This window comes from Populus alba, chromosome 10 (assembly GCF_005239225.2).
Source record: "Populus alba chromosome 10, ASM523922v2, whole genome shotgun sequence".
In the NCBI taxonomy this organism is placed as follows: Eukaryota; Viridiplantae; Streptophyta; class Magnoliopsida; order Malpighiales; family Salicaceae; genus Populus; species Populus alba.
Window position 1 is genome coordinate 18,292,807 of NC_133293.1, and position 56,641 is coordinate 18,349,447.

At 33.8% G+C, this 56,641-nt stretch overlaps 7 protein-coding genes and 1 pseudogene across 12 annotated transcripts; 4 read left to right on the forward strand and 4 right to left on the reverse strand.

Moving 5' to 3' along the window:
• The first annotated feature begins 796 nt into the window (after positions 1 to 796).
• Positions 797 to 5,280, forward strand: LOC118059645 (transcription factor MYB1). The gene is made up of 2 exons (XM_035072554.2): positions 797 to 1,222; positions 4,092 to 5,280. Exons 1-2 carry the CDS (start codon positions 895 to 897, stop codon positions 5,000 to 5,002), a joined length of 1,239 nt encoding a protein of 412 aa, XP_034928445.1. The 5' UTR covers positions 797 to 894; the 3' UTR covers positions 5,003 to 5,280.
• Positions 5,281 to 8,023: 2,743 nt separating this feature from the next.
• LOC118059646 (uncharacterized) lies at positions 8,024 to 10,774 on the forward strand. The gene is made up of 2 exons (XM_035072556.2): positions 8,024 to 8,979; positions 10,142 to 10,774. The coding sequence occupies exons 1-2, from the start codon at positions 8,615 to 8,617 to the stop codon at positions 10,371 to 10,373; spliced, it is 597 nt and encodes a 198-aa protein (XP_034928447.1). The 5' UTR covers positions 8,024 to 8,614; the 3' UTR covers positions 10,374 to 10,774.
• Positions 10,775 to 15,681: 4,907 nt separating this feature from the next.
• Positions 15,682 to 18,402, forward strand: LOC118059649 (uncharacterized; annotated as a pseudogene).
• Positions 18,403 to 18,929: 527 nt separating this feature from the next.
• LOC118059647 (UDP-glycosyltransferase 76B1) lies at positions 18,930 to 21,958 on the reverse strand. 5 transcript variants are annotated; one of them, XM_073411636.1, is made up of 3 exons: positions 21,350 to 21,958; positions 20,446 to 21,245; positions 18,930 to 19,417 (listed from the first exon to the last, which is right to left on the reverse strand). In XM_073411636.1, exons 1-3 carry the CDS (start codon positions 21,954 to 21,956, stop codon positions 19,376 to 19,378), a joined length of 1,449 nt encoding a protein of 482 aa, XP_073267737.1. In that variant the 5' UTR covers positions 21,957 to 21,958; the 3' UTR covers positions 18,930 to 19,375. The 5 variants fall into 5 exon arrangements, with proteins under 5 accessions (XP_073267737.1, XP_073267738.1, XP_034928449.2 ...); XM_073411637.1 differs by having other exon boundaries at positions 18,930 to 19,462; XM_035072558.2 differs by having other exon boundaries at positions 18,930 to 19,462; positions 20,351 to 21,245.
• Positions 21,959 to 26,483: 4,525 nt separating this feature from the next.
• Positions 26,484 to 28,641, reverse strand: LOC118059648 (UDP-glycosyltransferase 76B1-like). Its single transcript, XM_035072560.2, has 2 exons — positions 27,641 to 28,641; positions 26,484 to 27,535 (listed from the first exon to the last, which is right to left on the reverse strand). The coding sequence occupies exons 1-2, from the start codon at positions 28,137 to 28,139 to the stop codon at positions 26,658 to 26,660; spliced, it is 1,377 nt and encodes a 458-aa protein (XP_034928451.1). The 5' UTR covers positions 28,140 to 28,641; the 3' UTR covers positions 26,484 to 26,657.
• Positions 28,642 to 29,710: 1,069 nt separating this feature from the next.
• LOC118059650 (UDP-glycosyltransferase 76F1-like) lies at positions 29,711 to 31,757 on the reverse strand. The gene is made up of 2 exons (XM_035072561.2): positions 31,185 to 31,757; positions 29,711 to 30,754 (listed from the first exon to the last, which is right to left on the reverse strand). The coding sequence occupies exons 1-2, from the start codon at positions 31,681 to 31,683 to the stop codon at positions 29,853 to 29,855; spliced, it is 1,401 nt and encodes a 466-aa protein (XP_034928452.1). The 5' UTR covers positions 31,684 to 31,757; the 3' UTR covers positions 29,711 to 29,852.
• Positions 31,758 to 34,336: 2,579 nt separating this feature from the next.
• On the forward strand, positions 34,337 to 35,140 carry LOC118059651 (17.8 kDa class I heat shock protein). Its single transcript, XM_035072562.2, has one exon. It carries the CDS (start codon positions 34,452 to 34,454, stop codon positions 34,938 to 34,940), a length of 489 nt encoding a protein of 162 aa, XP_034928453.1. The 5' UTR covers positions 34,337 to 34,451; the 3' UTR covers positions 34,941 to 35,140.
• Positions 35,141 to 39,599: 4,459 nt separating this feature from the next.
• LOC118059653 (uncharacterized) lies at positions 39,600 to 42,022 on the reverse strand. Of its 2 annotated transcripts, none has more exons than XM_035072564.2 (5): positions 41,515 to 42,022; positions 41,042 to 41,392; positions 40,552 to 40,906; positions 40,321 to 40,446; positions 39,600 to 40,199 (listed from the first exon to the last, which is right to left on the reverse strand). In XM_035072564.2, the coding sequence occupies exons 1-5, from the start codon at positions 41,812 to 41,814 to the stop codon at positions 40,090 to 40,092; spliced, it is 1,242 nt and encodes a 413-aa protein (XP_034928455.1). In that variant the 5' UTR covers positions 41,815 to 42,022; the 3' UTR covers positions 39,600 to 40,089. The 2 variants fall into 2 exon arrangements, with proteins under 2 accessions (XP_034928455.1, XP_034928454.1); XM_035072563.2 differs by having other exon boundaries at positions 41,042 to 41,395; positions 41,515 to 42,021.
• Between the last annotated feature and the right edge of the window lie 14,619 nt (positions 42,023 to 56,641).

The window sequence follows — 56,641 nt, forward strand, 5'->3', positions numbered from 1 at the left end:
ATGATTTATATAATTTTTTAATATATATGATTTATATATATATATATATATATATATATATATATATATATATATATATATATATATATAAAATAATATAAACTAAACTAAACTTCGGTCAAAGCTCTAACCCACGAAAAGACTAGACCAAAGACTGGTTACTGCCACAAGAAGCCAGGAATGGGTTTGCTAATATTCAGTATCATACACAAGCCTTCCATTTTCCTTGTCAACCAGAAAAAGAGGGAGAAAGAAGAATGTTATGGGCTCAAACTTTATAGCTCTAACTCCAAAGCCCAATATAAACAATACAATACGTGGAAACCCTGGGCCATTCCAAAGTCCATTTGAGCACCTACCTTATCAAGCGGAAGATAAGGGCAAAGTCGTCACAGACCTTCTGCTTTCTAATTTTTCAAAAACTCTCCAAATTGTCAAGGCGGTTCCTTTGGCCTACCATATAACAGAATCTGGTCTCACCAAAATCACCATTACCACTCACTTTTTTACACATAAAACCTGGCTAATACTCCAGCAAGTCCACCAAAAGTAAAAGGGTAGACACGTAACTAGACTGATCACTCCCGGGTCCACTTCCATCCCATTACTCCACCCAACTGCTACAAGTCAACGAAAGTCAAAACACTACCGAACAGAAAATTCCAAACGGCGCCACTTTATCTGCTCTAAAAGGTAGACACGTCGACGTTTTAGTGGGACATATCAGTAATTCGAAGGAAACCCTTGTCCATAACCGGAAAAAAGGAATCCGAAACATCAGCCCCAATGTTTACTGTTCACGTTTTGCAGTTAGGCAGGTCGGTATTTCACAACAAAAAAAAGAAACCTTGTTTTTTCTAGAGAGAGAAACGCAGGAAAACAGAAACCGCAAAAATGCAAAATCAAACTGAAAACAACAATGATGCAATGAGACTAACAGAAGGGGAGAGAGAGAATCAGATGGATTCGCCGACAGGTGGAGATGGTGGAGCTGAGTCAGGTGAGCTCGGTGGCGGAAGTGGTGGAAGCGGAGGGACAAATGGTAAAGTGAAAGGACCGTGGTCACCAGAGGAAGATGCGGTACTGAGTCAACTAGTGAGTAAGTTTGGAGCGAGGAATTGGAGTTTGATAGCACGGGGAATACCAGGGAGGTCTGGGAAATCTTGTAGGCTTAGATGGTGTAATCAGCTTGATCCTTGCCTCAAGCGCAAACCTTTCACTGGTATAATTCCAAAATCTAGCAACTCCATTTACTGCTTCCTTTATCTCCTTTTCTTTTTTCATGGGTTTCGGGGATTTTTTTTCTTCTTGTTGATTTTTCTGTTTTTTTCTTTTAATGTTGATTGTAGATTTTTTTTTTTTTGGTCTTTTGTTAAATGTTGGGAATTTGGACCGTACTCGAACATGTCAGTTGTTTCGATTGTTTATTTAATTTTTTTCCATTTAATTTTTTTTTTCTCGTGGATTGATAAATTCTTTATAGGAGTTTTGACATTATGATTGATTTGTGTAAATTTTAAGCTTGTTTCAATAGCAGTTGTTGTGTGAAAGAGTGGATTTGAGAATTCCTGATGCCGAGCATGGATATTTTGTTTATTGTTGGGTTGTTAGATTGAGTTTCTAATATCTTTGAACATTGAGATAGGGATGTATGCATTCAAGTTTAATGTTTGATTTCAAAGGTGGTGGTCTTGGAGGGTAAAGTTTGGTTTGGGGGGGGGGGGGGGGGTTATCATAGGTTAAATGGTTGTCGACTTGGCAATCAAGTTGAGGACATGTAGGTTGATGCAATGGCGGGTGCAATTGGGTGTCAGAACACTCAAAATCTGTCGTAAACTCTGCTAAGCACGCTTTACATAGGTAGTTGAGTATGCCCATCTGTTCTATCTACCATTTTATTTGTCAATACGTCGTCCAAATAGATAAACTAGAAAAGTGTAGTCGTGTACAAGGGAAGTATGAATTTGTCATGGATCGCTAGTTGTGATGGCATGGTTATGGTCTTGCTCTCCTAATCATTATAAAGATGGTCTGTTTTCTTTTTTATTAAAATTGTTTTGCTTTCCTCCTATCCTCCTAGTTGTGATGTTTTGTTTTCTGTGGCTTCTTCTCAGCTGTTGTTATTCATGGCCTGAAAAAGATGCCTGATTTCAGTGCGTAAATTATTTGAACGCAATGGTCCAGTCATTTAAAGGCTCAATGGTAAAAGCAAAGGGATACTTTTAAGTCGATCAAGGTGTCTGAGATTACATAACATTTTAAATAATCATGTTCAAGTAAGCTCCAGTTTTGGTATTCCCATTTCTAGGAGATGCCAATTTCTTGATGATGTTGTTTTACACAACTTGCATTTGTTAAGTTTACAGATGAATAACGTAACATAATGTGACAGGATATACAATTGAATTTCTCTTATACTTTATTTTGTCATTCCAAAGTCTTGCTGCATGTTGACATGGCGCTTAAGTTTTTCCTTATTAAGGATGTTAGGAGATAAACAATTTATGGCTAGGTAATGTCTGGTCTCAGAAGTGAGTTATCAGCTTAGGGCCTTAAACTGTAAGATGACCTAGTTCGGTTTTGATGGGATTACCATTTTGGTATTAAATCGGGAATTTAGCTGGAGTAGGATAAGATAGCACCAAACAGGATATAGCCTGGAATTTGTATCTTGGGGAAACTGTTCATAATCCTGGTAATCAATTGTAGTCTTCTGGAGGAGTTCAGGATTATTCTGAAGAAGAATTTTACCTAAGCACGTTTCTTATTAGTATTTGCTGTTTAGCCACGTTAGATACAAATTGACGCCACAGGACACTTCTATGCACAGGCACGTTCACATGCTTCTGGTGGGCAATAGTTGATCCCCAGGTGATGTGTCTATATGATGATGTCACAGGTTCACAACATGTGTGAGACACTTGAACTTCAAAGGATAGAATGAATATACTAATCTATGGTAACATAACACAAATAACATTCAGCTAACCTTTAGGATAGAAGAAAGATTTCTTTAGCTAATCTATTCTTGAATTTGTATCTGGGGGAAACTGTTCATAATCCTGGTAATCAATTGTAGTCTTCTGGAGGAGTTCAGGATTATTTTGAAGAAGAATTTTACCTAAGCACATTTATTATTAGTATTCACTGTTTAGCCATGTTAGATCTGAATTGACGCCACAGGACACTTCTATGCACAAGCATGTTCACACGCTTCTGGTGGGCAATAGTTGATCCCCAGGTGACGTGTCTATATGATGATGTCACAGGTTCACAACATGTGTGAGGCACTTGAACTTCAAAGGATAGAATGAATATACTAATCTATGGCAGCACAAATAACATTCAGCTAACCTTTAGGTAGAAGAAAGATTTCTTTACCTAATCTGTTCTTGCATTGTGCTTCTTTATTCATGCATGCAAGGATAGTTATGCAAATTCCCAGCTCTCATTTGCAATTAAACTCTTTCCAAACTGGAAGTGATTTGTTTTTTATTAGTTTTTTAAAATGATGGTAAGTTATTCATTCCCCTAAAATTTTGTGTTGGTTGCACACTAATCGTTGTGTTCCTAATCAGTACAGTTGTACCTAAGATTTTCCATACAATGAAACTTTAGTCCCTCTGTACATCATTATTCCCCGCTAAAGTATGCTTCACGAGAACACTATTGTGTAGGTTGTAGAAACAAGACTTGAGTTTAACCGTATTAAAACCTCAGAGACTTGAAAGAGCACCTTAAAATTGTTGAATTTCTAACATTTAGGTCTGTCCAACTTGTCCTTCTTTCAAAACTCGTTGCAAGGGTGAAAGCTTACAGGCTTGCTCAATCAGAAAGGTGCAGGTGTGTGTTTGGTAGGAATCTCTGAATGCTCTCCCAAGGAACTTTGTCAGTGGGATGATAACTGCGTGATGACATTTTGGGCACTCTTGATGTTCTTTGTTCATGTTTTTATAATCAAGCTCAATAATAACTCACTACGGAGCTCCATGTTGCGAAGTAACTTATTCATGTGAAGTTTGGATTTCCTTTTTTTCTTTTGTGTGTGTAATTTGCAAATTTTAACCTTCATATGCTGGCTACTGGTACAGATGAAGAAGATCGCATTATAATTGCAGCTCACACAAAGCATGGAAACAAATGGGCAGCGATTGCGAGGCTCTTGCCAGGTAGAACTGATAATTCGATCAAGAATCATTGGAACTCTACTCTAAGGCGCCGATGGGCAGATCTGGTAAGGTTGAAACCAGGAGCCAGTGATGTGATGGAAGATGGCAGCAATGAAAGAACAAGGGCATCGTCAGAAGAAACTCTTTCAGTTTGTGATGTCAATTCATCCTTGCCCGTGGAAGTAAGAGATGTCACAATGGACGATCAACCCAGCCAGCATGAAGACAAAGCTCAAACAGACAACATTCCTCAAACAAATGAGGTCAATTTCGCATCGGAACCAAATGGAAATCCCACCCTTCCTCGTCCTGTGGCACGTGTTAGTGCATTTAAAGTTTATAATCCCCTCAATGATCCAAAATTGGGTTCTGGGCTTTCAAGAACAATTCCAACTCGTGGCTGTATGGTTCAAACACCCAAACCAGACTCGGGATCTTGCAAAATCCTTGAAGATGTTCATTGTGAGCCCCTAGTTCCTTCACGATGTGGGTATGGTTGCTGTGCAACACCAAGTGGGGGTCATCCTCCAAGCTCCTTGTTGGGTCCTGAGTTTGTTGAATATGAGGAGCCTCCTCCTTTCTCAAGTCAAGAATTAATCTCAATTGCTACAGATTTGAACAATATTGCATGGATCAAGAGTGGTCTTGAGAATAGCAGCACTGGGATACCTAGCAATGCTGCAAGCTACAGAATGTCTCAAGGGACTTCTGTTGGCTCACAAATGGGAGTGTCTGAGCAGAATTTAAGAAATGGTCATATGCATTTTGAGGAGGGAAGAAACAAATTGATGGGCACAATAGCAGGTACAATATCAACCCAGATGCCTGCTTGACCTTTGGCAATGCATGCCGAAGTGGAGACCAAACCTGTTACTGATTTCCTCTTGCAACACTGCTTTATTATAGGATGCTATAGGTCAAATTAATTCAGTTGTCATCAATTATTGCTTTTTATAGAAGTTAAGAAATGATTTCACGTGGAGGTTCTTCATTCCTGGCGAAGAGATGATGTCATTTTTTATACAGCCACAAAAATGTTTCTGAAAAATGTATGCAAGACTTGACGCAGTAGAAGAATGAAACTGGATTATATCCGCCATTAGGTGCTTAAGCTTTCTCAGTCATGATGCTTTCTTGTGCGTGATCTTTAGGTCCATGGCCATTATAGTAACAGGCCATAAAGCTTTGCTCTTGTGCAAGCGAGACTTTGTTTTTTAGGCAAGGTCGATGGATAACTCCTCTTTAGCTGCGTAACTCGTCACAGGAATGAAAAATCCACGTGCTTCTTTTCAATAAGCTGCGGTGTATGGGTCCTAATTTAGCAATAGATTTCGCCTGCGTTTTGATAATACAATGCAAGTGTTTTTCTTTGGTTAACGCAGTTGTTATTATTTTTTAAAATATTTTTTATTTAAAAATATATTAAAATAATTTTTTTTATATATTTTAAAAATTATTTTTGATATTAGTACATTTTGATCTGAGAACATAAAAAAAAATATTAATTTCAAGTAAAGAAAAAATTAAATAAAATTTAATTTTTTTCAAAAGCGTTTTTAAAACGCAAAAACAAACAGTATCGGATCAAGACTTATTATCAACAAAAGTGTGACAATAAACTGACGACTTCCTGCATTTGTGTCTTTGATTCTACAGGGTCTTTGGAAATGTGATATAGGTTACAATTCAAAGTGTTTTTTTGCTAAAAAATACATTAAAATAATTTTTTTATTTTAAAAAATTATTTTTAACATTAACACATTAAAACGATTTGAAAAAAAAAAAATATATATATATATAATTTTAAACAAAAAATTTTTTAAAATTTTTAAGAAATATGGTTTTAACCATGTTCCCAGAACACTAATAAATTACACGAATACAAAAAATACAAGAATAATAAATAAACTGAAAAAAAAACGACACTTGAAAAAGAAACTATACAGTTCATTGAAAGTTAACTGAATATTAACATGAAACTCAATTCTTAAACAACTTAACATTAAATGATGAACTATAAAAAAAATAAAAAAAAAAAACCCTAAGTCAACCTGTTAACTTTATGACTGGACACAAAATTGGATAACCCCATGGAAAGAAAAGTGAAAGAAAAAAATAGAAAGACCAATTCCCATTGAAACAAATATCAAGGAATAAATTGAAAAGAAAATCAATTTTAAATATGACCTAAAAAATATAAAGTTAACTCATGTTAACTTTTAAAACTCCTAATCCTAATCATGAGTCTCAGACGACTATGGAAAGGAAAACTCTAAAAATAAATAGCTAGAATTTTAAGTTAATAAAATGCTAAGAGATGAAATAAAAAAAATAAGACAAAAGAAATGGTGATAAAAGGAATTAGGCTAAATTTGATATAAAAATAATTTAAAATAAAATGTTGAGGGAATGAAATTGAAAAAAAAAATTAATCAGAAAAACAAAAATAAAAAACAATTAAAAAACAAGAATCAAATTTGATATTAAAATCAAATAAAACACGTGATTAAGTGATTAAGAGTAAGATTAAAAATAAAAATCAATAAATAATAATTAAATTAAATACAAAAAACAATAAAAAAACACCTTTATATGCTGTTATAGAGAAAGGAGAAAAATGATAAAGATAAAAAAGTCCACACGAGCCCTGCCAGTCTACCACCACCCAGATGAACATATCAACCATTAAAAAACACATGTGAGAAATTATAATTAAACCCTTAGAGGTAAGCTTCATAAAAAGTTCTTTCAGGAATAATTTACTATTTACACCGTGCTTCAAAATGTAAAAATAAATAAATAGCTTTTTATAAACCTTTTAACAAATTCGCTTGTAAAGATAGTAAAGTCTCTATAATATACATAATAGACTTGTTCGTGCTAGGTTAATATTATTTTTTCAATAAAATATTTATGCGACACTTGCATGTTTATAAAAAAAAAAAAATTCAATAATTTGTGTTATAGCCCGGACCTGCTAAATAAGTTAGTTTTATTTAAAATTACATGAAAAAAAAAAAAAGACAAAATAATTATGATAACATGAGAAAAAACCCTTTATCCAATAAAAAAACAACAAATTATTTACTTGATTGTATTTAATGAGTTTGTTTATTAAAATCAATTTATAATAGAAATTGATACATAAATAAAATTTATTAAATGAAATAAAATACTATGTGAGGATTCATATATTATAAATATCATAAAAAATAAATATTTAATTTATATAAAATATATAAAAAATTACAAATAAATCATGTTAATTTTTTAAAAATTAAACATACCTATATAATAAAAAAATAATTACTATTTTAAAAAAAGACTAAAAAGATGTATTAATGGGATAGGTGGGAATGTAATAGTAGTTGTGACTTTAAAGTATTTGTTTTTTTAGAAAAATAATAAAATAATATTTTTATTTTTTTAAAATAATTTGTTTCCATCATCTTATCAAAACAATAAAAATATAAAAAAATAATTTTAAATAATAATTTATAAAAATATAATTTTGTCCGCATTACTCTGCACTGTCTTAATCTAATCCTCAACAGCTCCACCGGCAGCCTCCTACACTTTACCACATTTGACCAAATAGTAAACTTAAGACAGTGGATAATTACGTCAGGTATCTAAAATGGCGAAAACATCATTTACAATCATGGAACAGCAGCTGATCTGCAGAACTCTCCTTTTCATAAAAGACAAGACACTCATATAAGAGCACATGATACCTGGAAAGTCCGCACTACCCCCATCGCATCATAACTTGTATAGAAAAGCATGGGCAATATTGACATCTTGAGAGCTTAAAGCAGACACAACTCATCAAAATCAGAGTGTGTACAGGTTCACGAGGCATATTTCAACGCCAATCAGATAAAAGCACTAAAGAGGACAATAGAAATCTTCTTTCGACACCTACATTAGCCCATGCTGCCTTAGGAAAAACTTACAGTTTTTGATGGGTCACTTCAACATCAAATCATCTTCTAAATCCCTTCTTGCCTTTGTAATTTATATACTCTCAGCCATTTTAGCTCCCCATGTTGTTCTCTGCCAGTCATGCAAATAAACAATGAAAGCACACAACCACAAGATCACAATATTAAAAAAGAGAAGCTAGCAAAAACCTTCCAATAGCATTCCCTGTACTCGCTGATTGACACTGCATTCTGTCCGTAATACCTTTCACTCTCTTTCTCTTTACAACAGGTTCTGTTCAAATCTGACTGACACGCACGAGAGGGGGGGAGACAGATAGATAGCACCTAACACTGTCCAGTGCCAAGTTGTTGAAAAAGTCTTGGGAATTATTCACACTTTTGTCTTTGCGTACCAAAGGTTAAGGAGCTTAAATAGAGAGCTACTTTACCTTTGGCAGGCATTGATGATCTCTGCCTCACGAAGCCATTACATGAAGATTGGCCAACTTGGTTTTAAAAATGGAAACTTTACAAAAACCCCATGTTGTTGTTGTTGATGATGATGTTGATGTTAATGAAAGTAGTCACCACCAGCAGCAGCAGTCAGACGGGCAAAGAAGGTCTTCAAGCCAGTCTGGTTCTTGCAGTGAGATTGTGAAGGAGAGGGGATCTTCTGTGTCAGAGGTGGATCTGGAGCATGGGACACCAGAGATAAAGTTACATTTGGCTAAAGTTGAGAGGGACTGCAGGATTTGTCATTTGAGCTTGGATGCAGGGAGTCTGGAGGGTGGATTGCCTATTGAATTGGGTTGTTCTTGTAAGAATGATTTGGCTGCTGCTCATAAGCAATGTGCAGAGGCATGGTTCAAAATTAAGGGAAACAAGTAAGTAGATAAAGAAAGTACAAAACTGATCTTTTTGATGTGGGACTCCATATCTTCTGGTTCTTAGCATTTATCAGTTTAGATGTTGTGCTCTTAATGCCACACTACAAAAAATATAGTAAAATGTAGTCCTGCAAATGATTTTTGACATGTGTAGGGAGATGCCTATTTGTTGATTCTTGGGATTTTTTAGTTTTTTTTTTTTTCAGGTAAATAATTATGATGAAATGTTAAGGTCTTGACTTGGCATTACTAGTTTGTCAGGGGTTTCTACAACTTGTGAGTCAACTAAGCCAACGATGGGATTACTAAATGGGTGTCATATATGGGTTCAAATCTTGTTTCAGATGGTCATTTGCCTAAAGTTGGTGCTTTTGGAATCTATAGGTGGAGATACATGCTTATTGTTTTTGTGAATACACAAGCTGTGAGGGAATATTTGGTGAAAACACCAGCGAGAATAGCCGAGCTTGATGCTAGGAACATGTTAATGGGGACGTAATTTAGAATAAACATTATATAGGTTTGTGGAGAAATTATAAGAGATTATATTTAATGGATTGAGAACTTATATGATTGATTTTTTTTATTTTTTCATTTGAAGATAAAAAACTCTTAGAATGGCTTTAGAATTTCTAAAAGACCTACAATTTAAATATTATATAGATCGATCTCTACTTTGCTGGAATGGTCTTAGTATTTGTCTTGGTTTGGCCATGGATTGGATGAGAGTCTGTAGTTTCTATGTCAATAAATTCAGAACGACAACTGACACGGGCTTATTTTGATTGGTATTTCATCTTCTCGTTCTTTAATTTCCTAAACAAAATGGAAATTATTCTCCATGAACTCATGCCTTCGTATGAGTAATCATGTGTTCTATCGAGTGCACAGCATGTTCAACATGAGAGATCATCTATATCATGCTTCTGTATTTTCTTTGAGAATGACAGGTTAGAAGTATTAATGGACGATAACATTGCCAATAGCTATTTCCTGTCCTTATCTTGTGTTTACCATATGGAATGTATTCCTTCCTAAAATTGTATTGATTTGAGTTTAGATAGACTGTCACAGTATTCACATAAACCATGTGAACTGTGTTGGTTACAATTTAAACTCAATTGTTTTGGTGATATTTCTTTAAAAAATCTGATTGCAGAACCTGTGAGATTTGTGGATCAATTGCACGAAATGTTGCTGGTGCAAATGAAAATGGGTCGGCAGAGCAGTGGAACCAGGCCAGTGATGTTGCCGTGACAGCAGCACCGCCCGTGCAACCCGCAGATACACGAAACTTCTGGCAGGGCCACCGGTTCTTGAATTTCCTCCTAGCATGTATGGTCTTTGCCTTTGTTATCTCCTGGCTGTTTCACTTCAATGTACCCTCTTAATCATGTAAGGGGTATTTCTTGTCTCCTGGATTTGACGATGGAAGAGAAGGAGACGAGCATCATGGCAGGTACCATCGTGTACCAATTGTACGATCTGTTTTCCCATAAAGTTAGCGATTCCCATGTCTGCTTGCTGTCGATAGTAGTATTAGAGCTTGAACACTGTGATATGTGTTGTATTGTTGTTGATTTTCTTCACAGAATCAAGTAGAGCACCATCCAGTGTTGTGAGTTTGATTTTTCTTTCAGCATTTATGTTACGATGCTAGTGTTCTCAGCAATCCTCTCAACTTTCTTTGCTTTCTGTCTGTCAATCCATCTTGGACTGAAGAACTTGATAGCCGCACCATTCAAGTTATGTCAGCTGTAAACAACACATCAATATCTGCTTTTTAGCATCATTTGGAGGTTTCTTGTGCCATCTCGATTTCTTGTATCTATTTATAATTAAGGGGGCGGATGATGTTAGGGCCATGGCGAGGGGGGCCCCATGGAATTACTCCATTCTTGAAAGAATTGGAAGGGTCCAATGAGGCCAATACATTTTTCATGTGGTGACTTAGTTAGATAAATTAATTGTGCGTGACAGCCTTTTTTCTACTCGATCCATCGACATATATCACCAGTCAGGGCCCCTTGGTCGGGCGTCACTCTTACTAAAAAAAGCGAGAGAAATTCGCCAAAAAAGAAGGGATTGCTGTGCTGTGTGTGTAAAAAGAAGGGTATAAAAAACATAAAATTAAGGGATGTATCTACCAATAGGTGTGCCAAGAGGGCTGGCAATTAGCCAAGAAGCCATGTTTGAGATGATCTCCGCATCCTGGAATGATTAAAGTAGTTATTTTGTTTATTTTATAGTTTTTTAAAATATTTTGTGTTTTGTATTATTGTAGTAGTTATTTTTTAAAGTGTTTTATGGTTGAAAATACATCAAAATAATTTATTTATTTTAAAAAAAAGTGCACTGTAATTGCATAAATAAATGTATTTTGAATTGATATTTTTTAAAGTATTTTTAAATGATTTTTAATATATTTTTAATTAAAAATATATTTTACAAAAACATTCTTCATCACATTAATAATTGTACACTAATAGTTTGGGCCGGGTGTGTAACGCTTAATGTTGGGCCTGGATAGATTGGCCTGACGTGTTCCATTTCCGTAGCATAGGTATATGCCGTGCACGCACACACCTACTGACCTGCTTTCCGTTCTATCTCTTTCGGCTTCATGCAAGTAAACATAGGTGATAGGGCTACTCTTTTTCTTTTTCTTTTTTTGAAAATAACAATATTGTTAAAAAAAAAAAAAAAACTGTGAATACATAGGTTTATTTTTATATTTTAATTTTTTTTTTTAATTTATTTTTTTTTTAAAATTAAGATTTTTCGATATTTTCATATCATTTTAACGTTTTAATATTAAAAATAAATTTTAAAAAATAAAAAAAATATTTTAAATAAAAAATACTTTAAAAAATATTTTTTTTATTCATAAGTTTTGGGCAAGCTGAGCACAGAGGTTGCTCCTTTCTTTGTCCTTATTAATACATGTAGTTCTGAGTTTTTCCCTTCAAAGAAAAACGTTATCGCTTTTGCTACTTGATGATATGATATGACAAACGAGACGGTTAGGAACTTAGGATTAAATGTGTATTAGGTTTGGAAATGTACTGATTTTTTTAAAAAATTATAATTAATTTAAAATATAACTAAATCTTTCAAAAACTAATAATACATGATTTTTACATGAACCCGTCAAAAAAACTAAAGCCATCTCCAAATCTTTTCAAGTTACAAGTCAAGTGTATTTTTGGATCAAAACTCATTATATGACAATTTGTTCAAATACACTACAATATTTCTAAAAGGCCAATCCCTCGATCAAGAGACAATACTGATAGCCTGGAGTCGAGAGTTGAACTCTATAAATTTCATATCTCATCCTCCTTTTTCTTTTGTTTTTCAAAAAAATCTTTTCAAATCAAAACACACGACAATATACACCTATTTGATGAATGTGTTATAATATCGCCGTTATTAACGCTATATAGATCATGAGAAAAAAAATACGCAAACTAAATTTAGCCATTTTGTTTCCATGATCCAATCTAACCTTGTCATCTAACGGAAGAGGGGACGATGAGGCTTGCAAGTCTAAGCAGCGATCAATGGATGCGGTGGTCAGATAAGGTCAACGTATCAGCCTCTACTAAATAAAGTATGTTATTTTTTAAAATATTTTTTATTTAAAAATATATAAAAATATTTTTATTTTATTTTTAAAAAATTATTTTTGATATAAACGTATTAAAATAATCTAAAAAATATAAAAAAAATATTAATTTTAAAAAAATAATTTTTTTAAAAAACACTTTTAAAACTTAAAAATAAACCGGGCTTGCCATGCACACAGCTAGCTCGCCATGGGGAACTGATTGCTTCTTTTATTTATTTATTTCTGTTGTTTTAATCTGTGCAATATTTAATTAATTACAGTTATATTGTCATAATTTAAACTTGCTCTCGCTAGTAAAAGGCAGTAATGGATATTTTCGGTTGAGTTAGGTTTTTTATTTTTAAAAATAACTAAAATAATATTTTATTAAATTGATTCAAAATCCATCATAATCTCACAGCAAAATATATAAATCAGAGCACCAAAGGCCTTGGCTTGGTGTGGGAGGATGCTCCTCCTTCCACTGCTCCTGAGTTCGAGTCCTTATATACACGCCTTGTCATCCGTTGGTGTCTTACATGTCTACATGTGGATTTGCAAGGGTGTTCAGTGGCAGTGGGATTAGTTCGTGGTGCGCGCAAGTTGGCCCGGACATCCACGTAAATAAAAATAAATAAATATATATATATATATATATATATATATATATATATATATATTATATATATATATATATATCTCAGAAGGTGAAACGAAGGATAAAATCTCGGAAACTAGGGAAAGGGATTTTCTTCTGTTATAGCTTCTGCGCAAATAGCGAGTTTATAGACCCCTTTACTTTTAACTGGAACGAAGTCGCTATCTTGATTCATGAGTAGAAAAGCACAATGACTTGCAAGAAAGAAGGAGAGACAGAGTGGGGGTGTCGTTGAATGGAACTAGTGGTTCTGGTCTGATTCAATTAATTTTAACCTATTAAAATCAAAACCAAACCGTTTTTTTTCTTTTGTAATTGGTTTATTCCATTTATTTTTTACAGTTTGTTTTTTTTTTAATTAATTTTTTTTGTTTACTTTATTTAATCTGTTTTTTGAATTTTTTTTTTTATCACCCTGGGTGATCACTCGCAATTTCTTCATAGGATGCCTCACTAGCTTTTATTGCACTTTTGGTAATTTTTAAATAATAGCCTATGCCAATGGAGGCGCGTGCTATGCTCGTGAACGCCGTTCCTTTCTTTGGCAGAGGAAATTATGAATTTCTTTTTTTATCAAAGAAATATGAATGGCATTTGAATTGATTATCGCATCCCTTATCCTGTTGTTATTTTAAAGAGAGAACTGTGATGCTATTTCTATACCATACAAAATGTATTTTTTTTATTTTTTTAAAATTGTTTTTTTAATATTAATATATTAAATCGTCTAAAATTATTAAAAACAAACTGAAAAGAATAACTGGGCTGCACAAAGAAATGTTACCGTACATGATTGCTTACCGCATCAAAACGTAGGGCCCAAAAGAATATTATTACCTGCAAATAAAAAATAAAATAAAATATTTTAGAGAAGTTTTTAGGTATAATTGAAAGTCATGCAATTAAGGATTTTGTTCATTAAACTGTGTGATGGATAGAATGTTTGGTAACTTTGTTACCTGGTTGCCACCTTTGCGGATCAAAGGTAATGAATCATCCAAAAATGAAGTAGCATATTAAATTTAACAGCAACGTGCACAACATAATTGCAGACATTTTTTAAGCTCTCAATCCTTGGATCCTCCAATGAAAATCTAAATATATTCCTACTGTCTTGGTCCAGTTAGATAAAATATCACGCCATTTATTGCAATTCAGTTCATCCACAACAAAATCCAGAAACCAGCTAAGACGGCATGGCTAACGCGACACAGTTTAAGATTGATTTGTCTGTGCTCCGAACAAACATGTCTTTCGATTTGAATTAAAATGTCGGTCGCATGCTCCGGCACTGGGCATGACATTTTACTTTTAATTAATCAACTTCTTCGGATCAATTCTTATCTTGCAAATAGATTATTTAGAAACATGATTGTATTTTATATTTTTAAAAAAATTTAATTTTTTTGTTAAAATATATATATATTAGATTTTTTTGATGTAATTGATCTTAAAAATAATTTTTTTAAAAAAAAAAAAAATTATTTTAATATATTTCCACACAGAAAAATACTTTGAAAAATAATAATTTAAAAAAAAACCATAACTGCTTACCAAGGCAGCAAGGTATTCATAATCTCGAGATGGAGCCATTAATTTGCTCTCTACTTTTATAATTAAAGTGCCTTTTATGAATTACTAGATGCTGATCAAGAGTTCTATATACAGTACCTCTCTTTTCCTTTCTATTTAATTAAAAGCCAGACATGGAAGATAAGTAGAGGGTGTTTGGAGTGTGTTAGTGGTTGATTTTTTAAATAGTTTTTCGTGCTGAAAAGCATGTCAATAATATTTTTTTATTTTTTAAAAATTATTTTTGATATCAGCACATCAAAACGATCTAAAAAGTACAAACCGCACTCAATTTTAGCAAAAACAAAAAAAAATTGAATTTTTGAATCTGTTAGTCTACGTGCACTTTAATCTCTTTCTCTCTCTCTTTTTTATTTTTTTAAAAAAGAAATTTGTAAGTCGTTAATTAGCCGCTAAATTAGAATAATCAAACAGAACCTCCTTAATTTGGTACCTGTCTAAATCAAAGAGTTGTAAAGATTCTAAATAATATATAAAAATAAGTATATATTGCTGTATGTATGTATATTCTATCCATTTTCTTAATATTTGAATTCCATTAATTAATGATACAGTCAGATTGGTCCAAATATCAAAATCCAACCCTTCATAAAATCGTTATAGTAGTTTTGAAAAAATAAAGCTGACCTTTCAATCCTAATAAACAGAATATATATCACTTACGCAATGAGAATTTAGACGGCGATAATATTAATGAGCTTGAGGAAAAATGCAGAGCTCCTTGACGACTTTCTATCGTGCAGAAACTGTAATGTGTAGAGACAGTCCATAATTCAATTAAAGCGACAATTACGCAACATCAACACCATGTATCTTTTAGAAATTTCAAACTAGAATGCTAAAAATCAAAACAGAAGTCGTTGGGAAGAAATAGCTAGCAAAAAGAAACAAGTGATATCCAATCCACCAAACCCTTGAATTTTTCACATATATATCCGCCCCGAGGCCTTACGCCTTGGGCAAATTTGATCTCCATTAATATAATATAATCACTCCATAGAATACACCGGTAAACAAAGTCTATAAAGAAAGAGAGGGAGAGCGTGCAACCACGACGGAGACAAAGAGCACCACGTTTGTAGCGGCCAATGGTCGGTTGGTAATGTTCACTAGCTGCACATACAGTACTCTCTTGAACACAGAACACCCTCCCTTTCAATCCAAGTCTCTCTTTCTTTAGCACTCAAAAAACTCTAAAGCTCCCGTAACCCTCTCATCAATATTTTTGTGCCAAAACCAATCAAAGGCTACGAATTACTATCTCCTTTTCTCTAATATGAGGAAGCTTTGTCCAAATTTTGATCGTGAAGATGGGCTCGATACTGTTCTCGAGGTTCCAATCCCTGAAGAAATGTTTGCTTCTAACAAGCATGGTAATAGGTCATGGCAAAACATGAAAGCCTGGATGAGACCACACAACGAAAGGTCCGTGACAACTCTTTTTGGAGGCAAAAACGCTGAGATTCAACTCTTGCTTGGTGTTGTTGGTGCTCCATTGATCCCACTTCCCATCCTTTGTGATCACCAGTTCATCAACCGTAACATCAAAGACCACCCTATTGTAAGTCCGGTTAATCATTTCTAATGATTATTTCTCAGAATCAAACGTCTGGTCTTGTCGAGGAGTTTTTTTTTTTTTTTTTTGTGGTTGATTAGTTTATTGAGTTTTTTTTTTTTAATCTCTACATATATTTGTTGTACAGGAGTCATCAATGGCAAAATACATAGTGCAACAATACATAGCAGCAGTGGGAGGAGAGAGAGCTCTGAATTCAGTGGACAGTATGTATGCAATGGGGAAAGTGAAAATGGTAGCATCAGAATTTTGTGCAGGCGAAGGGAGTTTGAAACAACAACAGACGCTGAATAGTGAAGAATCAGAAACATGGAGGTGGAGAAATGGGAGGGTTTGTTCTATGGAAAAAAAGACCTGATTTATGGTGCTTGGAATTAGTAGTTTCTGGGTGCAAAATTAGTGCTGGCAGCGACGGTAAGGTGGCTTGGAGACAAACCCCATGGCACCACTCTCATGCATCTAGAGGCCCACCTAGGCCTCTTAGACGTTTTCTCCAGGTAAAAAAACCCACGAATCTAATGGTTAATATCTGACATTCTTATGAGTACTTAGGATTTCGTTTACTGATTTTCATGGCTCTGTACTTTTTAATTGGCTTTTCCTCACTGTTAGTACTGCTGGATGCTACGGTTACAGCTATCCAGCTTCTAATCTTTGAGGTTTCCTTAGATTTTTTAGAAGAAAAAAGGGCCAGCGCATGAATTTTATGTTCACCTCAATTCATCAATTTTCCACTTGAGTTCCATTTCATTTGGTTTTTCTAAAAGAAGAGAAAGGGCCATGGCATGAATTTTTATTTTTGACTTACTGTGGGACCAGTAGCCTACCAAATTTCTCCAATTATCAGGGGCTGCTGTTTTCTGCTTTGGCACTAAATTTTGAGGGGGCAAAAAAAAGTTCAAGTAAAATAGTTCTTAATAATCAAAGAAAAATCATTGAAGTTTTCAGCCAAAACTTTTAGGTAATCGAGGCCCAAATTCCTAGAAGGGTAAAAACAAACTGTTGTTTTTCAACGGAGCCAGTAAGAAACATACAGGCCGTAAGCCCATTATGTAACTCAATCTTTTTTAAACAGTCATCTTCATTTTTTTCCCCCATTGGAATCTCGCAATTTTTATACTCAGAACAATCTTCTTTCTTTTTTTCCTTTTTATTAATGATGAAATGAACATGGTTTTTGCCCATTTGTTCCTTCAGTTCTATGAGCATGACCTTCCACAATACATTTTCATCCTGCTTTCACAGATTCTCATATTTTAAATGATAATAAACAGGGTCTTGATCCAAAGTCTACGGCCAACTTATTCTCCAATTCTGTTTGCACTGGCGAGAAAACAATCAACAATGAGGATTGTTTCGTGCTAAAACTTGAAGCTGAGCCCCCGTCGCTAAGAGCGAGGAGCACTAGCAATGTAGAAATAATTAGGCACACAGTATGGGGCTATTTCAGCCAAAGAACAGGTTTGTTGGTTCAATTAGAAGACTCTCACCTTCTAAGAATTAAAGCCTCAGGCAATGACGGCATTTTGTGGGAGACCACATGGAGTCATCAAAATTCAAGACTACCGAACCATAGATGGGGAATTAACATAGCATACAGGGTAGAACTTCGGTCTCGTTGTTCAGTGTTCGGTGAGGAACCCTCAGAAAGCCATTCAAGGACAAGAATGGAGGAGATTTGGGCTATTGAAGAGGTTGATTTTAACATAAAAGGACTGTCCATGGATTGCTTTTTGCCACCTAGTGATTTGAAGAAGGAGGAAGAAGGGTGTGATCATGTTGCGATTAGCAACAGTGCAAGATTACCTTTCAAGATTCGATCAGCTTCTTCTAGGTTTAGTGTATCTAAGGTTGTTGCTATCGATGATGTTGATGACTCCGATGAAATTTACGATGAAGATGATGATCGCGAATAGTTGTAGATTTTTGTTCTTTCCGTGTAAATATATCAATCAATCCAGCTATATGCACTTTAATTTTGTATTTTTTCTTCTTCTCTTTGCTTGATCAACTGGCTACATAGGAACGGGTAACGGTAGAGCTTAGCATTTTTCCATTCTCTATTAATTGTATATTGTTTGACTTTTTAGGGGCTTTCGCCAACTGCTAATTTTATAATCAAAACTTTTGTTTTTTAAATTATGATTCAACTTATAAAATCTCATCTCAGGAGAAAATCCAACAATCTTCAACGTTATACCCTGAAAATTTACCTTTACATTGACTTGATCAAACAAAACCCTCTGGAATTTTTTTTGATGGTTTTATGTCATTTTATTAGACCCATTTTACCGTGATGAAAAATAAAAACACTCTCATTTGATCAAAACAAAATAAAATTGAAGAATGTGTTATGTAATTATTTTTTTAAAGTGTTTTTCATGTTGAAATACATTAAAATAAATATATTTTTAATTTTTAAAAATATTATTTTTAAAATTAATACATCAAAATAATTCAAAACATATAAAAAAAATTAAAATTTTAAAAAAATACAACTTCCACGCGTTTTCAAAAGTGTGGGCTAAGAAAGAGAACAGTGGGTGCAAATTACAGAACTTCATCGTACAACTATCCACATCATCGAGTATGATGTTGACTTTTTCTGCTTTTGAAGGAAAAATAAAATCTCAAATATCCATTTGATTATACAAACTGCAGGACCTATCTGGTATCCATGCCAAGAAACTCCTAAACTAGTTTTCTAGGAGATGCTTTATATTACCAAGTTTTTAAAGTTGTTGTCACATTTTTCAGTCTATACCCCCAAATAATCCTTCAAGAGGTTAAATTATTGATTTAATTTTTGGAGGCTGGCAAGTACTTGTGAAATGGACCTTTGTGTAAATGGGGATAGGAAAGTCCTGGCATGTTATGGCAAGAGCATCCTGCTCGAGCTCCTCGAAAGAGTTCCCGATGAGTCCTGGTGAAGCCTTGCTTTCGTTTACCAATCCGGCTACCAGACAGTGAAATTCTTCTGGGTCCTGTGTTTCAATTCCTGGAAGATCTAGCTTTTAGCGGGGAATCTCTGTAATTGGTTCTTCTAGTTGAAGAATCCAAGGTCAAAAAATAAAATAAAATAAAATCATTTGGCTTCAAATGAGGACAATCATATCATGAGATTTCCTTCGAATAAATAATCATATAATTCAAGAAAACCTGCATGATGCTGTCAAGAAATGGGATGGAATGAAAAACGTAATGATAGAATAAGAAAGGGATAATTTAAGACGCAAAGATTCATCACTTGAGAAGGAATCACTCACTTCTTTAGTGGTTGTTTAGGGAATCGCTCACCTAAAGATTGCTATTAGCGTTCTACCACAATTCCTCAAATAACATGATTTTATAGTAAACAAGCATACATAGCTAATCTAGAGACTCAAATAAATATTCAGCAAGCTTTTCATTCTTCAAGATTGACCATCTTGGAAACAACTATGTTGGACTAGTAATTATTATTGTTTGGCTAGGCTGTATCACTGCAAAAATCCTTGACGCTCTTCAATGGAAAATTTGCAACATCTCGGTACATAAATGGAAGGAATAAAAATTCATGCATACACAGCTCATCAGTTCACTTTCAGCTTTATCTTGATTGTTCCAAAAACTATGCAAGAATCGTAGGAAATATGTTTTGGTGATTGTTTCTGCTCTGAAATTTGAAATGCAAATCTTCCGCATGATACTGTTAGTGGAAGTATATTTAATAACACGCATACCAAGACATTGAACAAAATCCTCCAGCTAAAGTCAGGTCTTGCAGAATGAGTTATGAGATAGCAATCAAATTCCATTTTACATCAAACGAACAGAAATAACAGGATAAATTTGAAAACTTCAAGTACCATGAATGCAATAAACATAGACTCAAGGCTTTGATTGTGATATGCAACCTCATTGCAAAATTAAACATGAATTAAGAAGTTACCGAACACAGACAGAAGCCTAGAATGACATGATGTAATTAGTCAAGCTCTCAAGTGAATGGTAAGAAGAGCCTCCATGGCTTAGACAAAGGTTCACCTTCTCTTTCAAAGACACACTTCTCTGTCTCATTCCCTGCCCTTTTGTCTCTACCATTAGTCCTTTAACTGCCCTCTCTATATCCCTTCTCTCGAGTTTATTATACTCCAAGTGTATCCCAATTTTCCAAACATCACTGACATACCTAGCATTTACTCTTTGATCACCAGAAAAAGGCTGACAAATCATGGGAACCCCTTCACATATACTTTCCAATGTGGAATTCCAACCATTGTGTGTCCAAAACCCTCCAGTGGCAGGGTGTGCTAGCACCTGTTGTTGAGGAGCCCATTTCACGATATAGCCCCTTTTACCCACCATCTCGAGGAATCCATCCGGCAATGATTCGGACCATTCCGAGTCCCGAACTGATCCAGGTCGAACCACCCACAAGAAGGGTTGATTGCTATGGAGTAGCCCCCAGGCCATCTCCAGAAACTCGGTCTCATTTACCGCAGCGAGGCTCCCAAAGCTGACATAGAGTACAGAATTAGGAGTCTGGGTATCAAGCCAGGAAATGCAGCTTTGGTCTGGTGTTATCAAGCTGCTTGAAGCTGGAAAGTACTTGTAAAATGGACCTATGTGAAATATTGGCACATTAAAGACCTGGCTTAATTTGCTCAGAGCATCACGCTCAATTTCTTCAAACGAGTTCCAAATTAGGCCTGAACAGGCCTTTGCTTGATTACTTATATTTTCACACAGTTGATGAAGAGTCGCTGGACATCGTGTTTTGATCACAGGAAGATCTTTGACTTTCAACGGTGGAAGCTCTTGCACTGATTCTTCTAATCGGGAATCTGAAGAGAGAGAAAGATGGAGGAAATGAGAAGTGCTTAGCTAATGTTTTTTAAGTAATATATTAAAAAATTGCATACACGGAGACATAAAGAAGATAAAGCACCTTGAATTGGGAAGTAACCCCTTTCTCGCAGAAGGGGGAAGGAGGCAAAAGCAAGAAAAGAACAGATACTAGTTGTCCTCATGGCAATAGTTGGAATCTTAAAGCCCTCGGCTACAGCGTGAGTGAAGTGCCAAGCAGCATCTGTGATCAAGCAAGCAACGGGCTCTTGATCCATGGCATCCAATAACAGCTTAGCCAGGCAATCTCGAAAGGGCTCAACACGCTTTGAAATGAGGTTTGAGAAACGGATTACACCATCTGCAGTTGAAGCATCATCTTCCAACAAGCCATCAGGAATTGCATGGAAAGTGAAGTGAGGACACTTCGAAGGATTGGGAGCATTGAATTGAGTGTGGATGATTGTTATGGAAAATCCTTTAGAATAAAGGATGTTAGCAAGCTGAATCATAGGATTGATATGCCCTTCCAAAGGCATTGGGAAGAGTATAATTCGCCGACACTTCCTCTGCTGCACATGGGACTCTCTTATATCCTCCATGGAGTTGATTTGTTTCCCCTGGTTCCTTCTTGGCTTCTCGATTGTGATATTGGATGCGTAGACGAAAAACGTAGGTTTAAAGCGCGTTTCGAAATAATGACAAATCATAGGATTGATCATGAACGATAATGACAATAAAGCCTCCCTGGAAAGCATACCCATCTAGCTAATAAGAGTAACAATGGCATGTTCATGCTTCGTATGGCTTGTGGGCTTTTTCCTAAACAGGGAAAAAAACTGTTTGTTCTAACTAAACGGGCCGGGCTCTCAGGTTCGAGGCAAGCCCCTCAAAGGCTTGACTTGGAGAGATATCCAGCTAGTTTTGGGCCTTGTGATTGATCCTGGTTTTAAGCAGCTTCGAAACTGCGAGGAGTTCACCTGAAGAGATGACCTTAAACAGGTATTTGTAGGGTTTGTTGTTTTGCCCGTGTACTCTTTTATTTAAAACAAAAAAGTTTTTCCCTTCTAAAATATTCGAAATGTATATAAAATTTACTTGCTAAAAAAAAAAACGAAATTTCATGTCAACTATAAATAAAAATTTAAAGGTGAAATTATTATTTTTTTCATTAAAAAATATAAATCATTATAATGCAATAATTGTATTTATATAATTCTCGGGGGGGGGGGGACCAAGTAGTATTTATGTAAATCCTACATAACCTTCCAAGAGTTTTGTATGGGTAATGGACACCAAGTTTATATAATTTCATTTACTTGAGTGGTGCTTTGACTACTTAGTTATTTCAAAATTATATTTGGGGTATGGCAACTTATAATTAATCAATGCATTGATCACTTTTTTAATTTTATAAATACAGTTAGTTAGTTTGATTTTTATTTAGTATAATTTAACATGTAGAGAAGTTTTAACAAAATAGATATATGATGGCTAAGCTAACTATATATGGAGACTGGCAGGGAAATAACCGTAAATTTTTAAAATTAATTGATAATTAGTGGAGATATATAAAATAACAAGTATAATTAATCATAGAAAAACACATATGTAACTTACTCACGTAGTTCAACAATTTAAATATATTTTACGGACTAGACAAGTAGTGAAAGAATTATTAGGTGTCACATTAAGTAATCAAAAACTTATTTCTTTCCTTTTTTTTTCCTAACCGTCCAAGTATAGAGATTGTAAACCCGGTGAATATTTCTTTCAACCTTTTAGATGTTTATATATTTGGATAAGTGTTTTATTTTAATATTTTTTACTTTAAAATATATTAAAATAATTTTTTATTTTTAATAACAATATATTAAATTTATAAAAATATTAAAAAGTACTAATTTAATACCGTCAATGTATAGAGAAATATCCACTTTATCTTTCCAATTTAAAATCCTCTCTCAATTCTTGCCCCTTTGCTTCCACCATTAGTCTTCTAATTGCTTTTATTATTATTATTATTATTATTATCTCTCAACTCTCAACTCTTCTCTCTAAGTGCAATCCAACTCTCCAAATATCAGATATCGGTCATATACCTTACATTTAACATTTGGTCTCCAAAATTAGGCTGACAAAGCATAGAGACTCCCTCACATATATTCTCCAACATGGAATTCCAACCATTGTTCGTCCAAAAACCTTCGGTGGTAGGGTGTGCTAGCACCTCTTGTTGGGTAGCGCATTTCACAATATGCCTCCTTCCACCTACCATCTCCAAGAAACCATTTGGCAATGTTGCAAGCCAGTTCAAGGCTTGGACAAATCCAGGTCGGACCACCCATAAGAAAGGTTGATAGCTACTGGCTAGCCCCCAAACCATCTCCAGAAATTTAGCCTCATTTACAGTTGCAATGCTTCCAAAGACATAGAGAACAAAATTAGAGGCTTGGGTATCTAGCCAAGAAATGCATCTCTTATCCTGTGTGAGTAAGCTACTTGACGAGGCTGGGAAGTACTTATGAAATGGAAATGTATATCGCGGAGATGGGGAAATCTCTGCGTAATATTGTTAATACAGCTTGCTCAAGCTCTTCAAACGAATTCTATATTAGTCTCAAAGAGGCCTTTGTTTGATATACCATCCTGTTCATTAATTGATGAAGAAGTCCCAGATCATGCATTTTAATTATAGGAAGATGTTTGAATTTCAACTGTGAAATTAAGCTCTTGGACTGGTGCTTCTAGCTGAGAATCTGAAAGAGAGACAAATGGAGAAGATACCATTCTCGCATTAGGTTTTCCAAAACCTCATTGAAGCAAACCATCAAACATGCTACAAGCACGCGTACACAAGCCACACACAAAGAGAAAAGGCACCTTGAACCGGGAAGTAGCCCTTTTCAAGCAAATGCGAGAAGAAAGCAAATACAAGGAAAGAGCTGGTACTGGTAGACTGTATATCAATTATTGAAAGTTTAAAGCCTTCAGCTACAGTTTTAAGGGAAAGCCAAGAGACATATGTGATTAAAAAAGCAATAGGCTCCTCCACGACATTAATATTAACAACAACTTCGATAAGCAATCTCGAAAGGGATCAACACATTACACAGTTGATATTCTTGTCACCGATAAATTAATATTAACCCAACCTTTGTTCGGTGTTCCGCCTATGTGATCACTTTCTATCGAGTCCTCAGACAATATGCTTTATCAATTAGGTCTCAAATATTTTAAATGATTCTCAATTCTATCCTTTTTTCAAAGTTTGTTAATATTTTTCATCTAAAATGCTTATTTTATGCAATATAAAAAGGGGGGATTATCTTTAACTTATCATTTTTATTTTATCTCTTCTTGATCAATTGTCTCTAGAAGTCTAATTACTCCAGATTTATCTTTATATTCTATATTATTCTCTTATATGAACTTATGAGAGTGCTCTCACTTAGAGAACTCAAACCCCGTTGAATTTATTAAAAGAATAATTTCAAAAAATGAATTTTCCTAGCGTGTTAAGAAATTCATCATTATTTTATTAATAAATTAAAATTAGGTTTCAATTTTTCATGTGAAGATGTTTGCATCAATTTAGATAAAAATATCTTATATAAAAAAAGATTGAAGAATGAATTGATATTTAGGGACAAATTGAAAAATATACGAAACATTTAGAATCTAACTGGTAAAATTATTTGTTTAGGGATTCAATTGATAATTACTTGTGATCTTAGAGGCTAGTTTGAGGATGCTAAAATAATAGGCTCTGATGATAAAATATGACTACCTGAGCTATCCAGTAATTGGCATGAAGAGCCAACCTGGCTTTGGATAAAGATTTGCCTTCTCCTTTCAAACTCCATTCGTTTCTTTTTTTTTTTTTAAATAATAATTTTAAACGAGCCCAAACAACAACTATTAGTTACTTGTTACTGTTTGGGCCATGAAGCCCAGAAAACAACAACAATTTGTCATTATGCTAGATCGAGCTCAAACAGCAATACCAACACCACTTGGGCCCTAATCTAGCCAGCCACATCAGTACACAGAAACTTCCAGTCAAGCCCAAGTGCACTTTATGCTTTTTTCTTCTTCTTTTTTTTTTTTTACTAAAACACGATTTGAAAAAAAAAATCTGTACGATTCGGTGACCTGATCAAAACTTATAATCTGAGCTTTAGAAAGGACGGGTTTAAAAATTATGTGTTAGACACCACAATAAATGAACACTAGCATTTTCACCAGTCAAACATAATATTTCTCTTCATGTTTGAGATGAGCTGACATAACAGGATCTATAAATATCTTGAGTCATGGAGACGGAGAAATGGGAGGGTTTGTTCTATGGAAAAAAGACCTGATTTATGGTGCTTGGAATTAGTGGTTTCTGGGTGCAAAATTAGTGCTGGCAGCGACGGTAAGGTGGCTTGGAGACACCCCATGGCACCACTCTCATGCATCTAGAGGCCCACCTAGGCCTCTTAGATGTTTTCTCCAGCTAAAAACCCACGAATCTAATAGTTAATATCTGACATTCTTACGAGTACTTAGAATTTTATTTACTGATTTTCATGGCTCTGTACTTCTTAATTGGCTTTTCTGACTGTTAGTACTGCTCGCTGCTACAGTTACAGCTATCCAGTTTCTAATTTTTTGGGGTTTCCTTAGACTTTTCAGAAGAAGAAAAGGGCCTGCATATGAAAAATGTAATGATAGAATAAGAAAGGGATAATTTAAGACTCAAAGAATCACTCACTTCTTTAATGGTTGTTTAGGGAATCGCTCCACCATAATTCCTCAAATTACATGTTTTTATAGTAAACAAGCACACATTGCTAATCTAGACTCAAATAAATATTCAGCAAGCTTTTCATTCTTCAAGATTGACCATCTTGGAACAAACTATGCTGGACCAGTAATTATTATTGTTTGGCTAGGCTGTATCACTGCAAAAATCCTTGACACTCTCCATGGAAAATTTGCAACATCTCGGCAGATAAATGGAAAGAATAAAAATTCATGCATACACAGCTCATCAGTTCACTTTCAGATTTGTCTTGATTGTTCCAAAAACTATGCAAGAATCGTAGGAATATGTTTTGGTGATTGTTTCTGCTCTGAAATTTGAAATGCAAATCTTCCACATGATAGTGTTAGTGGAATTATATTTAATAACACGCATACCAAGACATTGAACAAAATCGTCCAGCTAAAGTCAGGTCTTGCAGAATGAGTTATGAGACAGCAATCAAATTCCATTTTACATCAAACGAAGAGCAATAACAGGATAAATTTGAAAACTTCAAGTACCATGAATGTAATAAACATAGACTCAAGGCTTTGATTGTTATGCAACCTCATTGCAAAATTAAACATGAATTAAGAAGTTACCGAACACAGACAGAAGCCTAGAATGACATGATGTAGTTAGTCAAGCTCTCAAGTGAATGGTACGAAGAGCCTCCATGGCCTATACAAAGGTTCACCTTCTCTTTCAAAGACACCATTCTCTGTCTCATCCCCTGCCCTTTTGTCTCTACCATTAGTCCTTTAATTGCCCTCTCTATATCCCTTCTCTCGAGTTTATTATACTCCAAGTGTATCCCAATTTTCCAAACATCACTGACATACCTAGCATTTACTCTTTGATCACCAGAAAAAGGCTGACAAATCATGGGAACCCCTTCACATATACTTTCCAAAGTGGAATTCCAACCACTGTGTGTCCAAAACCCTCCAGTGGCAGGATGTGCTAGCACCTGTTGTTGAGGAGCCCATTTCACGATATAGCCCCTTTTACCCACCATCTCGAGGAATCCATCCGGCAATGATTCGGACCATTCCGAGCCCCGAACTGATCCAGGTCGAACCACCCACAAGAAGGGTTGATTGCTATGGAGTAGCCCCCAGGCCATCTCCGGAAACTCGGTCTCATTTACCGCAGCGAGGCTCCCAAAGCTGACATAGAGTACAGAATTAGGAGTCTGGGTATCAAGCCAGGAAATGCAGCTTTGGTCTGGTGTTATCAAGCTGCTTGAAGCTGGAAAGTACTTGTGAAATGGACCTATGTGAAATATTGGGACAGTAAAGACCTGGCTTAATTTGCTCAGAGCATCACGCTCAATTTCTTCAAACGAGTTCCAAATTAGGCCTGAACAGGCTTTTGCTTGATTACTTATCTTTTCAAACAGTTGATGAAGAGTCGCTGGAAATCGTGTTATGATCACAGGAAGATCTTTGACTTTCAACGGTGGAAGCTCTTGCACTGATTCTTCTAATCGAGAATCTGAAGAGAGACAGAAGGATGGAGGAAATGAGAAGTGCTTAGTTAATGTTTTTAAGTAATATATTAAAAAATTGCATACACGGAGACATAAAGAAGATAAAGCACCTTGAATTGGGAAGTAACCCTTTTCTCGCAGAAGGGGGAAGGAGGCAAAAGCAAGAAAAGAGCAGATACTAGTTGTCCTCATGGCAATAGTTGGAATCTTAAAGCCCTCGGCTACAGCGTGAGTGAAGTGCCAAGCAGCATCTGTGATCAAGCAAGCAACGGGCTCTTGATCCATGGCATCCAATAACAGATTAGCCAGGGAATCTCGAAAGGGCTCCACACACTTTGAATTGAGGACTGAGAAAAGGATTACACCATCTGCAGTTGAAGCCTCATCTTCCAACAATCCGTCAGGAATTTCATGGAAAGTGAAGTGAGGACACTTCGAAGGATTGGGAGCATTGAATTGAGTGTGGATGATTGTTATGGAAAATCCTTTAGAATAAAGGATGTTAGCAAGCTGAATCATAGGATTGATATGCCCTTGTAAAGGCAGTGGAAAGAGTAAAATTCGCCGACACTTCCTGTGCTGCACACGGGACTCTCTTATATTCTCCATGGAATTGATTTGTTTCCCCTGGTTTCTTCTTGGCTTCTCGATTCTGATATTGGATGCGTAGATGAAAGATGTAGGTTTAAAGTTTCAGGGCAATCTGAGGATGAACCTCACGTTTCGAAACCAGGACAAGTTATCCTTACCCACAGGCATAGAGGCATCGCTTTCTTGCCCAACCCCCCAACCGTGATGCCATTTGTTATTTTATTTCTATTTCTGTTTTTTAAAAAAAGTTAAAAATTGTGATATTGAGTGTCTCCTTTTCCATATTGAGAGCAAAATTAAGGGCTCGGGTACCTAGCCATTCCTGTATGAGGAAGCTACTTGACGAGGTTGGGAAGTACTTATGAAATGGACATATATATCGCGGAGATGGGTATTGAGAAATGTATGCATAATATTGTTAATACAGCTTGCTCAAGCTCTTCAAACGAATTCCATATTAGTCTCAAAGAGGCCTTTGCTTGATATACCATCCCGTTTATTAATTGATGAAGAAGTCCTAGATCATGCATTTTAATTATAGAAAGATCTTTGAATTTCAACGGTGAAAGCTCTTGGACTGGTGCTTCTAGCTGAGAATCTGAGAGAGAGAGAGATGAAGAATATAACATTCTCGTTTTAGGTTTTCCAAAACCTCATTCAAGCAAACCATCAAACATGCTACAAGCACGCGTACACGAGCCACACAGAAAAAGAAAGGCACCTTGAACTGGGAAGTAACCCTTTTCAAGCAAATGCGAGAAGAAAGCAAATATAAGAAAAGAACAGATGATGTTAGACTGTATATCAATTATGGGGAGTTTAAAGCCTTTAGCTACAGCTTTAGGAAAATAGCCCATTCCAATCTTTGGAGACGAAGATCATCTCTCTTTTTCTTTTTGCCATTTTAATTAATTTGTCTTCTTTCCAATATAGCCAGTCCGGATAAAAAGAAATGCAGTTAAGCGTGTGCATGTTTGCGAGGGAGTTTAAAGTATTTTTTATTTTAAATAATAGTTTTTTAATTCTTTAAAATTCCTTTTTAATATATAATGAAAAAATAATTTAAATTTTTTAAAAAATAAAACTTCTTAAAAATAGTAGGACCACATTTCCGGACGGTTGCCTATATTAATGAAGGAGCACGTGCTGTGGGCTACTGTCGCAAACCACCATCACCGATAAAAATCTATCTTGCCAGAGGCCCAGAGCTGACATTAAACGACAACAAAGGTTCTGTCTAGAATAATAATTTATTAATCTCCACACATTTCGATATTTTATTCCTATGAGATTTAATAAGCTCCACACATTAAACGACAACAAAGGAGAAAGCAATTATTTGAACTGACTTAATTATAGAGTATTTAATATTGTGGACAAGATTTTAAAATCATTTTATGGGTGTCATGTTTCACTAACAAATTTATCACAATTAAAATATAGACATATTTAAGAAAGAAAAAAATAGAAAGAAAGTGGACAGGGATCATAATAAAAATATTTTTATTAGTATTATCTTGTAATCCATTATAATAAGAAAAGGATAAAATAAAATAAAATCAATTAAAAATTATTTTGTGCTCAATGCATGGTAAAAAAGTTCATTATTGAAATTCATGTCTAAATAGAAAATGATGCATCGCGAGTTCACATCAACATTACACAAGCTAAAACTACATAAGCTTATGGAGTGTCCTTAAAAGAAACTTTAATAAATAATAAAAGAATAACTTATTGAGTCTGGAAAATAATGGGCTCTAATGATAAAATATGGCTAACCAAGCTATCCAGTGATTGGCATGAAGAGCCTCCTTGGCTGAGACAAAGTTTTGCCTTCTCCTTCAAGCTCAAAATCCCTTTTCTAATAGCTTCACCTTCTTCATCCACTAATAGCCGGTTGATGGTGCTTTCGATCTTCGCTCTCTCCAGTCCATTCTCCAGTTGCATCCCAACTCTCCACACATCACTTACATATCTCGCATTAGCCATTTGGTCAGTGAAACAAGGCATACATATCATAGGAACCCCTTCACAGATACTCTCCAATGTCGAATTCCACCCGTTGTGAGTCCAGAATGCACCAACGGCAGGATGAGCTAGCACTTCTGATTGTGGAGCCCATTTTACAATGTGCGCTCTTCCATTCAAATCCTCAAGGAACCCGCTATGCAGTGGCTCGAGCCATTCCGCGCCACGGACTAATCCAGGTCTTACTACCCACAAGAAGGGCTGCTTGCTGTTGGCTAAACCCCAGGCCACCTCCAAGAACTCGGTTTCATTTAATGCAGCAACACTCCCAAAACTCACATACACTACAGATTTCGGTGCTTGTTTGTCTAGCCAGGAAATGGAGCTTTGATCTTGTGTAAGCAGACTACTTGAAGAGGACGGGAAGCGGTTGTGAAAGGGGCCAATTGGAAAGATCGGAATGGAAAATTCATGGCGCAGTGCAGCTAAGGCAGACTGTTCAAGCTCTTCGAACGTGTTCCAAATGACTCCCGAAGATGCCTTAGTTCCGTCTGCCATGCTAACCATCAAATCGTATACAGATTCTGGGTCACGCGAGTTGATCACTGGAAGGTCTTTGACTTTAAATGGTGGAAGCTCTACCATTGGTTCTTCCAACTGAGATTCTGATGTTTAAAACGACAGGGATTGTAAAGTACAATAAATATAGAGCTATGGTTGGAACTTTGATAACAGCATATTACAAAAGAAAGACAGCCAAAATATCACCCAGATGAACCTGAATCAATCAACAGATCCAACACAAATGGCTACCGTAAGAAAAGGATATAAGAATTCCCCCTGCCAAATATGTGTCTGACTCAATCAACAATCACCACACATTGTCTAAAACACTGAAACAAGGTACGCATTGGAACCTGGAACCCCATAAGTTGCAGAGACAATATCCTAAAATTCGTGGTTGTAACTTAAAAGAAGAAAATATATATGTCAAACTAGCATATCACAGTGAATGAGTTTAATTCAGCTTTTCATAGATTCAAAATCTGTATCAAATGGAGTAACCCAACCGGTAGAGAAAGTGAAAAAAATTACCTTGTATTGGAAGATACCCCTTTTCTTTCAGAAATGGTAAGGCAGTAAAAATACGAAAAGAGGAAGCACCACCGGTCCTTAAAACTATCCTTGGAAGTTTAAGACCTTTGGAAACTGCAGCTGTGAAGTGGAAGATGGCATCTGAGATCAAGCAAGCAATAGGGTCCTCTGAAACATCAGATAGCAACCTGGACACGCAATCTCTAAAAGGGGCAACGCATTTGATGTTAAGAGATGAAGCTAGAGCTATTATATCTGCGGTTGAGGCTTCAGTTTCAGTTAACTCTTCTTGAATGGAATGGAAGGTGAAGTGAGGATACTTCGAAGGATCTGGAGAGTTGAAGGTTGTGTGGATTATAGTAATGGAGAAGCCTTTGGAGTGGAGAATGTTTGCAAGTTGAATCATGGGGTTAACGTGGCCTTGTAGTGGTAATGGGAAAAGAACCAACCTGCGGCCATTTCTTTCATCAACTTGGATGTCGGTGCCTGAGTTCTTCATGTTGCAGCTGCTTCTTGCAGCCAGGAACTTGGGTCTCCACTTTTTATTGCCTTGAAATTTATAAATTTTGAATAATTAAGTGAATAGCTGGACCCCCAGTACTGTTATGTCCCAGGCATGTTAAAAACAATCGTGTGTTTGGTAGTGTCTGCCCAGCTAATGCAATCGGTAAACAATTTTAACCCTGGTTGGTAAATTAAATCTCGCTCTAAAAGGCTTCTTTTTTTTTTTTTATCAATTAATAGTTTTTTTTTAATTTTTTAAAATATTTTTTATTTAAAAATTCATTAAAATAATATAGTTTCAAAAAATTTTAAAATTTATTTTTAATATCAACATATAAAAAAATAATTTAAAATAAAAATAAAATATATTTTTTAAAAAAATATTTTTAAAATATAGAAAAACAAACATGCTATAACTCTGCATCGATTTCAATTCTAAAAATTTGTTAAATATTTTTACAACATTAATGGGAAAAAAATTTAACTCGGACATTAAGCCAGATTTGTAAGTGGATAAAAAAACAAAAACAAAAAACAGTAGGAATATAAACTTATATTTTGGAAATTCAATTATCCAAGTAAATAAAATAATAATAAATAATAATCAAGCCAATTCTCTGATTCCGGGGAAGAGCTACATTGTTCTATTGTGCAAAGTTAAAAAAAAAAAAATTCAGGATTAACTTTCATAAAAGAATAACATTCCATTTTGCCACCTAATTAACAATTTTCATATAAAAAATATAGATTAAAAAGAAACTGCATAGGATGGTGAAATAACTGTGCAAACGTACTCTCGCTATATAGTTGGATAGGCCGTCATGTTCTTTTTTTTCCTAGTGATATGCGCGCGTGTTCACGACTATTGGGTGGTTTCTCACTGATCAATTTTTCTTTTCTTTTTCCTTTTTTTTTCTCCTGCTAAAACAAATACAAGTTGGTCCTTTACATTCCGGTTATTTTAATTCTAGTCTTTATTCTTTTTATTTTTAGTTTTTATTCTTAGAGTTTTTATTGAAGTTTCATTTAATTTTAAAATAATCCTCAATTCTCATTTCTCATATATAATATTTTTCAATTCGATAATTTTTTTTTAATATTTAATTTTAAATTTTTTTTTCTTAGCCAACAAGGTTTTAGTGGTTTTCAATACATCATTCTATCCAAATTATTTTTTGTTTCGGTTTAACCATACGATAAAAAAATTATTCTCATCCTCAAATTTATTTTTATTTTGATTTTCATCTTTGCTATTTTTTATTTTAAATCCATTTCTGTAAATAATTTTTTAATTTTGATTTTATTATTTTACATTTGATTTATTATAGATTGGACTTCTTGCTCTCCCCGTGCATGATGCTCATGGTCTAATGACTCGTGTTGCATGTTTTAAAAAGTTATTTTTCTTATAGTTTTTAAATCTGATTTATGAGTCAACCCAGAACAAGTCTTCAATCATAGACCAAGGGAGTTGATCTGAATGAACCCAATTGTTTTCATATCAAAATAATATCAACTTGAAAATAAAAATTAATAAAAGATCAACGAGTTTTAAATAGGTTTTTCAATGGCTAATTGGGTTACGGGTCAATCTAGTTTTTTGAGTAAATTATACCGAGTCAATTCTCTTTAAATTCTTATCAAAAACCATCCCCTTCTAGGCTCTAGATATCCCTAGTTACGAGTTAGAATCCATTTGGATACGAGGTAGAGTTTTTGTTTCTTGAAAAACGCACTAAGCAAATGTTTGGGTATGAAAAAAAAGTTATTTACTGTGCATGGGTCCCCCAATAAATTGCGTGTGAGACACAGGTAAATGAAAAGAAGCAAATTGTTGCATTCTACACTGCCAAATTGATTCCATGCTACTGTTCACTCAACAATTATTTTTTTTTTTAAATCAGTGTAGTTAATTGATTTCACTCGCACTGTTTACATGAATGTGAACAACAATTTTTTTTTGTTTTTTTAAATTAGTTTAAGCTAAATTAAATCTACTCGTACTATAATCTTAATTTTATTCTTGATAATATTTTATCTAATTTTGTAGTTATTGTCGGTTGAATTTTATATGTAAAGGAATTGTAGATAGTTTTTTGTTAAAGTAATTTTTTTATATATAAAGTGTGATTTATTTCATGATATAATAGCAATAGTTAAACCCATAAAATTTAAATTAAAAACCGTCAATATTAATATATATTTTTTAAAATTATTTTATAACCTTAATTTTCAAAAGCATTTTTAACCAAACATATTAAAACTATTTTTTCTTTAACTTTAATTTTATTAATAATTTTAACTAAACACTATTTTTTTCAAACTAATTTCAATTAAAAATATTTATTATAAAATAATTTTTTTCAAACCATAACGGAATGGCTATTATAATAGCACACACTTTTAAACTGATTAGAAGTTGAGCCTATCTTCACTTTAACAAGTTACTAGTGCACACGTCACCTATAGGATCCATTTATCGTATACGACCAACTAGTGGAGCCTACGGGAAATCCATCGACATCTGGCCAATTCGAGAAAGATCGCCAGTCTCCATCTTCTATTCCTCGTCCAGAAGCCCCGCGAACTCTCCACAACACAGTACAGCATGCTGAATCACAGCACATACCCATCTATATATACCTTCCTCGCATCTCCTCCAATTCGCACCAAGGAAAAGAAATACAAACAAGCAGCTCTAATTCAACAATTAGGTAGCTTTCACTTTGCACACCTTATTTTCTCAACCCAGAAACTAAGAAAATGTCCCTTATCCCGAGCACCCTCTTTGGCGGCCGAAGAAGTAACATCTTTGATCCTTTCTCTCTTGACATCTGGGACCCTTTCCAGGACTTTCCCTTCACTAGCACAGCCATATCAGCCCCACGATCAGAGTTCGCCAACGAAACAGCGGCATTTGCCAACACACGCATGGACTGGAAGGAGACCCCCGAGGCTCACGTTTTCAAGGCGGATCTCCCGGGGCTGAAGAAAGAGGAAGTCAAAGTGGAGTTAGAGGAAGGCAGGGTTTTGCAAATAAGTGGAGAGAGAAGCAAAGAGAGAGAAGAGAAAAATGACAAGTGGCATAGAGTGGAGAGGTCAAGTGGGAAGTTCTTAAGGAGGTTCAGGTTGCCTGAGAATGCAAAACTTGATCAAGTTAAGGCTAATATGGAAAACGGGGTCTTGACTGTGACCGTGCCTAAAGAGGAAGTCAAAAAACCTGATGTTAAGGCCGTCGAGATCACCGGCTGAGACTCCACATACCATGAAGGGACCTTCGGCGGCGTGTTGCTGTGTGTCATGATAAGATTATAATAAACAAGTAGAATTTTGTGTGGAAGACTTATGAACTGGGATAATGTCATGTGTGCATGCATCATGCATGGGTTTTGTTTTGTTTGATGTTGTGATACTGAGTTTATGTGTTAATAAAGTTGTGTGGTGTTGTTAAATCTTCATTCTTCCGTTTTACCTTTTTTTTTCTTCCCTTAATTAAGATGGTTTTATATTTACCTCGATATTCAATATTTATTTATAATTTTGATATTATTCTTTTTCTCTCTTCTGAATGCTACAAAATATCGAGGTTTCATTCCTCAGTAATAACATAAAAACATGATGAGAAGAACACCACCTTATTCTTCGTCTGAAAACTCAAGTGCCCGAAGCTATTGGGCTAACGTTCGGCTTTAGATTAAGTCCCGCTCGTGGGCCATAAGGCCTATCCATACAAACGGGGTCCATAAGACCAGGTACTATTTCGAAATTGCAAGGCTGGACTCTCGGGTGATATCAGAATCATTAAGTAAGATTTTAGCCTGCTAATACGACGCCGAATCCAAAGCAAACTCGGTTAGTACCTGGCATCAGACTCGCATGCTGCTTTTCAAATAATCGCCCCCATTATTGATACAATTAATCTCCGATTCTTTTCGTCATTATCCGCCGATTATTTTAAAAAATCTCCCGATTAATTTCTGAGTGAATCCCGGTTAATCCCCGCCCCTTTCCTAAAAGATCACGGATTTGTTGTTGTTGTGGTCAAATAATCGCCCCAGTTAATTTGTTGATCGCGGATTTATGGGCTCCATTATTGGCTATTAAATGCCATTCTTTCTTGAAGGATCGCCGATTTATTGTAGTCAAATCAAATAATTGCTCTGTTTATTTGTCTGATCGCCTATTAGTTTCACAATTAATCGCGGAATATATTTCCTGGTCGCTGATCTTCATACAGCCCAAAATTAGTTATCCTGGGTCCATGTACTAAATCCTGTTCGCCATCGCCATCAGTGGCCGGTCTGCCACGGACATTACCAGAAGTGGCGTCAACCCCAAACTATCATAACCCAATCAACCTAATTTAAGGACAATAAACAAGACAGAGTGGAGTAGATACAATATTCAAGAAATTCAGAGGTCCGTAACAACCATCTTGCAATTGATCTAGACCCACGAGGCAAATTTTATTAATTATGTAACCTTACGAGTTATTTCCAGCAAACCCACCTGGCAAATTTTCCATCAAGATCTAATTGAACAAAAATATATTTGGAAATTTGATAAATAGACACCAAAAACGATAGAAAAACATTAAAAATATTTAATTTAAAGTTAATATAATTAATGAAAAACCAGTTCTACTCCAACCCTAGACAAATATTTATATATAAAGAATGAGCATGGATCTCTTGATCAATCCATTAATTATAAGGATTCGTATTGAACTAGTCCAATATATATATGGGATGACTATGATTCTCCACGACATGATACTAAACATAAACCTAATCCCATATTATAATAAATCATATCTCTGGGATTAATATGATATGACTTGATCACATGCACAAGCATGGAAAAGCAAAGCAAATGAATTAGGATTCAAGATCCACGGAGTTGATCACCTCGCATGCGGTCTCATTACCAAGCTACTGCATACATCACTACATATATTTCGTCCAATCCAGTGATACACTTATTTTGTGTGTATTTCAAGCAAGTGATCAATCAAAACCAGCATTTTAATATTCGAACTCTGTTGTGGAAGAACAGTGAAGGAAATTCTATTTACGCTCATAATATACCCGAATCATGGTTTCTTGCAATTCTTTAGACGACATGGGCCTAAAATCAAGATAGAAAAGATGTATATATTAAGAATGGTGGCGCCCGTGGCATCTGATTCTAGCTTTGCATTCCATGTCTTCATGACCGGTTATATATATATATATATATAGTAGAGTTCGTTTTCGTAAGTAAAGGAAGGCCCTTTCATCTTGTCCGAACTCAAAACCAATGGGAGCATAGCTCTGACTGTACACGTTTGAATTAGGAACCGAATTATGGACCTAACCCCCACCCACTCTCCCTCTATTTCGAATTCAACTTTTAAATGAGGCGACTTCCACTTGCATCGCTTTCTCCCACTATTTCGAATTCAACTATTAAGAGTCTCAAAAAAAAAAAAAAAAACCCATGTCATGTGCCTAAATTGATTGCAATTACAGCTCTTATAGCTAATTTACTTGTCGAAGCATGCATATTGATCCAACGGCGAAAAAAACAATTCACAGTTAATTCCTTGCTTTTTTTTTTTTTTTTGGGGGGGGGGGGGGGGCACCAAATAACGAACATATCATCGTCTGATATTTGTATTGGAAAGAAAAAAGAAATCTTAGAACCTCAAATAGATAGAATTATTTGATACTGAAAAAAGAATTTAATAAAAAAAAATTACTTTTCAATTCAAACCCATTTTCCCATGCCATGCCATGAGATAACGGAGACATTACCAGTACCGCGTTTTAGGAAAATGAACACATACATAAATAACATAAGTTATACCCGTCTCTATCCACATGTATCTGTTTTTTTTTTTTTAAGAACGAAAATTTACTTAATTATAATTTATTCAAATGAGTAATTTTAAGAGGAAAAAAATACAATTTACTTTATATCAGTCTTTATGTACCTCGTTTTTTAAAGGGATAAAAAGTTGGTGGGAATTAAAAACAAATACGAAATAACTTCCTCCGAGCAACTTGATGATATTTTAAAGGTGGCTGTTATTAAGAACAATTCCTTGTGCCTAAATGGATTGCAAATAGACTTCTTGAACAAGTATAACTGTCGTCACCCTAGCTTTAAACGTATCTGTTAGTCTACATTTACAACAGTCCAGTTGTAGGAGACAAAAAAATCGGGTAACCCTTGCTTTCACTCAATTCCTCCATCTCACAACCAAAAAAAAAAAAAATCCTCAATCTTTGATATGGATGAATTCAATTACGTACTAATCCTGTTAAAAATGTCAAATAAACATCGTAAAAAAGGTTGATTCAAAAAATAAAATTACAAGCTGCCATTCAGACCGGTTGCTTGAGTTCTATTTCGATTTATTATTTTTTATCACTTGTTTTTTGCTCAAGGATGATGGTGTCGGAAATCATTGACAATTAGTACAATAAGTATAATTTGTTAAGGTTCAATGATAATATTAATTGTTCACCGATAAACATGGAGTCCTGTTCCTTGTTTTGTTCCACAAGATAAAGACTAACTGAGTTGATCAAGAAATCGAGGATTGAGTTCAAAAACAAAAGGAAGCAATTGGAGTTTCCCATTAACAACCTCCGCAAGTTGATTTTCTCTATGAAGCTTCACCGTTGCCCCAGGATTTATCAGCAATAATCAATCACTAATTAAAAATCACTGTTTTAATCACCCGTGGCAATTTTGCTTTTAGTAACTCAATTACAAGCATGCTTGGATCTAATTGATTAACTTGAATTTTCTTTTCTGGTGTTAATTATTGAGATATGTCCGATGTAATAATATTAAATCCTTAATAATATCACAAAGCAGGATAGCTATGGTATGCCGTGGTATCCTTGACGGAGATAATCTAATTTATCAAAGAAAGAAAAAAGACATATCTTTACCCTAAGTCCCTAAGAGAGCATCCCATGTATCCCATTCATGAAATAGTAAATCGAGGAGGGAGGCAACTGAGGTTTGACTAAGTCAACAATGCCCTGTCCACGGAGCACCAAATCACAACTACCGAAGATGTTCCATCACTCTTTTTGAAAAAAAGAAGGAAAGAAAGAACCGCGAAAACTATTTAATAGACCTCTGAACATGGAAAGTGACCTAAAACACATAACAGCCAGCACTACATGGGTCCCATCAAAATCAGCCAAAAGAACGTACGGCAAATTTCACTCCGTCCCCCCTCCCTCCCTCAGTCTTTATCCACCATCTCTGCTGCTTCACGCTGAAGCAAAGATCCTTTCTACATCATCTCTTTGCTTTTTCTTTATTTCTTTTCTGTGTTAAAGCGAGTGTATTAGCTTATCGGCAGATTTCCCTCTCCGCAGAGGACCCATTGGAAATTATTAGGCTAACTAACATGCTATTCTCATAGTTATTATATATTACAAGGTCCATATTTGATACGCATGGGTAGATACTCAACGACAAAAGGGACCCATCTTAACCGAGCTTGTAGCATGGATACAAAAATACATAAAACTTTGAAAATGTAAGTTCTCATCGAAAGTCTAAACAATCACAAGCAGCTATTCGCTCCAACCCTAGTTCAAATTTGAGCCTGCGTGTTCCCATGGTTTGAAAATGATCTTTAGGCGCTTCGCCGTTGTTGACAACTGGCTAGGTATAATGAGAAGGCACGCTCATTTGCCCAGATGCGAACAAGAACTGACATGCTAACCAATTTTAAGTCTAGCCATGGTTGGATTAGTTTACCAATCTAGTCCAAAGGAACAAGGAATGTTTACACAGGGCAAAAGATTGACTGCAAGCCTGCAATGGTGCAGAGAATTGCCAACTCCTTGACAAGACAACAATGGTGTAGGAACATGATTAGTAAAACAAGGAGTGTCCGAATAGAAACTAATAAAGGCACTTTATTTCGTTATAATATTAGCTTCCAAGAGATATTATATTAGGAGAAAGAGAGAGTTGTGGATTCCTCTCCTCCTACAACCTCCAAATACCCCACCTCCCCATAAACCAACAAATTTCCCTTGCTAAACAAACCCCCTTTAAACATAACTTAACCCCGTCGTTATTACAACAAAATAGCAGCAACCCCGGATCATCTACTACTACTACTATTAAATGGCTTCCTTTTGACCTTCGTCTAAAACCTAGTCCACAAAAGCTTCATTCAATCTCCCTAGCAAGAAAAAAAAAAGCTGGATTCCTTATTGCTCTCTTTAAGAACTAAACTCGCTCTCTTTTGCTTGTAAAAACCATAAATCCCTATAAAAACTTCAACTTCTACCATCTTTACTTTGCTTTCATCATCCAAACCAAAACAAACATTATCATCATGACAGCTTGAATGCCCACAACACATGATTGATGGGTGGTCTCAATATGTCCACTCCTGAGGCAGGCGTATTTCACGATTGAGTACATTCTCTTGCCGTAAATTCCTCTTCTGCTGTGCCAAAAGTGCATTTCTTCTTGCCATCAAAGCATCTACAGAATTACAGACATCCAAAGTAAAAAAAACGAGTCGTTTCGATAACAAGTCTGAAAAATCACAAGTTTGCCAAAACATCAGAAGGATTAGGAAAAATAAATCAAGAAACTTGCTTACCATACTCGGAATGGAAGGATGCGTTATTATTAAGGCGTGGCTGAGCAAGACCACTGATATCCATGTCATCAAAGTTCAAATTTAGAGCCTGGACAACTTTAGCTGGCAGCAGAACTGTAGAGCAACCTATTGATTAAGTTAACAAATGATGTCATCGTCAAAATAGGAACAAGAAAAAAGTTAAAAATCAAATAGGATGAAAAACGACAATTACAGCAATCAACTATTTACCAGATTTCTTCTTGGGGTCAGGGGGGTTGCCATATCTGCGAGGCAAAAACACACCAGTGCCAGCACTCTCTCTTTTAACACCGGATCCACCAAGAAAAACAGCCCTCATGCCTGCTGAATTAGAGTGCTGATTTTGAGGGTGTACTTGAAGAGGAGGCCAAGCAGACTGAGGCAGTCCAAGAGGACGCCCACACCTCCCATCTTCATAACGAACATCTCTGCCTCTGCTCTGCACCTGTTGGTGTTGGTGGAATTGGGGCTGAGCTTGCCAGGTTGTCTTCACTTGTTGTCTTTCCCAAATTGAAGAGCACTGTTGCCTTAGTGCCTGTTGCTCTTGCCTCACAAATTGCTGGTACTGCAAAGCAAGAAAAATTAGCTTGATACAATACTTTCAATGTATCTGGACCAAACAGAGGCTTACGTTTTGGCAAGACTTGCTTTTTAATTTAATTTCTTTGAAACGAAATAGAGCTTAAGAAAAAAAATTTACCTGATTAACTTGTGGAACATTGTTGCCAAAAGTAGGGCTCCTCTGAGAAGGATAAAACCCAGTATTCTGATGCTTGACCGAAGTGAGATCTGGGTTTTGAGTCCTGGCTGGACCAAGCAAACCCCTACCTTGAAAATTATTACTAGTATTACACTTGTGGCCTTCATTATTGGTCATCTTTAACCTTGCAACTTGACCAGCAGCGGCATATATCAGATCCCATGTGTCATTCTTGGCCCCATACGGCGTCGTTGGTGGAGACAACACCCCGTTTGGACTCCCGTTGCTGGATACGGACCAGCTTCCTAGACCACTTAGAGTCGACTCCGGTGACCCGGCCATGACCCACTTCTTCTATCAAGTCAACGAAAAGATTACACCGTTAAGATGAAACGGCATTTAAGAAGAAAAGGAACAAAAGCACTAGTAGGTGTGAGTACTTTAAAGGAAGAGTAAAAGGGGTTGAGTTGTACCTCAGGTTTGACGGTGAGCTGCTGAGTCAGTCTCCGAGTTAACCCAGCCAGAAAGTCGTCCTCGTCACTGCTCTCAGTCTCAGTGGAGGAACCCATGACGGACTCTACCGGAGAACTGAGAGCTGAAGATGAGCCAAACGAGTCGAACTCGTAAGGGAACTCGTTAGGGAAGCAAAGGCTCGGTTTCAACTCAGTCTTGAAACCGTTTTTGTTAAAGTTCTCTTTGTCCATTAGTACCTCTTCCGCTGTAAGAAACTCAATAGGGAGCCAAGATTCTACGTCTTCAAGAGCCACAGCCATCAATATTAGGTATCTTGTTGGGACACTTTAGGGATCTCTGGCGAGACTTGGGAGGGAGATGAGGAGTGAGAGAGGAGGTGGTGGAGTGGAGATGGATATGAGAGTGGCTGGAAGGAGAAGATTTAATAATGACCAAGCAGGGTGGGATGGGTTTGCAGGCTGTGGGGGACCCAACGAGAGAAAAAGAAAAGAGAGCGCGAGAGAATAGAGAATGTAGAAGACAAGCTGCTTTTATTAAGGTTTCCGGGTCTGTTCCATACAAGATTCAAAAAAAATAAAAATAAAAAAATCACTAACTTTAATTAGGATGTGCAAACAACTGGAAGGAAAGGAATGGCCCGCTAGCTGGAGCATTTGTCCTTCTGTGTAATCCATCTCCTATTTGTTCATAATTGAACACCTAGAACTTTAATTATTTGTTAATGTTTTGATGGCGTGAATTAGTTTACTGTGAGCAGTTAACTTATGATTGGAGTTGGGGTGTGGTTTAATTAACTGGTTCTGGGTTAATTACATCTTCACAGTGGATAGTGTGGATTTTGATTATCATTCTTTTTGTCATCTGGTTGATTGTTTGGAAATCTGTATATACCAAACAGTAAGTTTTGTTTGGAAGGGTGGTTAAGTTTGTTTTTTAAATTATTTTTAAAAAAATATATTAAAATAATATTATTTATTTTTAAAATATATTTTAATATAAACATATAAATTCAAAAATTAAAATAAAATAAAAACAAAACAAAACTTGCTGAAACTTCACTGAAAAGGGCTTCGAGCTCTCTTGTCTGTTTTCTCTATTTTTAGAAAATCTGAGATTTTGTACGGTTTTAATGGGTTGTCATTTGAAAGGATGTGCCTGCATATGCCATAAGAAAATATCAACAGGTATATAAAAACTTTGAACGAATTTTCTTCTGGTAAAAGAAATGACTTCTTGTGTTTTATGCTATTGCATAATTCGAGAACACCTGGTTACAGGCAATTCTCATCTCCATGGGTGGCCCATGACTAAAGGTTTTTCTGAATAACTATTTTTGTGTATTTTTTTATGGTAGTGATGGGTTTTAAAGTTCTTTAAAAAAATATATATTATAAAAACTTATTTTTTTATTTTTTAAAAATTATTTTTAATATTAATATATAAAAAATCACAAGAAAAACCATAAAAACTGACCGCCCGGGAGAAAATTACAGAAAAAACCTTCCAATGATTTTTAAAATACAATATTAATTGAGTTCGCGTCGTTTGCAATTCCATCAACGTTGTTTACAGATAGTTTGTCTACACTTCTGAAATTCAACTCGAGATTATCCGGTACACGTGGATGGAGTGGCTTGCATGTACTGAGAGGATTATTAAACAGGAAAAAATGATTTAAGCATCTACCTTGTCAAACTAGAAAAAAAAAAATCAAAGAAGAAGAAATTTACCAATACGTGAGTGAGTTTATTTCAAGAATCACTAAGGTGTGTGTATATGCGTGCGATTGTGAATTTAATAAATTTACTAGAAACATGGCTCGCATTATGATGCGGATCAATTTTTTTATATAAAAAATATTAAAATAAAATAAAATTTAAGAGTATTAAGTTTTTTTACAAAGTTATATTTATAATATTAATAATAATATTATACTTGCATGCCCCAAGTTTAAATGAGTTTGGTTGCAACATCAAACCCGGAGCCTTTGATATGAGTCTGGTAGCAAGATTTTGTTGTAAAAGTATGATAATTAAAAAGAAAAAAAAATTAATATTACAAAATAAAAATAAAAAAAAAGATTAATTAAAAAGAAAAAACCAATAAAACAACTCATTATTTTGATGAATAGTGCTTTGCAAGAGGGGTACAGTAAAATCCCCTCACGAGATCACAATAATTTAATGATCAATAAACAAAACAAATCATAAAAGTTTAATTATTAATCAAATAGATATTAAAAGAAAAATTGAAAGAAAAAAACTACATTAAGAAAAAATAAAAAAAAAATCTTAATCAACTGGTTTAACCCGTCAAACCTGGGATTCGTGTCATAAAATTGAAAGAAAAAAGATTGATGTCTTTTAGTTAGAGTTAATTACAATATTTAAAGATGAAATTGGAAGAAAAAACTAATAAAGAAAAGGAAAAAAAATATGAATCAACTGGATTGCAAAAAAGACAAAAAAAAACAAAACAAAAAATAAAAAGACAGCTAAGCATTTCAATTTGGACTGCACTGGAAAAAATTAATTAAAAATAAAAATTAGAAAAAAATACGGATTAACCCATCAAACCCAAAACCTGTATTATGAAAATTTGATAACTAAATAAAAAAAAAATTAACATTGACAACAAAAAAGAAAAAAAAGGAAAAAAACAACTAAAAAAAACAAAAAGAAGAAAAGAAAGACGACCTAAAAATAAATAAAAAAAAAATAAAATAAAAAGAAGACAGCTCATCGTTTCACTGTATATTTGCACAGTAAAACACTGAGTGTTTTAGCTATTGTTATAATTTGAGTTAGTTTTTTTACTTGTTATTTAAAAAAAAATCATAAATTTTTATGATTAGATAGCCTTAAATCAAAACATTATATAAACTTGAATGAAAAACAAAATAAAATTTTTAATCTTAAATCTGATTATTGCATTTTTTAAATTGAAATTTGTTTGGAGCTAATTCTACTATACCTGTTTTTAAGATTCAACTTAACTTATTTTCATCATAAATTACATCACATGTAACAATTCTAACCTGCTTGTAAGTGTGGTTTGTTATTGTTTTTTAAAGTATTTTGTACTCATAAATACATCAAAATGATATTTTTTTATTTTTTAAAAAAAATTATTTTTAATATCAACATATTAAAATGATATAAAAATATATAAAAATTAAAATAAATAAATAAATAAATAATTTTTTAAAAAAAATATTTTTAAAATAAAAAAACAAACAGGTTTACAAGCTCTGAATTTATCATTGTTCATTGTCGATGCATTCCATGCCATGGCGTCATTCTCGCATGCAATGTTTCTAGAAAATCATGCACAACAAACTGAAAGCTCGACAAGTAGTGGCGGAGGGAGGGGGCTGGTAGGGGTCCCGATCCCCGTAAGAAAATGCCCCTTTTTTTGTAAATATTTATAAATTTAATAAAAATAATTGAAATTTTGTTTTGATCCCTTAAATTATAATTTGACCCTTTTAATTTTTTTTCCTTGCTCCGCCCCCGTGGACAAGGCTACCAATGTCCATTACTGCCAAGCTGAGAAGAGTAAAAAACAAAGAATCAAGCCTGGAGTAACCAAACTATATATTTTACACATCAAATTTCACCTGTTCTGTCATGATAACACTTGTCCCATTTTGATGATCATGCATATTCACAAGATCATGTAAAAGGCAACGGGATGATTTATCGGCCACGAGATGTCCAACCATGTCGCTATCGCATTAACCACCCTTGATATCAATGCTATTAAACCCTTTCTAGCAAATCCATATCCCACGGCTCACCTGGATCAATGGCTACAGTGGCTAGCAGTTTCTCTCCGTGAATAGACGTGCAATGCCCATTTTCTTATTCCAGAATTGCGAATTAAAGGACCTGTTTTTGCTATTCGGGGTAAGCTACCCGGAGGTCGGTTTGGTCCCAGCCATGCTAGAATCTCGCGTCCCAGTTTCGTATAGCCGGGACGTGGTTGCTCTAGAAAGCTCACGAGACAATAAACCACGTCTACAGCGCAGGATTGGATTGTCCAGAGAATAAAAATAATAATTAAAAAAAGGCTAGGAAAATATGACCGCTGTAAATAAGTTTCACATGAAAATGTTACCCAACAAGAATTGTTTAGAAGTATTGTTGCAATGGTTTTTTAAAGTATTTTTTATATTAAAATATATTAAAATAATTTTTTTATATTTTTTTTAAAAATTAATTTTAAGATTAGCTCATTAAAACAATACAAAACATATAAAAAATTTAATTTTTAATAAAAAAATAATTAAAATATGGATGAAACCACATTTTCAGACGCTCTCTAAATGACACTAGACATTCATTGGAGTTCATTAGTTTATTGAACAAATAAGGTTATTTTTATCTCATTACTTGAATTGTGGAATTAATAGGCTAGCCTGTTTATTTTTTAAATCAAGTTGTTATTTTGAATTATTTTATTTTATTTTATCATTTAATATTGAATTAATTTAGATTTGAAATTCATGATTTAGACCATGTTTAGCATTATGATCCATTCATGCTTTAAAAAAAATTAAATTTTTTTTAGTTGTAAATTATTATTTTAGTTTTTTTTATTATTTTGATGTGTCGGTGTTAAAAATAAAATTTTTAAAATAACAAAATATTATCTTAATGTATTTCTAAATAAAATTACTTTGAAAAGTAATATTTACAATACTTTTGAATAGGCCTTAATTGCATTTTTTTTATAGAGTTATTTTAATTTCATGACCTGAAAGTCATGGATTTAATAAGTAGTCCTAGATTAATTCATATTATTTCAATACATTGTTGTATTAATATTTTTTAAAATATATTGTCTTGAATTTTTTTATTCAAACTTTGTTTTTATTGGTTATTCATTTTATTTGTTTATCATTAAAGTTAATTAGTTCATATCAGATTAGTTTTTATATTTTTATTGTTTATTATTTTTTTTACTATTGTTAACATGTTAACAATACCCAAAATTTTTATAAATTAAAAAAAAATGATATGATCCCTACCTTAACCTCTTTTTTTTTTTTTGGAATTCGAGAAAACTCACTCTCCTAAAATTATATTTTATGAATTCAGGTGAGTAAATAAAACTTCCTAATTATTTTAAACTTTTTATAAAAAATATATATTTTAACTCGAATTCAACATCTGCTTTGCAGATCTCAATCACTTGCTTATCCATACCTGATAGCTGATAATCTAGTAAACAACTAATCGATGCCCAGCTTCGCCTTCTGTTTGTAAAACACGGTTTTTAGGGCAATCGATTCCCAGCTAGCTGATAAGCTTTTGACTTCTGTCTGCATATCACAAGGAGCATGGCATTCTCAGTCTTCAATTACTTTAATTACCTTAATTAGTCTCCCTTGTAAAAGCACAAACATAATCATTAGGATGTTTCTGCATTATTTGTTATCATTGTTGCTTAACATGATCAGAACATCCAGTCCTGTAGCATTCCCAGAGGTCCCTTGATTTGTTATCCCAGCTCTGTTTTTTTATTTTCCACCAAAAAACGGGAAAAGGAGATGTCTTTAATTTTTTTATTTTTTAAAATTTATTTTTGACATTAGCATATCAAAACGATAAAAAAATACAAATCACATTAAATTTTAAAAAAAAAATAATTCAAATTCGTTGCAAACATGGTTTACACCGCGTTCCCAAACGTGCTCTAAACGTAAAATTCCTTGTTTCTTCAAACCATCCTTTCTCCGGCAAATCTTTTACCCAGACAATGCAGTGAAACCAGAATATGAACCCGATGGTCTAAACCTTGGATTTCCTTGTTTACTGCACTAGCTATCTTGATTAGGTTTTGCAATCTAGTTGGTCCGCGCGTGTACCGAACAGTAAAAATGGGGATCAAAAGGCCTCCGAGTATTTGAATTTAAATTTGCATAATTGGAGGAATGGATTTCATCATGAGAATTGAGAACCTATCACTGGCACAGATTTTACAGAGGAAATTTTTCGCCGAGAACACCCAGGTATCTTGGATTTTACTCGAATTATAACCAATTCGCTTAACAATTGTTTGTTTCGTTCGCCGTTAAAGGGTGTTTTTACTTTCTATGCCAGTCTGACAGGTCGCCGTAGTGAACTCGATTATTTTTATTATTATTTCCATGTGCCAACCACCTCTTCAACCCAGTTACCTATCTGTCTCCATCGTCATAAATGTTTCATCTTTTTGGTGGATGATTACTTATGATCCATGCAGAGAAGCAGGTTGACATGAAATATCGTTTGACATTGTGTTTGTAGCTGTGTTTTATTAAAAAATTTTTTTGTTAAAATTAAATATAATTTGTACTTTTTGGATCGTTTTGATATGCTGATATCAAAAATAATTTTTAAAAAATAAAAAAACATCATTTGCATGTATTTCGACACGAAAAACTATTTAAAAAGCAACTGCTACCACACTGCCAAACACACTATTTAGATTCCTCTTTAGTGACTGTGAGCATTTGATCTCCAAACTTAGAAATCCATATACAATTTAGAATAAGCATCCCAACAGTAGTATTTTAAATTTCTCGATGTTATTTTTTCATTTTAATTTGTAGAAAGTATCATGGATTGATGTATATACTGGAAAATTAATGGGGTAATATTTGTTATTTTGTTTTGTATGTGGGATATATTCTAATAATAAGAGTTTGTTGCAAAATGTGGAATGATTTATCACTAAAAAATTTTGATGTGAAGGATATCGGTGAGACATGTTATGACATTGACATTAAAATTTATAAAGATGGATGTAAATATGTCTCAGTAAATCTGTATCAATAAAGTTTTAAATAAATTTTGAATAAATGATTGCTCACCAAGTGCAGCTTTCATTGTGAATAAATGACATGTTCAATTTAAATCGGGCAAGAACATTCCAATGTATGCTCATGTATGTATAAGATCTGACATTGTTGTTGTGGGTATGTTGTGGCAATATCAAACTAATCTAGGTATATATCATTAAAGAGTTGTAAATAAAGTAACGGTGTATATTGTTTTTGAAATAAATTTTATTGACCGTGATGTTTTGTTATATTCATGTGCATGCTATTTTATTTTAGAAACATCATCCTACATGACCAGAAAATAAAAACATGGTATGCTCGATAAGCAAGGTTGCCATGTATAGAACAAAACTCGAAAAACTATGTGCATTAAAATACATGGAACATAATACTTGTTATTATATGATTTGTGCATTTGTTTTCCGAGAAGGATAAAAGATTATGTTAAACCAAGATAATGGGTCAGACTAATGAACCAAGTATGGGAATGTTAAAGTCATGTTTTTTTTTTTTTTTTTTTTTTTTTTTTGGATTCGAGGAAACCCCACCCTCCGGAAAGCGCACTTTGTGGGTTCAGATAAGAGAGTAAAACCCCGGCTGTCCCAGGCTCTTACAAGAAGTGCACGCCCTGACTCGAAATCAAGACTTATTGTGCAGATCTCAAGCCTTTTGCCACCACGCTACACCCCTTGGGGACTTATGTCTTTTCCTGTTAACAAGGGAATCATTTTTTTCAAAAACTTTATTATTTGGTTCAATAAATTAACTTTCATGTCAATATTTCATAAACCAATGACATAAGAGTTGCACAAACAGGAGTTTAACGAGACTCTTGTTACATAAACACATATTTCTTGTTCTTAAGCTTGTATATTGAAATACAAACTTTTATTTGAATAAATACATCATTAAATTTTAGTGATTCATAGCTTAGAAGTACCAGGATCTTAAAAAAAAAAAATACAGGTATTTTTCATCAAAGTCGTGAATTATATCTTGATCTATTTTTTTTTTTATTGTTAAATATAAATAAAAATTATTTTAAAAATATATTTAAATCCATCCGGTATTATAAAATACTCGTAAATGTGAGATTTCTTACTCCCAGTACAAAGATGACAGAACTATCCAATATCTTAATTTATTTTAAAAAACAAGGTATTAGATTTCTCGACACAAAAAATAATTAGCTGACATGTGGGATGAGGACCTTCCTCGTGCAAACAAAACAAAAGGAGCTTTTAAAACTTGAATCATCTCTCAAGTATCTAATCCAATACATTTAACCTCTACCCCCATTACCCAGTGAACGTGCGAGTGTATTTGTTTTTTGAGTTGGTTCTTTCAGCCTAGGTTTAAAAAAATAAATTATATAAAATATTTTTAGCTATGGTTTTATAAAAATAAGTGATTAAAAATATATTTGATATTGTGATAGTTTTTGTAATTATAATTTATTTTTTTTTTTTAAATCATCTTTTTAGCAAAAAAACACGTTCAATGTATTTGGTTAAAATCATAGTTGAAATTCATGTTATAATAAAAATAAAAAAAAATATGTAGTAATTTCTTATTTTGCAATTGTAATCCAAGCTTTGCAACCTACATCTTATCAAGTTTTTTTATTGCACAAGTCAAGCACGCTTGATGTAAAATTATGCAAATACAAATTTTTCTAATTTTTAAAAACAATTTGTAGCTTTTTTGTTTATATAGTTGTTTCTCGAACTAAAAAAAATTTCGAAAGTTGTTTTGGTTTATTTGTTTTAACCAACAATACAGAAAGAATAAAGTAAAGGAAAATGTAGGATGAGTGGTCCACTCGAAGCATGTTAAAAGTTGCTTAAAAACCAAGGTCAAACCTTTATTTGTTAATGGGTTTCATGAACCAAACCACATGTTTCATTTTATAACCAAACACCAAACAATTAAGGTTGGGTAAAAACACAACAGCCGCCTCCAAAATAAATGATCCCGAAGGCGCGTTTGAAATCAGGGTTGAATTATGTTTTTTTTAAAAAAATAAAATATATTTTTAGATTATTTTAATATATTAATATAAAAAATAAGTACTTTTAAAATGAAACTCATTCATGCTATACACAAACATGTAAAATAAATAAATAAGAATTTTTTTATAAATAAAAAAAATATTATTTTAGTTTTTATAAAATAAACATTTAAAATGAAATTATTTTCAAAGTTAAAAAGATAAAAATTATTTAACTACTCAAACAATTTTTTCTAAAAAAAAAAAGGTACACAAGGCACCAGATGCCATGAGCTGTAAAACTGTGATTAACTTTACAATTCACAGTTTTTGGCTGGCCTTATCCTTGCAATGGCCTGATGTTGACTGCCATGGATATCCCGTGATATGTCCAGTGAGCAAAGCATTGCCCTTCATGAGATACATTGGAATCTGAATCTTTGGTGACGTGTCCGCTTTACAAGATTCGGCAGCTTATCTGTCATCTTTCCCACCATATCCGGCTGTCACTCCAGTTTTCCCGCCTCTTTTAACGGCTGTCTCTTTCAGCCGGTTTTTCCGTTATAACACGATGTATACTCTTTTATATTTCTGGTATTATATTTTCGTGAAAAATAAATATCTCAGATATTCATGCCAGACCTCCCTGTGAATGAGCTGCCGAGCTTTCTCACAGGTCACAACCTTCCTAACACTTCACATTATTTACTTTACTTTAAAAACCAGTTGAAGGGGTTTATTTATATTTCAATTACAAGTTATTTGATAAAAAAGATAGTTGAAAAAAAAGTGATGAAAAAATAAATTAAAGTCATCATTTTCTCTACTTAAACCATACAGTACCTGCAAACAAAGAAATTTCACTACCCTGTTTTATAACCATTCACAAATTGCATGTTACAATTATTATTATTATTATTTTATCAAGTTTATAAATGTGATTGGAATTTATTGCTAAGAACATGTTTCATTGACCAGTGTTATCATGAATTGTATTTAGCAATTCTCGATATACTAATTAAGTTTCAAGTTATTAGTATATTAAAATCCAAGCCAAATTAATTAAACCAAGAAAATTAGAAACTGAAAAAATTAAACGTAAAAAAACCATTTAAAATTTAAAAAAATCCAACTTATTTGGTTTTATAAGTGTAAAACCGAAAAAATCAAGTCAAAACCGGTTTTTATCCTAAAATCCAAGCCAAAACTGGTTTTTATCCTAAAATACCGAATCAAAACCGGTCGTTTGAACCAGTTTTAATTTTAATTTTGTTTTTTTTAATTTAATTTGATTATTTTTTTATAAAAACTGAACCCAACAAAAAATAATCACCTCTATTCTTCAAATACTAATTAAGTTTCAAGCTACTAGTATTTACTATGTTTAAATTTATATAAAAGCAAGTATTTTTCTTCTTCTTATTTATGACGAAATGAAGAGATAACAGCGTTAAAACTGCCGTTTGCTTCCAAACAATCCAGAAGACTAGTCAGGAATCGGAGGTCACGAGTTCTATGAATCGCAATTTATAATTTTCCCGCCAAAGGTGGATACAGTTAACAAAAAAAAAAAGGAAAGAAAAAAAAACAAAGATAATAAAATGATTTCAGGAAATCTCAGATTTTATTTTTGAAAAAATAACATGGTTTTGTAAAAGTTATGGGAGAATAACATAAGTTGTAAGAGAATTTAAAGATAATATAGTTTAAACATAACTATATTTTTAAATATTTTTTTTATACATATTAACTTTTCAAATAATGGCTGTTTAGTCTTGTTTTAAAAAATATATATATTTTTAAAATTAATTAGTCTAAACAAAAATCAATACAAAATTTTATAAAAATCTAATAGTTAAAAAATAAAATTTAAGATTTGATAGTAAGAGAATATAATTTCTATGAAATTATATTATTTTTTTAGTTGATGTTAGTTTCTCTTAAAAAATTTACCAAAATTATTAGAATGATAAAATACCCGGAATTTCAATAGAGAAACAAAAGGAGGGTAAGGCGGTGGTAGTTGGCGCCGAAAAGCACTTCACTGTTAAGTCAAAAATACCGGAAAATGATTTTCTCTCCTTTTGAAAAATAATTATAGAAAGTCAAAAAGAAAAAAAAACTATAAACCTTGATTTGATATTTTGATTTGATGTGGAATGTCATTGGAGATATTTTCTTGCCTTTTGCTTTTACAGCTTCTGCTTTTAAATGTGTTTTAAAATCATGTTTGTTTTTTAAAAAATATCAAATTATTATTTTTCTTAATTTTTTATTTTTATTTTAATGGTATAGTGTTAAAAATAATTTTTTTTTTAAAAAAATACACTTACTGAAATACCAAAAATACTTTTTAAATTTTTGAAGTATAGACGTACACCTGATCACGTTAGAAACTTGAAATTTTTGTTCTGTAGGGATAATATTGTATTTTAGGTAACTGGCATGGGCTGCTGCCTTTTACAATCCATGCTTGGGTGGGCTGGTCAGAGACTCAGAGTAGATTGAAAGAACAACTGTTTTTTCCACCCGCGACGACGCGCGTGGAAAGATAGCTATATTAAAATGAAGGTGAAAGATAAAGAGAAACCTCGAATTACTCCCCAGTATATCCACCAATTCCTTGTTGACAGCCAATATTTATAAGATTTTCAATAAATTTCTAAAGTATTATAGATTCCTGATTTGACTACTACGATGCAATTCCTTTGATGTCCTCTTATTTATTGGAATAGAATGATGCTATATTGAAGATGGTTAAACGTTTCACGTTAAAGATTTCTTATGACTCTGAATATGAGGACATAAATGAAAAACATTTGATACATTTAGAATGAAATTGCATGAAGTTGAGAATAGTGTAATCCATTCACTAATTTAAAATGTTATTTCCTTAAAAAAAAAACATACAAGTAGATTTAATTGCTTATCTAATTTTCGACTTCTGTTGAGTAAAATATAAATTACAATTATAGCATGTTAAGTCTCTCACACACCCATCAAAATGCACATCCCTTTTTAAAAAATTAAAAAAAATGACTATCCTTTCTCTTGATATGTTCAAAAAAATAAAGTAATATTGGCTTAACAAACATGACATACTCAAGATATTTGATCTTGATATTCCACTGAGTAAAAAAATAATGTGAGTTCAGTAAAAATATCAGACTTAAAACATTTGAACTTAATAATTAGTTAAGTTCGAAACAACAAGAGTTTGATAGGACATTCAAATTTGATAGTCGATCACGTTTATTGTAGTTGAACTTAATAGTTAGTCAAATCCAATATAACATATATTTCAAAAATATATCAGATTTAAAATATTTGGACAAGTCCAAGGTAACACGTATCAAGCAAACATGACAGAACCAAAGCAATTGACTATGCAATTAATCAAGTGCATCATATTTTTATTAAATATTAATATAATTTTAAGAAATATTTATCTCTAATTAAATGCTATAAAAATAAAATATAAGTTTTAGATATATAAAAATTCTTAAAGAACTCATTATATTTATATCAAATATTAATATACATGTAACAAATATTTATATTTCATCAAATAATATAAAGATAATTTTTTTAAAAAAAAAACTTATCAACTATAATACACTACTACTAGACCCTAATCAATGTGGGGCTACGTTTAGCACCGTGCTGCATTTGTAACGCGGTATATGCATCTCGATTCTCACAATAATATATTTTTTAATTCTTAATAAATCTCATAATAAAATGGCACCCTCGGATTTATTAATTGGAAAATGGGAGCACTAGATAGGTAGTGCCTGACAAACTCCTTGTAACGAGCGCGTACGAACATAAGAAAGAGAACTGAGTGGGTGGGGCTATGCTTGCCGGCTAAAGACCGCGAAATCTACTTCTCATCACTTTCATTCTAGCTAATATTTAACTACAGAAAATCCATAATAATAACAATAATTTGCTTAATTAGCTTTACAAATATGACATGCAAAAGGGAAAAGCAGAGGCTACCCTTTGCTTGATGTTTCAGCAAAAGATTTTTTGAATCTCCCGCCGAAAGACAGAGAGAGACCTAACTCATAATCAAACGTCACAATCAAAACGAGTCCATAGGACAGGACAGATATTATAATTATAAATAATTCTGCACCTAATAAAATTATATAGTAAATGGTCACTGGCCTTCTTTATTAATCTTGTCACTTTTGGTTGGATTCCTTGTGGAAATATGCCGCCTTCTTGTCGTTCGAATTTTGAACCCAACGGCCAGTCTTGTTCAGCAGCTATTTCTTGCTAGCAGCCGAACCCCGCGATCTCCCTGGCCTGTGAGAAAATTTTGTACCATCCTGGTTTATGAACAACTGGACACCTGCACGTGATATCCTCGTGCGCGAGGTTCACATGGTTGTCCTTCGGGCAGAGATCATTGGCGACAATCCGTGTAAAAAGCACTTGATTGGAACATATTTTGAACTGGAGAGGCTACAATACACCAGAAGGAGTTGATATTGCACGGGGAAAAAAAAAAACAAAGATGGACACCGACATGTGTCAAATGATGGGAACTCAAGTTATATTTTTTTTTTTAAGGATTTTTTCCCAACCAATAATCCCATCTTGATTTAAAAAAAAGTAAATTAAATGGAAGAATGAGCTTGTCTCAGGTAAAACCCTGGTTGAACCACAAGCGGGGGCACATTGAACTAGACTTGTACTGTATGAGTGGGTATGTTGGTGTGACCGGTGGCCCGTGTTAATGCAGGGGACCATGACCTTGAGCGAGAACTGGCTAGCTAGTCTCTATTTTCGTGCTGAAAAAAAAGGGCAGGTCAGCTTCCATGACATCACGTACCAAACTAGAACCAGTGTATTGAATATTGATGGGTGTGTGTTATTTGTTTCCAAGGTGTCCTAATGTATCCTTTATTGATGAATAGAGATGCACAGAGGTAAATAAGAGCATCGCCATATCTAGTCCCAACTGTTTATCAGTGGATTATTGGTGAGGTTTCAAGGCGACCAGCAATTTCTGATCTTGTCTTTGGGATTTTGCCACCTGTTTTCAAAATTTTGAAGATTGATGTAGGCCCATGTTACCATGTACACAGGCATCGGATACCATTGGATTTTGGATGAAAGTGATGTTGGAAAAAAGAAGAAGAAGATAAAACTAGTGGTAAGTTTCGTAGCATAAAGAGGGTCACATGGGGAATATCAAAATGGGTAGTCCACGGTCAAATCCTCGAAGGAAGAGCAATCTGTGGGCAGTTATTTATTTATTTATTTATTTTTTAATATCTATATATATTTTTTTTAGCTTTGATTGGAAGTTTTGTAATTGGAGTTTTTTTGATAATGTATTAAAATATTATTTATATTAATTTATTAAAATTAAAATAAAATATTAATTTAAAATTATAAAAAATTTAAAGTTTTTTAAGAGAATAGATGGACTTCAATGTTAACGGGTGTTTTGGATAACGATATTGATCATTTTTAAAAATATTTAAAAAATAATATTTATTTATTTTTTATAATTAAATATTAAAATTAAAAATAAAAAAAATGAAAAAATGAAAATAATTATTACTAAAATAGAACAAAGTAAACTTTAACAACATAAGTAAGAAGAAGAAAAAATTAAAAGAATAAATAGCAAATTGAAAAACATAACGATGACAATTGTAATTTAAAGAATAAATTAAAAATATATAAAAAATTTATAAAAAAAAACAATGATGAAAATAAACAATAAAAATATAATGACTAAAATTGAAAAACAAAAAGAAAAAAGGACAAACATTTACTTTTTATATACAAGAGAGAAGAAAAAAAGAAAAAATAAAACGACCACTAACAACAAACCATCAATCATTCACCTTCATGGGTTCTGCTAGTAAGATGACAAAGTGGAAGGTAAGGTTTGACCATTGAAAGACGTCGCATGCGCCACAAAAAAACTCAAAACCATCTACGTGCTAATAGTTTTTAGGTGTAAAAACAATAAAAATTCAACATAAAAATATAAATACATCCCTTGTAATTTTGGAAATCACAAATAAACCCGTATAAAAGAATAAAAACACCCGTAAATACATATCTATTTTTTTTTAATCTTTTCTAAAGGCAAGATGTATTCCAATTGGAGCCTCACAAGGAAAAAACCAAAAAAAAAAAAAAAAAACTTGGTTAGCAACTGTAGTTTCTTTTTTCTTACATCAAAAATTGTATTTTTACTATTTTAAAGTTTTTGAAAATATAAGTTTTAAATGTTATTGACTCGAGGTTGAATACATAATTTTATTGTGTAAAAACT

Coding starts and splice junctions, on each gene's coding strand:
- LOC118059645 (XM_035072554.2), top strand. CDS start 895: ATGCAAAATCAAACTGAAAACAACAATGATGCAATGAGACTAACAGAA. Junction 1,223..4,091: donor CAAGCGCAAACCTTTCACTG/GTATAATTCCAA, acceptor CTACTGGTACAG/ATGAAGAAGATCGCATTATA.
- LOC118059646 (XM_035072556.2), top strand. CDS start 8,615: ATGGAAACTTTACAAAAACCCCATGTTGTTGTTGTTGATGATGATGTT. Junction 8,980..10,141: donor TTCAAAATTAAGGGAAACAA/GTAAGTAGATAA, acceptor ATCTGATTGCAG/AACCTGTGAGATTTGTGGAT.
- LOC118059647 (XM_035072558.2), bottom strand. CDS start 21,956: ATGATTTGTCATTATTTCGAAACGCGCTTTAAACCTACGTTTTTCGTC. Junction 21,246..21,349: donor GGGTTACTTCCCAATTCAAG/GTGCTTTATCTT, acceptor CTCTCTCTTCAG/ATTCCCGATTAGAAGAATCA.
- LOC118059648 (XM_035072560.2), bottom strand. CDS start 28,139: ATGGAGAATATAAGAGAGTCCCGTGTGCAGCACAGGAAGTGTCGGCGA. Junction 27,536..27,640: donor GGGTTACTTCCCAATTCAAG/GTGCTTTATCTT, acceptor GTCTCTCTTCAG/ATTCTCGATTAGAAGAATCA.
- LOC118059650 (XM_035072561.2), bottom strand. CDS start 31,683: ATGAAGAACTCAGGCACCGACATCCAAGTTGATGAAAGAAATGGCCGC. Junction 30,755..31,184: donor GGGGTATCTTCCAATACAAG/GTAATTTTTTTC, acceptor TTTAAACATCAG/AATCTCAGTTGGAAGAACCA.
- LOC118059651 (XM_035072562.2), top strand. CDS start 34,452: ATGTCCCTTATCCCGAGCACCCTCTTTGGCGGCCGAAGAAGTAACATC.
- LOC118059653 (XM_035072563.2), bottom strand. CDS start 41,814: ATGGCTGTGGCTCTTGAAGACGTAGAATCTTGGCTCCCTATTGAGTTT. Junction 40,907..41,041: donor ATGTTCCACAAGTTAATCAG/GTAAATTTTTTT, acceptor CTTGCTTTGCAG/TACCAGCAATTTGTGAGGCA. Junction 40,447..40,551: donor TGACCCCAAGAAGAAATCTG/GTAAATAGTTGA, acceptor CTTAATCAATAG/GTTGCTCTACAGTTCTGCTG.